This window comes from Glandiceps talaboti, chromosome 10 (genome assembly GCF_964340395.1).
Source record: "Glandiceps talaboti chromosome 10, keGlaTala1.1, whole genome shotgun sequence".
Lineage (NCBI taxonomy): Eukaryota > Metazoa > Hemichordata > Enteropneusta > Spengelidae > Glandiceps > Glandiceps talaboti.
This window is the reverse complement of record NC_135558.1, coordinates 2,097,342-2,148,610: the sequence shown is the minus strand read 5'-3', so window position 1 is coordinate 2,148,610 and position 51,269 is coordinate 2,097,342. Positions and strand designations below refer to the sequence as shown.

Below are 51,269 nucleotides of genomic sequence, written 5' to 3'. Positions count from 1 at the left end.
TGTGTTCGCCAGTTACCCCTGATTCTTCTAATTCTCGCACAGATGTAAAAGTTGGTGGTATTTCCATCTCACTGACTCCATGACCAACTTTGATATAGTCGTCTGCTGAGTCTGGGTCGCTGAAAAGTAGCATGATACATCCTCGTCCGCGAGACAGGTATCCAGTTCGAGCGATTTTAGAAAGTGATTGTTGGCAGTCATCGTTGTGTCGGCTATGATATATAATGTGTTTGCAAGTACTATTTACACGACTGAAAACACATTTCTTTTTATGTTTTTCCCAGTGTGCTTTTCGGCAGTCACGTGAGCAGTAGTAGGTATAACAGTTATGACAAGATTTGTAGGTTTTTCTAGCTTCTTTCAATGGCATCGTTTTCCCACATTTCTTGTTTCTACATTTCACCATGATCAACTCTTCGCCTAAAATGTCTTCCTTTTCACCACTCTCTTCTTCCTCCTCCCCTTTCTCTTCATCGTTTTCAAGTCTTCTGTTCGCAAATCTGTCTGTTGATGTTTCTATGACAACTGAATCCAATGTTGTCGTACTCACATCCGTAGAAGTGGGTTCGTCCTCGTTCGCATAAGGACCAGCAGGCAAGTCAAAGAAAGTCAACTCAGCGAACTCTTTTTCTCGGTCGATTTGTTTTTCTGAATGGTCCACATTTGGACTTGAAGGCAGATCAAAGAAAGTTAAGTCAGCAAATTCCTTTTCTTTGTCAACTTGTGTGTTCAACTCTTGCACACTCGTCGTTGGACTTGGCGATAACGCCAACAGACTATCAATTACCTCTTCCATTGAAGTACCAGGTGCTTGGATGCTGGTATTGCTAGACATAAAACTAGTATTACTCAGCCTTAGGAACGATTTCCTGTCTTCCCTCAATGACGTATCGGTGATGGTAATAGCTAAATCTGAATGACTGCCTGGTGAATACATATGGTGATATCGTTTGCTGGCTAAATCTTGACTTGAATATGAAATGATTGGAAATTGTCGGAGATAATCCTCCCTTGGGCTGCCGTCAGGATTAAAATGGGGATCTGGTCGAAGACGTGGGCGACCTGAAAGATCGCTGACGCTCAAAGAAGCTTTTCTAATACTATGAGGTACACTTAGTTCGTGTTTAACCTTTAAGTTTTCCATTGATTTGGATGACCGCCGTTCCTGTGGTGGGACTAATTCATCTGTAGGTTCAACTTCCTCTCCGAATGGTTTGTGTGTATCAAAATCGAACATCCCTTCTTCTCTCACTGTTGGTAGTGAATCCATCCTCTTTCCAATGAGCGAAGTGTCACTCCTCCTCAGTGGAATAGTACTGTCTTTCAATGGCCTGCTACTCGGAGGTGTTTCAGTAAAACTGAGAAGACTGAATGGTTTCTGGGGTCTCATCAGCGCTGAATCACTCTTCCTCCATGAATCCTCACTTGTCTCCAAATCATCGTCCATACCAAATGTACTGAACGATGTGGGATAGGCTAAGTTAGGCTGGGTTGGATATTTAGACAGCTTTCCGGGAATATTTTCCATGGACTCTACAATGACATCGTACTTCTCCATGTTGTCTAACGTTAGATCAGTTTGACTACTGGATGTAACAGTCTTCGGTTGGTAAGAGTCAACATCGTCTCCCAATGCTAAGGGTTTGATCTTAACGTAAAACTTTGGAGTCACCTGTGTTCGGTATTCCTCTCCCTCAGTTTTCATAATGTCTGAAGTTGCATCATCGAATGACTTACTTTTAGTTTTGAATGTATAGAACGACTGTGATTCTGAATTTTCTGAGGGTGACTTAACTTTCTGTCTTCGGGGAGAGTCTGATCTGGTAGATGACGTTACAGAATCTAAATCAGAAAGTTGTTCACTTTTCAGTGAGAGGGGTGAAGATTTAATGTAAAACGAGGAATGTGGCTCTTCTTTCAGTATCTTTCGTATGGGTGAACTTTGACCCGTTGATGGTAAAGATTTGAGTTTGAACAATTCGCGGCGCTTTGGTGATGTTGGTGTAATTTTTGTAGTTTCCTTTTCATCGCTAGGCAATTTCACTTTCCTTGGCTCTGTTTTGGATGGAGACGTAGGTGGAGTTTGTTGTGCAAAACGGGGAACAGAATGGGAATATTCCTCTGATTCGTTCTCCGAATATTGATCTTGTTTCTGCGAATATTTATCGTGTTTTGTATTGTCCTGGTCTTGAATATAAAATGGCTCACTTGTCTCACTCTCAGTTTTCTTTGGTGTGTGTCGATCAGCTGACATCACAGAAACTGATGACTCCATAGATTCTGAAGCAGATGCGTCATAATGTACTGGACTTTCACTTTTAGGAGTTGATGTGATAAGGTGATGTAAACTTTCATTATCAGAACTCTCAAGGATTGATTGATTGCTTTTAATTGAAGTTATTGGACTAACTTGGGTGTCTGTTTGGTACTGCAGTGGGATCCCTTGGTCAAAAGTATTAAATATTGATGGTGATTTTGGACTAGTTGAGGTTAGTGTACCAACTATGGGTTCTGCCAGATACTGCTGTGGAATTCCTGGGTCTGACATTTTGAATGTTGTTGGTGAAGTTATGGTATTAGGAGTTTCTCTTTCATACTTTTGTGGATTTTCTTGATTGGAAGTTTTGAACATTATTTGCGACTTTGTAGTCGTAGTCGACGTTACTGCACTGGTTTGGGTGCTTGCTACATGTTGCTGCAGACTTTCTCGAGCAGGAACTTTAGATGTTGTTGGGGAAGATGTTACTGTAGGTATATGAGTGTCTGTTAAATAATGTAGTGGACTTCCTTCATTAGAAGTGTTGAGCGTTGGTGATTTGCTAGTACTAGGTGAAGTGAAGGTATCAACTGAAGTTTTTCTCAGGTACTGCATCTGACTTTCTATGTCAGAGGTTTCAAATTGTGTTGGTGATTTAACACTTGCGTAAGTTACTGGACTCGTACGAGTTTGTGGTAGGTTTTGCCTCGGACTTCCTCTGACAGAGGTGTGCAATACTGTCTGTGATTTGGATGGAGTATTAGAAATTACGGGACTGCTCGAGGTTGATGTAGAGTGCTGCTGTGGACTTCCTCTGTCGGAAGAGTTGAACGTTGTCGGTAATTTCTCAGTAGGAGTAGGAACAATTTCCGGACTTGTTGGAGTTGATTTCAAGTACTGCCGAGGACTTCCTTCATCAGAAGTATTAAATACTGCTGATGTCTTAGTGCTCGTGGTGTCAGCAATATGATGAGGTGATCTCACTTCACTCACGTTTTGAGAGTGATACTTTGGGGTTGAGGAGGCTGTCGATGGAACCGATGAGTCAGCTTTAGGAGATGTTCTCAGTTGCCATGGTGACTCTTGGGGTTGAGGGATGTAATTCGTTTGCTTCATCGTTGGTGATGCCTTTGTACGTGTCCTAGTGCTGGCATCTTGCTTGCTTTGTTCTGACACCTCGGTTCTTGATATATCAGTTCTCAATTTCCAAGGGGACTCGGTCGGTATCAGTGTTGTCTTTTCTTGTACTGTTGATCTCAGTTCCCAAGGTGATTCAAATTGTCTTGGCGAGTGTTGTTGTCTGAACAACGAACTTCTTCCACATGTATGGGAAGAGAATGGTGAACTTGACGATGTTTGCCTCGGGTCATGTTGCCTTGGTAACGAGGAGTATCGAGATGAACGGACGTCATCGTGGGATGGTGGAATACGTGATTTTTGTTTTGAATCAGCCTGTCTGCTAACGGGTGGTGAAAATTGACGTTCTGCTGTCATGGCAACAGGTTTGTCTATAGGATGGGAAGTTGAAATCAGTTGCATTGGCGCTGGCTGAAACTGATAGCCATGGAATTCATCAACCAAATGTGAATATCTGGAAGCCGTGGTTGATGACGTAGCTGTGACATCATCATCTTTCGTGGTCATTTTCTGCATTTCCCTGGGAGGAAAACTGTATCTGTAATGAGGAGGTTGACCTTCATCACGTGACATTGAATGACATCTTTGTACACTTGTCCTGACTACGTCAGAATTTCTGAACCACTCGGGTAAATCCAATAATTTCAACGAGTTTTGTGCATATCTTTCTGCATGTGGCATACAATGTCCACTCTCATCCCTAGGAATCGTTCTGGTGTCACCGTAATTTCTCCCGCCGTCAAATTTAGAATTGGGAGGTTGATGCCATGAAACAGGACGTTGCTGTGTTTTAACGCTGTCAGTTCCCGGCCTCCTCGTTGGGGATTCTGTTTCAGTAAACTGTTGTCTGCCACTCGGTTTATTTATTTCAGATATGTCAAACATTCTATCTGGCATGTTTGGCCTTTCAGGCCTTGGAGAAATACTAGTGTGCATCAGCTGTGCTTTCCTGTAGTCCGGATAAGAATATCTATGAGTGTTTCCTCGTTTTTTTTTGTCGTGTTCTAGTCTCTTTCTGTCTGCTCTAGCTAAAGCACTTTCGATTGAGTTAACAACACTGCGATATGATGGTCTTTGTTGTGAATGAGGAATCTCAGAAACAGGAGTATTTTGCTGTTGGGGACTTTCATTGGTAGACCACGAATTATCATCCGACTTGTTCATAAATCGTTTGTTCGTATTAGTGTTGCATTGGTCGTATTGTTCCTGTTTCGTACGATGGTTATTTTCGGTACTTTGACCATCAGGTCTGACATTTTCTTGTGCACCGTCAGTATGTCTGTAAAGATTCTCGTATGCTGGCGGTTGTTTTGGTAGAGATACATTCATTCGAGTCCGTAGACATGCTTCGTAGTACTCAAGTTCTCTGCGAACGTCGTTGGGTACAAAATCTTCCTTTTCATCAACGAGTGGTTTTCGCTGTGTTTGCAATTTCTCGCCAACTACAGATTCTCTCGTTGCATCAGCTTGCTCTCCCGATGAATACGCACGAACAGTCCCGCCAATGTTTTGTTGATGTGGACGGACAGGACCAGCATATGAAAACAGCCCTATATATCTGCCTCTATCTGGCATCTTTCTAGGATCACGCGCAGATAGCACCATCCTTTCAAAGTGATCATCGTACCGATTTTCAATAGGAAATGTTGTATCGCTTTCAGTTGTTAGTATGCTACCATCATATGCATTAGACGGAGAAGCGTCTCTGTAGGTTACATTGCCTAGTTCATCCCGTTGTTCTGGCTCAATGCCAATAATCGGAGCTCGTCTCATCCTACTTCGTCGCCGATCCTCTGTCGCCGTCGTCGCTTCCAGTTGTCGGTTCTACAAAGAAAGTCGGAAGAATAGCTTAGAGTAGAAATTGAGTAGGAAACAGGCTATGAATAATTTACACAGAAAGTGATGACGCGAAGTTTATTTACTGAATTATTGCCAAAATGATAATGCACGTGTTTAGTCTGAATTCAAATAGTTTGACATGTAAACTGCATAGGCGCTCTTAATGAGACACTTTGTTGTCATGGGAACCCACTGACAGCACGTTTTACGATACAACTTTATCATACAGATGTATCGCATATTCAATTCAGTTTGATAGTGTCATTTCCGCCACCTGTTTGATTCCAATTTTCCACCGTGTACTACGACGACCTACAATTGTAATTTAATAAGCCGTAGTTTGTACTTTGTTCTTTTGCGTAGTAAAACAGAAAACGTTAACACAATACACTCATGTTAGACAGTTAAGATAAATTGTGCAGTATGAAGATGAATCAATAAATGGACATAAAATTATGTAGAATGCTGTATTTTTCTTCCTAATAAATCAAGCGCTCGAGATCTCCGTACAATGTCACATTTCCGTACCGCGAATCGTGAATTGCTCGATCAAGATATCTCGCAACGCGACACTAGTCTTGTGTACTTTTTCTTCAGCATACCCCAATACCAAAGTCTATAGTAGTTGGCCCCCTTTTGTTAAGTGTTTATGTCAAACTACGGCGTTTAAATGTAATTCTGTATTGCGTACAGGTTTCATTAAGTCTTTTAACAAGGCGAAGTCTTACAACCTACATTTTAATGATGTCAATAACTGCGTTCCTTTACTCTGTGCCACCCAAACCATATGTCACACATAGCAACTACCCCATTAGACTTGCCAACGACGTTTTGAATTCAAAAAATTTCCATATTAATGTATATTGCGTGTAATGTCTATACGTCACAAAATAAAGCTTACCTGCCCTTCATAGCTTCTGTGTATTCTATTATGTTCACCATTCATAGATCGACTTTTCTTCTCTTCTCTGGTTGAATGTCGTACCTTTATACGTAGTTGTTTATCATTGTGACGATCTATTTGTGTATCATTCGACGTGTCCTTGATATCTAGGGAATGGGTATTGTGCAATCCCTCGCGATTATAGTGCGTATCGTAACCATATTGAGTAGAGTTTTCAGAAGTATTAAATTTCGCCCTGTTGTAGTTTTGACCATTGTTGGAGTTACTACTACCCGGACTTGCTATGCCACTATCCATGTCTGTTATCAGCTCCCTCGTAAATTCCCCCTTATCATGTTGTTCATTCACGTTCAAAGTTCTCTCACCTGGACTCACCTGAGTTCGATGATCATTACTATAACGGTGATCCCGCCCTTCATAACGTAAACTCTTATAGTGGCTCCTTCCCCCTTCATTGTTGTGTTTGTTGTCCGTTGAAAAGCGAGTCATTTTTTCACTCTGACAAGGCACCACCACATGAAAGTCCTGCCGTTCCGCTTGGTGACCGTAAATCCCTGGATCACCGTAAGAAACCGAAGTTACTTGACTTGACGACGGTAATTTAGAAGTATTACAGTTCACATCGCGATCCATTTCTCTATGTCTAGCCGTATTACTTGGCCTTTCATCACTTCGACGATATCCGTCGCAATGTCCGTAATAGGTGTTATAAGGTATTTTTTCCATACAGTCCGAGTTCAAAGCGTCGCTGTACATGGAGTTATTCTCTGATTTCAGCGGTCTAACCATGCGTATCGACTGCGTGTTTGTCCCCCTAGCATATTTAGTATCACCTGTTTGTTGTAATGCTATGCTCTCCGTTGTGCTTTTCTCCGCTGTATTGATATCGTGTTCGCCTTCAGTACCCGCCCCACTCACCTTTACCTGTGCGACACTGTGGTCTGATTCTTGAAACTGTGAGTGGTTATTTTGCACGCCTCTGTCGTCGAGCACAATAGTTGGTTTACCACAATGCTGTAATTCTCCACTCGATTGTTTGTCATCGGATAACGTCGTCTCTAATATATTAACTAAACCTGTGCCTACTCTAGTCGTACTAATTGCTTCTAACAATTCATCATTATTGGTATCCCAAATCTCATGTTTGCCATCGTCCAGGTCAGGGACTCCCTCACGCGGTGAACTACACGTTTTTAAAGTCTCGGAATCAGTTATAGTTACCCCCTCGCCTTTGCCGTGAGCATCGTATTGTAACAGTAGCGCTAACCTCTCTAACAACGCTTGAGTGTCTACGTTCGTCCATGCTCTGTCATCATCATCACTCCATCGTTCGTCATCTTTCTCCTTCTCATCCCCATCTGTATCCTCGGCGGATTCAGACGCGCCTTCAGTTTCCTCCTCTATGACATCCAGTTCGGAAAAATATTGTGTTCGGAGTAGTTCTGATTTAATTCTGAGCCGCACATTGCCACGTTTTGTGAGTTTCATCTCATTATTGTTAACAGTGTCTACCTCCTCGTAGTCTTCGTCGTTTACGATCTCTCGATACTCTCTGTTACTGACAAGTGATTCGAGTCTCTGCTCCGTTGTCATTCCTGACGTTGACTTCCAACCACGGTCACAGTGACGACGCTGTTAGAGCCATGGTTCAGTTGTTCCGTTGACTCAGTTCCACCTGTCCTGATAAACACACGAGTACTGTATACAACGTTTATATAAATCCATACTAACTGTACACTTAAGCCGCGGAGAAAAATCCAGGTAAAATTCGAGATTCTAAAATGACTTAAGCTCACATGAGGTAGGAGAAACTCCCCCCGTCTTCCTGCATCGCGGTCACGTTCTGAAGAATGACTGATGATATAAGGTGCCCACTAGAATTTAAATTTCTCATCTCACGTCTCTAATAGCTTATTACAACGTCGGAGTGACCCCAACCCTACTACATAATACATGGCACACAATTACCTGTTTAAAACGCCCAATTTCAGTTCACCTACATCATAGTAGTATTAGTACTTCCATATGGCGTTCTGCCATGAGACTATCATAAATCGGTCATTGGCGAACTCTATTTACTAGGTACATAAACTTATTTAGTTATCATTTGTATGTTTAGGTGTTATCTTCACCGTTATTATGTAAACATTATCGTAGGTTATTTACACACACACGTTATTTAACACGTTAAATATACACAGATATAGACACGGTCTTTTCAACCATTCATAATTCCATAGAGAGTTATTTGAGATAGAGTTTCGTCCACATAGTATCGTGGAATTACATTTAAATCTCAGTCCAATTCTCCACGGCAATTATGCGGAAAATTACCGTGACAATACTAGTAATTAGAGCTGTACGGTTATACATTTGTTGGGAACCAATCAAAATTGATCACGTGATTACATATATGACGTGTAGGGGTCGTGGCGCCGAATATTTTCACTTTTATGAGTGAGCATAGTGCCATAACGAAATAACATATATACTTCAATTACCTTAGTAGGTACGAAGGAAAGGAGAAAAAACTATTACCTGAGTACGACTTCAAATAAACGTAGAAAGTGGAGTACTATGAAGTAACCCAAGACAAACACAATTAGCAAGAAAATCTAGAACATAAAATATAATGGTTGTCTAGGTCGATGACAAGAATCGATTTGACTTCATTTACTACCTACAAGACATTGTCTATTACATGATAGAAAGTGATCTATTTGATAATACATGCTGTTATTGCTATTTCAGGGTACAAGTCAAATCTACAATTGTAAGCACCCCGTAGTTCTTTCATTCGTCCTCGACATACATGTATTTACTTACCAAATGATAACATGGTATCATACATTTGGCTATTTACTACTTTATCCAGCCAGCCAGCCAGCCAGCCTTCCATCCATCCATCCATCCAGTCATCCCATCCATCCATCAAGCCAGCCAGCCAGCCAGCCACCCATCCATCCATCCGGTCAGTCGGTCGGTCATCCATCCATCCATCCATCCAGCCATCCAGTCAGTCAGTCAGTCGCCGTCAGTCGGCCAGCCAGCTAGCCATCCATCCATCCATCCATCCGTCCGTCCGTCCGTCCGTCCGTCCGTCCGTTCGTTCGTTCGTTCGTTCGTTCGTTCGTTCGTTCGTTCGTTCGTTCATTCATTCATTCATTCATTCATTCATTCATTCATTCATTCATTCATTCATTCATTCACTCATTCATTCGCTCGCTCGCTCGTTCGTTCGTTCATTCATTCATTCATTCATTCGTCAAGGTAGAGCTGTATAATCTAGAAAAAAGACGGAGGACAATAACAATATTAAAAAACCGATATCATGCTTAGAAGAACAGAATAGCTATTCAGTCAAAAGATTAAATGACGTTCATATCCTTTCTTTAAAGTTTATGTATCACATTAAAATATTCCCATCCCCACTACCACCCTGTGTTCACTTGTACTATGAAGAGGAGAGATTGGTAAACAGAATATGTAGTAGACCTATTGTACACACACACACACACACACACACACACACGCACATATACACACACACACACACACACACACACACACACACACACACACACGTATAGTATTACATCTACTAGATAACACTTTTATGTTACGTACTACTAAGGATCAGTATGATTGACTACCAGCGAGGTAGGGTTGCCAATATGAGAACTTCTGCAAACAAAGCTCAAAAACAAACAACTACATAAATAAATAACTTGTAACAGAATATTAAATACAAAATAAGCACTATCACAAAGGTTTAATTGTGATATCCATTGCAATACAAAGTCTAAATAGTGATCACGATGCATATCCGTAATATTGATGCAATTCTTAAAGTCAGAGTGATTAAGAAACAGTAAGTCATGGTCATGTGTGATGTCACTGTATTTGGACGATTCCAGATTTGAAAATGTTGTGAGGTCAAGTGGTCACAAATAATTGTCATTTGAAAGAATAGCGAACTTGATACGTATCTGAAATACAGATACTTATGAGATATGTCTGCCTAGCGACTTACTCTAGAGGTGTTGTCATAAGTTTGAATGACTGTATGTACCAGCAAAAATCAACGTCATCAAACATTGTATTTTGCCCAGCAACTCTCGTATGAGATGTAACCACTTAAGGTTGATCTAAATGGAACGATACATTATTAACTGAAATCAACATTTTCAGGGAGATGTGTTGTTCGTTTCTAACAGAATCAAATGAGAAAATTGAATTTCATATTATATTAGATAAAAGGATGACTACATACACCTCGCATATGTAAAGTTAATTAATTGTAGCATTGCTTATTTGCATACAGCAGCACCAACTTGATGTCGCTGAAAGTCAACTTTTGTAGGGGCAGTGGTGACCTCCACATAATAATAAAATCCCTCGAGTCTCATTATCCAAGATGTTTCAGATTTCAGCAAGTCAAAGAGCGTAAATTTCTTTTAGACGTTTGTCATTTCCTTACAGCATGAATAACATTGTGTCAATTTAGGTTAATTGAAAGCAAAAGAAAATTTGATGTTTTTCTTACTTTCTTTAATGATATTTAGTCTTAACTCGTTTTGTAATGTTTAATACAATATTTCATGTGGAGTCATCTTTAGAGCTATCGGCTCGGAATCTGCAGATTGAAGGTTCTAGTCTCACCGCTGCCGTTTGTTTCTGAATAGATAAAGTCCTTTTGCAGGATGTGTACCATGCCCCAATCAACCCAGCTGTATAATTGGGGACCTGGTAGGATAGAAGTTGCAATGTGAATGCATTATTCCTATTCGCTTATGAAGACTGCAATATGAGTGTATGCTTCCGGTTCCCGGGGAGTTGAGAATGTATAAAGGCCATTGTGCCGCTATAAGTCCATACCAAGGGTAATAATTGTATTAAAAGTGCACAGTGTGGGAAAGCGATATATAAAAACTAACATTATTAATGTACTTAAGGTACTATTTTACTTAATATACATTTTCATTCCTACTAATAGGATGAACCTTTCCGTTCCATTAGACATGCACAATATTGCCTTAATTAAGACAGCTTTTCACTAATGTCAACGTCATATGTATGTTATATTTTCTGCTTTCTCTGTACGTATTTTTACAATAATGTTTGATACAGTTAAAAGGACAGCATTGCTAGACTCTCATAAATGCATTAAGCGTAATTAATATCTTAAAACCTAGGAAAAAATACTGGTTGCATTTATACAATGTGCATCTTTTACACGAACAATAATCGCACGAGGCAGTATTTTTTTCACTTACCGCCTGATGGCGCTGTCCCCGTGTTCGTTCGTTGTCGTCGGGATGTCGTGAAACTAAAGCGATGATTTCTGTCACAAATTTGTTTGTCCAGGTGTTCTTCTAGTAATGTCATTGTACTCTTCAACATGACATGACCAAATATATATTGGTATTTTAATAGGCTTTAACTATATACAGTGGAGGGGAACATAGCCCCTCCCCCCTCCCCGTCTATGCTTTAACCAACTCTTGAATCCTACAGGTGGTTAAGTTGGAATTACCTCATACCACTATAATGCCACCACCACCACCACCACCACCACCACCACCACCACCACCACCATAGCGGTCTGAGGCATTACCTAGAAATGGCTGAGAAAACATTTTTTTGCGTCTAAAGTTTATTGATCATCGTGATAATACATATAAGTTAAATTTCATAAAAGGTATAAAATGAATGGTATAAACTTTACTTTTTAAAAAAAATGTTTGTTCGTCACCGAGGTTCGTCAGGGGTACGGGTACACTTTTTGAAATGTTGTCGTTCATATAGATAGTTGTTGACAATGACCATCAACAAATATACCGATGTAACATTCCAAGAGTTACAAGGCTATACACTACATGTTACCGTCTGGCTATGTCGCCCAATATTGATCTCAGTCGCCTCTATCTCAGTCGCCTCTATATCATTTTGCCTCGTTCTGGTTCTAGATCTGGGTTGTTCCTCCAATCATAAATCTCATCCTTGCTCCAATCGTCCGTCCGTTCGTTCTGATTATGCTATCAACAGTCACTAATTATATCAATGTTTGTACATGATCTTAGTAACTAAGACTTTAGGAATGCGACCGTGACAATTACGTCAAAATATGACACATATCCTTAAACTTTACAGATGATGTACTTGGTTGATGGATCTTGGTAAACTTGATATTAGTTTTACCATAAGCCGATATGTGTATCGCTCCACACATCCACGGTCGTTATAACCCGCGTACGCGTAGAGCGCCGCCAACGACGGTATTTTAGTGTTATTGTTAAAAAGTACTGTAAACCACAGGCGTTGGAGAGCCAACCAGCCAACCTCTACGAGTAGAAGTTTTTGAAATCGTTCGAACAGCACACATTATGGTATTTATAAGTTTTATCAATAATCATTTTTAAACCTAGAAGTCATTTATTTCTGTACCATTACAAAAAGGGATTATATGCTCCAATAAGGCAAACATAAAAAAAATGTTTGTTTCCAGTAACATGACTTCAGAAAATAGGGTAGGTAGGTCAGAATTTTATTTTATTTTACTTTTTATTTAAAAATGAATTTGACTCAAAGATAAGATACTCATTGGTCACAATAATTCTGTAAAAGTTGATGAGGTGTAAAAGAAGTAAATGAAGACAATTATGTGATTCAGAAGTAGACAAACACAATATGCAGCTGTTATAGGCTGAAATGACATCATTTCTCTCTGGAATGTGATTTTGAAAAAGTAACCAAAGATAGTTTGGCAAGAAAATCTACAGTGAAATAGAAGTAAATTGTCATAATTGTACCTTTTTGCATATATAAACATGTTTAGGGTCGGCTGCTTAAACTATGGTCGGTTGCGTTATCAGTAATACAATATTTTTTTTGATTGGCCTAACTTTTTGTTGTGGAGTAAAACCAGGTCTACTCTCAATTGGTGATGTAAATAGACAGAGACAGAGACAGAGACAGAGACAGAGACAGAGACACAGAGAAACACACTCAGCAGCAGTATTCTATATATATATATATATATATATATATATAAAAAAAAATATATATATATATATATATATATAATATATATATATATATATATATATATATATATATATATATATATATATATATATATATATATATATATATATATATATATATATATATATATATATATACGTTCCTTGTCAGCTTACAACTCACAGGAGGTAAAATCTATCTGACAGTTTATATACCTGTAGCTCCAGAAACTAACTACTCCAAAAACTAATTCATGATCTTGTGAATATTTTTTTATTCAAAAAAGCCCCCAAAATACAAAATACAAAATACAAAGATAGCATAATAAACAGTCATATCCCAAATATTTAGGATATAAAGTTGACATTGCACAAATTCTGCAGCATACTTCTTGAAAACAGCTTTCATTAAAAAGAAATTATTAACACATTTTATTCTTTAGGTCCAGCACTTTTGGTGTTCTTAAGCAATTTTTTTTCTGGAAACATCTTTATGGTGTTATATATTCCAAAAACATGCACAAATCAGGACTAGCTGTTGACATAGTCTAGAGTCGAGCCGAGTGGTGATTTTGGCACTCACAGTTTCCTCTACCATTTTTAGGGTTTTGTTAGATAATGTTTTACTTTAATTAAGTTTTGGTCAGAAATCAGGTGAAATTCATATTGTGTTTTTAATTTTTCCATCTGTGAGATGACACCAATAGCATCACCATGTAATTAGAACCAACTTGGAGAGTTGGGCTATATGATGTAATGTTTCCCAGGTGACATCAATAGCCTCACCATATGATTAGAACCAACTTGGAGGGTTGAGTTATATGATGTAAAATATAATTACCATATTCAATTGTTGCTGCAGGAAATCATAGTCTAATTTTAGGTATGAATAAACGGTCCCTAGTGAAATGTCAGGCTTGGTAGAGGAAAGGTGAGAACCAACAATTCCAACACAACTAGATTCTAGGCTACTGATGATATTGATTTGGGTTATTATTACAAATAATGAATAAATTATTCATCATAAAAATATAGAACTATGCAAAAAAGCAACAACTATAAAAACGATACTACCAAGGAAAGCAAGCTATATGTAAACTAAGATAGAAGATACAAACTAAAAATATGGGTTTTGTTTTTGGTAGATTACACAATTGGATGATATCAGTGTCTTGCGTATGTGGATATAATCACCTTGTAATAGTGTAAAAATGAGGTTGAATGAATGTGGGCAACATGAGGAAAACTTGCTATCACAGATGCCACCCTATTGTGAATACAATTACATCAATGTCCAAGGATTGCTTACAGTGGCTATCTTAGTTTACTATAGCTTGATTTACACATTTTTTTAAATACTTTTGACAAATCAACATCAAAATTTTGTGGAAAACATAGAAAAATCATCATATTTCAGGAACCTCATTTAATGAAACTCTTACACAAAAAATGACTCTGTCATGATCCTGCCATGTCTAGATATCTGTCAATTGATGATACTTGTCACAATAACTGTCAGAATCTCTAAACCTGTGTGGAAATCGTAACGAAGTCACTATGATTGTAATTGAAGACATTCAGGGTCAGAGGTCATGGTTTATGTAAATTGATGTGTTGAGGTCAGAGGTCATAGTGTACAAGGCAGATTGGTACAGCCAGTATTGACATTTCATAGCCTAAGAAGTTCTCTTTAACAAATCTATGACTTGTCTAGCTGATAAAATTCTATTTAAGGCAACGACAATTAAAGAGGAATGCCACTCCAAAAAATAACGATATTTTCATAAACTTTGGGTTCCGGAAAGTCCATTCACGATTTCACATAAATTCTGCATGATTGCCAAGAAACACCGAATTGAAACTCTATTTCATTGCTATTGTCGTGACACTACTCCACTGTTGCATCATGGGACTTAATGAACAGACATGCATACTTATTAGATGCACACTGAATATTCATGACTCCAAAACAGTTCTATGTATTAACCTTAGTTAAATAGTCAACAAGAGTTTCAATTTGGTGTTCTTGGTAATCGTGTGAAATTTATGTGATATGAAATCACAAAATGGCTCTCCAGAACCGAAAGTTTATGAAAATGTATCTATTTCCTGATTTCCTGGAGTGGTGTTCCCTTTAAGGCCTAATAAAAAAATTGTTTGGTTCCGGTTACCCGACCCCCACCAAGTTTTTCATGTATTTGAGAAAAAATAATAAAATCACGAAAATTGTGACGTCTTGCAAGAAGTAGTGGATGCGGAAACTGACTTTAAATTAAGAAGACAATATAAAACTGTTCTTTCAATTTGTAATGGCTGTACATGTACATCTGATGGGAAGAAATAAATAACACAGAGGCCATTTGGAATTCAATGGAAAACCTGAACTAGACACTCACATATGAAAAAAAAAATATCTAAAAAATAAAATAAAAAATCTACCTACCCCATCTGTTCTAAAATCGAGCGTAATCGGAACCACACAATATTTTTTGGGGGATTAGTATTTTTGTCATAAAATTTCCTACATTCAAAATTAAAGTCATGGGACGAGGAAAATGGATATGTTGATCTGTTCTGTGAGATTAGAATCAATTTAAAAAACATCAAAAATAAAGAAGACTGGACCCAGTATATATGTTGTGTATCCTAGTCTGTTTTGTAACCAATACAAAATGAAGGAGCCAAGTAACATTAGGTTTAGGGATGTTAGAGTACCCACCATGGCAATACTAAAGAATATTGCACCCAATGTATATGGTGTGTACCTCATCAATTTTGTAACCCAAACAAACTGGAGACAAGTAATATGCTAAGGGTTATGGATGTTAGAGTATCCACAATGGCAAAACTGAAGAAAACTTGGGCCAGCATACTTGTTGTGTACTGTAGCCTGTTTTGTAACCCAAACAAAATGAAAGAGATAGTAATATTAGGGAATGAGTACAAACTTAGTTTCAGATTCAGAATCAGATTCACATTGAAGGACAAGTCTCATGAGTCATATTGAGCCTAAGATTTGGCCTCATATACCGAACATCACAATGACACATAACGAATACCATCAAATAAAGAAATAATATTTAAGAGACTACAGGAAATGCCCCACCTCACCATAAAATAGTACTTCTACTGAATTTTACATAAGATTAAAATCTTTTTAAACATATACATCATTGGACTAGTCTACCAACATACATACATCAGCTGAACTTTGACCTACCACAAATGTCTTGGTGACAAGCTTTTATCTCTGAATTAGGTGATTTTTTCCATACATGATGATACAATTCTCCACCCCTGTCAAGTGAGTGTGAAGAGGGAACATTTCTTGGAGAGTCTGAGCCTCAACATTATTATTCCCTGCTTGATTGCTTTTTTTGAATATAAGACTATTTGAAGCTGAATCTGAGGCTGAAACTGAGACTGATTCTGATTCTGAGACCAACTTTATATACATGGTAGGGATGTAAGAGTATGGACTTAGACTACGCTGTTAAAAGGATTCCTAGATGTTCGAGCTCATTTATTCAAAATTGCTATCAACTGGGTCCAGTGTCCTTCAGGTTAGCTAAATAAAATACTACATCACAGACTAGGTTTGTTGCTTGGCAACTACTACTATGACAACACACTTGACTACAAAAGAAACATTCCATTAAATGGATGATAATAATTGAGATATTTTTATGAGCTTTCAAAGTACTCTCGTGGCTAAAGTATCAAAGTGTATATCTGGAAGATCTTCAATATTCTAAAAACATGAGACAGCACCATCCAAATCCTCCAAGTAGCAGCATAACAATGTGGATGCAGTAGATTATAATATCGTTCAATTTTTGGAAGTCAAAACGGTCCCTGTTCATCATTATCAGAAGGACTGTCAACTTATATTGGAATCGTAGGAAGCCGTGTATGCTAACATACATTATGCTAAAAAGAGATCCAAATATCAAGAATGCCAGGAATGTTGACTGACTTGCGCAAAAATAGAGTAAAAACCTGAGAAGGCCATAGAAAAGAGTGTTTCTTCTATAAAGGTCGAAAGAAGAATCCTCCTTCGTATGTTTTTTTAGTTTGGTCATGTGTGAATCACCACAGTCCATACAGGTGGCATGAGGACCGGAGAAAATTCTGCTCCGACGGGGGACTGGCATCACAGTCATGGTGTTTCTGAAGGAATCAACGTGTTCGCCTTGAAGTATTTTTCCTCCGAAATTGCTTGAATATCCCTGTAATATTGTGATCTACAACCCCCGGTTCAATATATTCAATCAACCTGTCCTGTTTGTAGTTGATTGACCTTTGGACCCGTTTCCGTTGAAATCACAGAAGGCACGAATATCGGAATATTATTTGTGATTTTGGTTTAAGTCACCCGGTTTCAACCAATAATTTTGTGACATTCAAACCGGGGTTTTCATCAGCTCTGCATGAAAAAATATTGCTTCATCACTTCCGGTATTTAGACCAAACTGTCCGAAGTGCAAAACTTATAGAGCTGGGCGTACTGTTACCGTTGGCGGTTATTGACCGCTTCTTCCAATAAAATATCTTGACAATGCATTCCATGCACACCGTCGAGTGTACTTGTAGTAACGTTTGGCTTGCCGATAGTTACAAACGAATTTCCTCAGTGCAGAACGATTCAAAAATATTTCAAACAGAAAGTGGAACGAACTTCAATTTCCATGCGCGCTGCCATCTTGATTTATTTTCCGGTGATGGTACCCTTTTACGGCACTCTGACATATCTTTATATTGTTTTTATACATTTACGTAAACGTACTCTTTCATTTGACAGGTTTTATATTATATATCAAGCTTTAGCAAAAAGAATGAAAAGAATTTGGTTCTGAGCTATGAATATTCATGTTTTCTCTCATCATTGCAAATACCGTTTTACGACAGTGTGACTTTTCAAAATGGACATGATGGACGGAGACGACGAACATGATGAGGGGCACGAGCTGGAAGATCGTTTCGAACACGCAGCAGCGCACGTCAGAAGTATCGTTGGTAAACTGAAGAACGACAAATTATTATATTTTTATGCAAGATTCAAGCAGGTAAACAATATTATACGATTCTTATACGAAACCATGAGTCGCTCACAAACAACAACAAAACAAACTGAATCAATGTTATTGTTATTGAATGAAGGTAAGAGGGGTGCAGTTTGGCTTGTTGAAGAGGGGGATTAAAATGTTATTCTTGTCAACCTGATCTGTGCCAAAGTTTATGCTAAATCACAGTCACTCTACCATATAGATGAGAGAGAGGGACTGTAGCTAAATTTTAGACAATATGTTATTTATAATATCCAGAATTTAATTTGAAGGCTAGTTTGGACAGGGTAATATTTTGCATAGTATTGTCATTGATTCGATATAGTTATTGTATTTATAAACTATGTTACTAATGTTATATCAAATTCGTTTGTTTACTATATTTCCAGGCTAAAACAGGTCCATGTAATACAAGCCGACCTGGATTCTTTGACTTTGAAGGAAAACAGAAGTGGTAAGTATAGTATACTGTAGTCCTGCTTGCAGACGGTGCACATGTTTCACTCAACACCAAAGGAGAAGGAAGGAACAACTTATTCCGTATGCAAGCAGGGCTGTAAGTATATTGTAGATGAAAAAATAAAGGGAAAGACAGTATTGTTTACATTGGCTGCCAATTAGCTCTTGTATTCAATACAAAATGTTGTCTGTTTGTTGTAACTCAATGGAGATGACCATGCAGTCCTCGGGATCTTTCTTGTCTTTCTGAGCTGTATGCTCCATGATACATGACTTTACTCCTCTTCAGATACTTGTAAGTTGTATACTGAAAGTACCATATATCACTAAGAAGTTTGGTGAGCTACATTGAGTTACAACAAACAGAAGACATGTGTGTATTGAATACAAGAGCTAATTGGCAGCCAATGTAAACAATACTGTCTTTCCCATTATTTTTTCATCTACAGTATACTTACAGCCCTGCTTGCAAACGGAATAAGTTGTCCCTTCCTTCTCCTCTTACAGTGCTCCTGCCAATCTGGAACAATCTCACCTCTGTCACTTACAGATTTTATTGTTCTTCACCTAGCAGTTTCTGTAATTGTTGTCATTATTTTTGCCCAGTTTACTGACAGTTTATAATTGTTCTTTGTTAGTGCTTAGAGATCTTGTGAGAAAAGGTACATTATAAATATGCTTTATTGATTTTATTATTATTATTGTTATTGTGGTCATTGTCAAAAACATGCTGTGATTGAATTGTAATGATAAAGAGCTGACATAAATGTCAAATTGTTACATGTTATTGAGTTTATTTATAAATGTTATCCAGGGATGCATGGAAGAATCTAGGTGATATGGACAAAGAGCAAGCAATGATGGAATATGTCAGTGAGTTGTTACGGGTTGATCCGTCATGGCAACCAGATTTCAGTGACGAGGGGAGACGGAAAATGAGAGAGGGTGGAATGAGGGGTATGGGTGTAGCTGTTAGTACTATGCACAGAGAAGAGGAAGAAGATATAAGGTAAAGGCTAAGTTAAGTTGTAATAATTGCCAGTATTTAAAGTGTTAAGATTTAGAACAATCTGATTGAAATCTGTGATGTAGCGAGTACAGTGTAATTTCTTTGCTAAAACAGATAGGAAAAATCTGAGATGCGGTTTTGTAGCCACTGACATGGTAATAAACACTGTGTGTCGTTTTCTATTGTTGGTCGAAATTTGAAGGAGCTAATTTTTGTTGAACCAAACATGCAAATTATCACGTATGTAGAGGTCACGTGACCTGAACTACATAAAACCAAATTTTACTAATTTCATTGTAAAGATTGGATCAAGAGCTTTCAGAAAATGTATAGTTATGGACGTGTATAATCATTACTTTCTTAACTGCAAACCAATATCAACAAGGGACATTGAACGTGGTCTATAACCTTAACACTATTTGTTCATTTAGTGTCAATCTTTCTGACATTGGACATCCTACCATAGGAGTACACGCTCAAATCACGCACACTGAGTAGATTTACTCAACCAATGAGAACATGTCTTACGCCAAAACGTATGGCTACAGTATCACAGAACGCTCTGTTCAAGAAGAGCTCAAGCACAGACAGACAGTGATGTTATTGTTACTGTTTGGGGTTCTCTTTGTTTCACTTTCAATCCTTGAGTGTTATATTGTAAGACTGATTCTGATTGGCTGTATGTAAGTACGGGATTTGAACATGAACTCCTATGGTATTGTGTTAGATGTAGGATTGGAACAAGGTACTTACTCATGGAATGAAAAAGGAAAAAAATGACAATAAAGATAGGAAGAAGAGGTAAATAAAGAAATTGCACTGCATTCAGATTTTAACCAGATTGGATTTTAGAATAACTTGTGTGGTAAATGAGGAATAAAATGACTTTAATATTTCAACTGGTTTGAAATCAGACTTTCCTTCGTCAACAACATAAAAACATCAAAACATCAAAACAGTGAAATATTACCCATAACTGGTATCATTATATTAGCATAATTTATACAAAATGTCACAATTATTCATCATACTACAACTTTTGGGACATTTCAAAGGAAAATTTATACCATGTGCAAACCAAGTTGTACATGTTCAAAGAGAAGATACAGAATTTATACATCACAACAAAACAATGTTAGTCTATGTTATTGGGTCTGTGGTGCTCAAATTATGAATGAAAATGTTCAGCATTACCATTATTTTCCCAGTCTTTGCTTGATTAAAAGTGTGCATTGGTATGATATCTTATTATTTGTCAATATTTGTCTTCATTCTACTAGAAAATACTTGTGACATAAGGGTTTTGTTACAACTCGTCCTTGATTCGTAGTGACAAGACCCCTTATGTCACTCATAATACTCCAAGCTGAATGAAGAAAACTGTTGGAGAACAATATCTGATTATTATTCATATATTACAGTACTGTACAGATGAAGGCAAAGCAGACGACATCCTCTAATAATCCTACAGTTTTGTGTGCTGTCAAATTTTGTCATAAATATATTTACCTTTTTAAATATGACTATTTGTTTTATCTGCAGTGATGATCAAAAAACAATCTTTGACTGGGTCAAAGAAGGTAATGTTTCCAGGGTGAAGTCTATCGTACGAAATGGTGATAATAACATCGCCACACAACGTGATGAAGAGGTGGGTTGTGAATTCTATTGTTTGAGTATAGCGCCTCCTATTGATTGAAATGTTTACATTTGGGTCCTGTAACATCTTCACTTATCTTGGAGCGAGGGCTCACTTTTAGAAAGAAAACATTTTAGGGTTAGTTGGGGTCAGGAAAATCAGGGAATAGTTGGAATGTGAGAAACAAAGACATTGAGACAATTGGTTTAATTGTAATTTTGAATTTATTTCCAACTACAGGGGTTATCTTTACTACACTGGGCCTGTGATAGGGGCCATGATGATGTGGTCAAGTTGTTATTGAGTTATAAAGTTGATATCAATGCAAAGGACAACGATGGACAAACACCTCTACATTATGGTAAGTAAGTGGTGCGTGTAGTCCTTGGCAGCAGGTAGTTTTGTAGTTTCATACACATTATCATGTATCGTAACTTTGATACGCAACTCAGTTCCAGGTAGTAAAGTGACTTTGAAAAATGAGGTTACATTTTCTACATTGTATGGATAATATATAATATCATAAATTTCATTTCCCATTATGGCTAATTTTTGTCAAGAATGGATTACATTTTTGTAGAATTTTGAAAGACTTTCTGTGAGTGTGAATGCTGAAAGATAATGATGTAATGGTTACTGTACATTCTATTTATTTCAGCCGTTACGTGTGAATTCCTGTCTATCATCAATGTGTTGTTGGATAATGGTGCTGATCCAAAACTTACTGATAACGATGGATGTCTTCCATCAGAGAATACCTATAAAAAAGACATTATCTCACTTCTGCAAAGATAACAACTGCTACATGTATGGGTTTTTGGAGAGTGCCTGCTGCCACAGTTTTAGCAATTGAATCATTGGCCTGTGGTGGCGCTGTTTAGGAGGATTTACAATTGGCCTGTGATGGCGCTGTTTAAGGGAGATTGGCATTTTTGTTAAAGAAGAGATGTGCTTTCAAGAGATAAAATGTCTACATTGTACAATGGTAGCTGAGAAACTGTGTAAATAGGTTTACGTTTTCTTCAAAGAACACCAGAATAATTTGAAATAAAATCAATAAATCCAGAGAATGTTAATCATAAGATGATTGACACAAACTATGTATGTAGTTATATAAACATTTTTTTATTTTCATGCTACTTACAGTAAAAAATGCACATTTTGACTTGACTCCCAAAGTTTTTGTGTCTGGCTATTCACATCAACACACTGCATTAGAAGTACTTATGCATGCCATATCAGTGTTACACACCATACTCTGTGTAAAGCACCCTAATTTATGTAAATTATGCTATTACAGGCATGAAAATTTACATATAATACACAGGTCAAAGTTCACTTACACCGTGTTAGTAGTGAATATTTTGCTAAGAAAACATCTAACAAGCATGCAAAGATATTTTGTTTTGCATGTGAATTTCTATACATCAACGCGCACTCAACACATTACATGGACAACAATGATCTGATTTTAGACACTGTTTAAGATAGCCTTGTGTCAGAATTTACCTATGTACCTATACAAGTCAACAAAGTTTCTGGTCCCTGCTAAATAGGTGTGATATTTATAGATGTATTGATATTAGCCTTAGATTAAGAGTCAGATTTATAACAAAATCTAAAACAAAAGGCATGCTAAGGAAAACACAAGAATTGGACAAAATATATGACACGGGATATGCAAATGAAGCACTTACTGACACAGGGCTGTACTGAATGTTGTCTGCCACATTCACTTCTTTTTTTTAGAAATTGATGTTGCACAAATGCAAAACAGATATATCTATATATATCTATATAGGGGTATAAACCATCCTTAATGCACATACAATAGTGTCAGGTATACTGTAATTCACCCATTCAGAAAAGCAAAAGTCCTGTCAGGCTTTAACTGCCTTCAGTACACATGAGCAATTGACTTGTATCGATTACTATTATCAGCTTAAATATTATGATTTTGAGTGATAAAATAGCACCTTGGTAACCTTGGTAACTTACTCAACTTTGACATCAGAAGATCCAATGTACTTAAAATGTGTTCAACCCATTTTAGGCATTTCTTGCAAGGGTTTGTGGGAAAGCCTCTGGTGATGACATCACATATAACACAATCTCTTTGTCTTATCACTTTGTACATCACACTAGTACAGCTAGCAATTCGAATTATAAAACATTCTTCAACATCATCTCAGGAAAAGATTGAAAACTTAACTCCTGGTAAATCTTAAACAAGATCTCCATCTATGTTGTAGTCATAAATGTTTGTGATTTATGAAATATGTCTTTCCATCATAGTCTGTAAGATATGATATGCCATGTTACTCCATCACTTCACACCTAGGACACCACACCATAGCATTTATTTTGGAAATGTCTTTCACTAGAGTACCATATTGGCTCTATCTTTCCAGAGAATTTACCTTCCCTTTGTCTATCATTGCATAAAGAAGTTTATGACTACATTTCTAATCATTGATTATGCATGATAATAATGTTTGTTGATACACAACTATTAAAGTTATCTTTGCAAGTCAATGTTTTGGCAATGTGATTGTTGCCTTCCTCAGAACAAATTGACAATGTTTACTGTTCACCACTAGATGGCAGTGTGGTGAACAAATTGTCTCAGACGTGACAGAGCTTAAACCCCATTGTTGTGTGGTCAGGGATAATTTGTTCACTACATCACCATCTAATGGTGAACAGTAATCATCATCACTTTGTCCTTAGGACAGTATGAGTCACTTTGCTGAAATGTAGATATAAAAAAAGTAACTTGGTTGTGTATCGACAAACAGTGTTTGGATTATTTAAACTTTGAACCTTATGAACCCGTTTATTGAGACTACATATTTATCAATCCACATTCTATCTAGGGAATGTCTGGTAATTAAATCAAACACACCAGTCTTGCAAGCCAGAGCACATAGTTCTGCTGGTGCTATGGAAACTACCTCTGGTGGGTACATTTTGGACGGTGTTATAAAGTGGCCTGTGATTCATGACGATGCTGTTTTATTGTGCAACTCATTTGTAATCCTATTTCAGATAAAGTCTGGAGATGAAAATTATTTGGAAGTACTTTGACAGAACCATGATGTATGAGTGCTAGTGTGATGCACTCTGGGTATTTGTATGAGTGCTTACAGTCTTCTCTGCGCTCGTACTTTCTTGAGCGTACCGAGTGAAAGTGGAGCAGAATTGTGAAATTTTGTTGTTAAAGCAACTCTCTGTCCCCAAACCTGGTATTTCCATTCTCTCCATTATACTTAAAATACTTTCTTTTAGCAAGTCTTTCCATTATCTCCAATGAGATTGTCTGTTCTTATTTTAAAGAGGTACAATTTTTTTGAAAAAAAAGTCAAATTTATTTTGAATATATCTGTATGAGTTGTTTGTGTATATAATAAAAAGTACTTGAGTTTTAACATTGTGTACGTATCCAATAGTTTGGTAGTTGAAATTTAAAATCTGGAAAATTGGAGAGACTGCGACAATGAGAAAGATAAATGTCTTTCAATCTATGCACCATGGCATCCTCTTGTGTCTTGTTAGGGTCTAGATCACAATAAAAAAATGATTATACCTTTTACCCTGAACTAACCCCCCCCCCCCCACACACACACACACACACAGTTCATCAGTTGTCTTGGACATTGGCACTACCCATCTTCCCCCAGATAAATATCTTTATATGAAAGCATACACATTTTCCTGGTGAAGATGGGTAGCGTTTGTTTCCATGGCAACTATATGAAAGCATACACATTTTGGTTATTTTTCTGGTATGAAATAACCTGTATATACAAAGGGGATGAAACTATTTATTCCATGAATTCTTACAAGTTTATGAAATACTTAATTGCCAAGCATTATATACATTACAGAGATAACATCTCATGACTTCTCAATTCCTTAAATGTCCAGATATATCATTTCTCTTCTGTTCCGTATATGCTCATTTATCCTTCTTCCAGTAATTTGCCAGATCAACACGCATCTCATTGTCTTTAGCTAACAATTCTTTTAAAATAGTTTTCATTTTTCCAAAGTACATTCTTCCCTCGTAGTCACATACAGATAAATATTGTGAATCACTGCAGCCTGCGCAACACAGCAGTTGTGCACCATGTGAGTCGTGTCTGAAGATGGCACCAAGGTCTTTTTCACACAGAAATTCCTTCCCAATGTCTACATTCCAAAACCTGTTGAGGTATAAAAATGTCAACAGTTTGAAATATTCATCAATATCAGGGAAAGGGTTTGCTGTATTGATATGTGTCTAATACATATGTTAATGGTTAGAATGACAGATGAAAACTTCAATCAGATGAAAACGATGTTTTGCAATCATGCGAGATTTTGCAGTCTCACGAGATTCCATTTGTTAATTAGCAATTAGAAAATATCACAAATAAATAAATACATCGGAATGACGACTGTGTCAGTTTAGTAAAAAATAATGGTATAGTAATGTGATTGTTTTAATGCAGAGAATGATTTGTGCAAAAAAAATCAAATTACGAATTTCCCTTTCAACCTCCACAGTTGAATCGTTTGGAAAATGTAGTGTATGATACCTGACTGTTCTGTCACTTGCACATGACACCAACACGTCATCTATATTGTTGATACTCATGAAAGTACAATCCCACACGATGCACGTATGTCCTTTCAAAATACGAAGTGTCTTCAATTGATGTATCTCCCACAACCGAACTGTTCCATCCATCGCTGTTGAGGCGAGACAGTTACCACTTTTAGAAAAGTTACACGACGTAACCCATTTTGAATGACCCCGCAAAACCTTCGGTTTCTGTTTCTGTTTTATGTCGTCTAGCCGCCATAGACGTATTGTCGTGTCCTTTGAAGCAGAGGCTAGAATGTTTCCATGGGGACAAAATGCTACATCTTCAACAAAATTCCTGTGCCCATGTAGGATTCGACATGTTTCTGTTGATAACGTCCAAAGTTTGACGGTTTTTTCCAAACCACCAGCTGCAAGGTAGTCACCGTCGGGTCCAAATTTACAGCAAAATAACACACCGTTGTGTCCAACGAATCTGTGTTTGACAGATTTCTTTTCCATATCCCAAACGAAGACACATCCATCGCTGCAGCATGTACAGAGCAGCTTACCATCCGGGCTGAAATCACAGCTCCAGACGGTCGATGGGTGAACTAAGGAGGTCGTTATTTTCAAAGTTTCGTCTTTCACGTCCCAACATCGAACAGACATATCCCCAGAGCATGTCACCAGTGATGATGAATCTGGTGAAAAACAACAATTTTCCACAAAAACTTCGTGCGCCTGGAAAGTTTGAAATCGAACACCTTTTCCATCTTCGCCGATCAAAAATGGTGTCCTCGATTCATCTTCTGTTTCAGCGTTCACTGCCACACTTTTCCCACTTGCAGATCCCATATCTGTATACATACTCCTTGTTATCTATCTGACTTGCTCATCTTTCCACCATTCTTCTTGTAAACATCAATAAGAACGCCACGACAATCGACAGTGCACCACTAAGCGTGGTCGCTGTCATGTCAACGCCTGCACGTGCTTTTGTTTACTTCCGGATTTTTTGTTTCCGGTGCTTTGCTTTATGGGTCCAGATCGCGGCGTCCTGACCTGGGTCATCGGTATTGCATGAAATGTGTTTGGTATTTTGCAATCACTGATTCTGATATTGAGCGAGTCAAATTTTAGATTATTGTTAGTGCAGTGATAGTCATGATAGCGTTCAGCCATCTGATAGTTTACATATGGTACTATTTAACTGGTAAATACGGTAAGTAGCATTGAAAGTCAAGACTTTTGGTTCCAAGTTATCACTGGACTTCAAGCTTTTAGTACTGGGTTAAAAGTATTCCTACATGTATTATCCCCAATAGTCCAGCTTGCACTGAGCATGGAGGTAAAAGGGGATTAAACCCCTTGCACTGACAGATCATGGAGCCAGTAACGTTCATTACAGCTCCTTGGACGGAGTAAACATGCTGGTTTGTTGTGTTATTTATTACGGCCTATCTATTATCTAGTATACTATGTTGACGCTTCTAGTATAGTGAGTGTATTTTTTAGTGTTTGTTTGTGCCCATGACAGGAATTACCAGAATTTAATGAAGCACTGACGTAATGTTTACATCTTACACACACAAAAGCCCACACGTTGTATTTCTAAAGATTCTTAAAATATCACACTAATCTTGCTGAGTACTGCACATGTGTCATACACACTCATATAAAGCTGGGGGGGGGGTGGTATTCAGGTCACAACATAATTTCTATTTAGAGCCTGTAGACAACAATCTAAGAAAATACAACATGTCCAAACTCCATGTACATTCTATGGGGTACTAGTTTGTTCAATTTCTTTGACCAATCCATGGATGTATTGATTGAATATATCCATGCAGACTAACATTTATTTTCTCCATCCCACACCACCCCCACCCCACCCCCGTCCCCCAATTGACGAATCAGGATTGTTTACAATTAATAATCTTGATGCATTTTTGTATTTGTTCATGCTCAGTTCATATTGGCTTGTATATTTCCAAAACACATTTAGAACAGTGTTTTCTTATTGCGAAAGATACAAATCAGAATTATGCTAGGGAGTCCAACCCTATTCCTATCCCTAACCCAACCCTAACTAAAACTCCCTAGCTTGAATACAAATGTGTATCTATTGACAGTCAGTCTCTTTCCAATGTCTATGGTTCTACACTCTTGCCATGTTTCTAGATGTTGCATCAGATATTTGGTTTTGTTGACACTACAGTTTTATGCACCAGAGATTTCGCAACAACTCCACCATCACACCATTATCTCAGAAAATACAATAGAAAACATATATAGTCAGCAGTGTACCCTCTATTTAAAGCCAATTTGATGTGCCAGTAACACACACAATTTCTTGTGACGCACCAAAATTTGGTGTTCCCCTATATCTTACTATGTGGTGACTCACAAGAAATCCCAGTTTTTCTCATTTTGACTCACAGCAACAAAATTTTGCTATCGTTAGAGGGCACACTGATAGTCAGTCTTAGAGCATTTTTATAAACAAAGCTGAAATTTTAAAATCAAATTATTTATAAGCTAATTTCTATATTTCAGATAAAGATAAGAAAATGAATAACTTAATCTTGAACTGTGAAGACATTGGGCAAAATGGAGAAGACTTTGGAGAAGATTCACTTGATTTGAATGAATGTGGTCCATCAGGCAGTACACAGACTCAAACCAACGTCTCACCAAAATTCCTAAAGCACCTTGAACATCATCGTGAACAAGGTCTTAAAAAGTCATCTGCGCAGAAGGATGGCAAATTTAAAGGAAAGAATATTGCACGAAAGTTTGACCTCAGTGATGATTTTATTGAGAATTTAGTCAAAGATGAGAAATTTTGTGAAGAATGCCTTGAAAAGGTACAGTCAGTTTGGGAGAAGGGAGAAAGGACAGAATCAGTGGATATACTGACTGAAAGTTTTCACAAAACTGAGGAGCCTTTGAGGTTTGTCCTGTATTTGATTTGTAATAGTGATGATGTACAAACCAATAAGAAGAAAGCAGACTCCCTAGCTCTGGTGATTTGCAAGGAATTCCTGACATGGCTGAAGAACCATGATGATGTAGCCAAGGTAATCACTTTAAAGTTTAACATAATGGTAAAAAAGATAAAATAACACATTTTATGAAGTCTTTTCTTGAAATATGTTCAATATGCTGCACAATGTTTCTGTTTGCAGTTCCGTCAACTTTTTGAAGTTGTAGTACAAATTAACTTTGATATACATCTAATTTCTCTGTACTGTAATCATAACAGTGTTTCATAAAATTGACAAGAATTTGCCTAAGTCATGTGGAATCAGTTCTGAAAATCATTTTGAACAATGTTTCCTAGATATCTCATAGATGTATTACTTATAAGAGATATGAAAACATCATTCAAAATTGATTTGAAAAATAAGATTTATGAGAATTTGCTAAAAATCATGGGTAAAAATTTCTGAAATTAATTTGAAAAGACATGTTTGTTTTATTTGTCGTAGAAGTATGCAGAGTCCCTGACACCAGATCTGAAGTTAGCAGCTTTAAAAATTGGAAACAGACTGCATACAAGTATATTTGATTGTATGGTCAAAATTTACCAGCTAAACAATGAAGATAGTAACTATTTTTTACCATTTGTGAATGAATTACTAAGAAAACACCAATACAAAGAGGTAAGTTATTTATTTATTTATCTATTTATTTATTTATCTATTGCACCCATTTTGTAGCAGGGGCTCACTAAGCATATTAGGAACAGCACCAGCAGTAAAATTAAATACATTACTAAAATTAAAAAGAGATTACAACTAGTATATCGGGTACAGAAACAAAACTGAAAAAGGCAAGGTATAAACTGGGGTACAGAACAAAATACAAACATTGAATACATCTGTTGATGATTGGTATGTATGGCATTGTTGGTTTATATCATTGGTTTAAAGGCTATAGTTTTTCACCTGAAATAAAATAGTCAGTGATTCCATATTCTGATTTGTATCTCACATATTTATTGTTTGTGTGTTAACTTTTTCATTGTTTTTAAGAAGGTAGATGTATTTCATGAAATAAAATGATGAATTATTTATTTATATATGTGTACTGAATACCCTGTAAATTTAATAATGTCTCTGAAGTAACTATGTCAGTTAGGTGTTTGGAAAAACTGCATTTTATTTTCTTTGGTTCCTTACAGGCCGCAAACTGCGTCTCAAAACTGCATTTGCAACAATGTTTCTCTCTCAAAGAGGTAAGTACGAACACACGCAAATAGATAAATACATGCATACATGCATACATACGTACATACACATACATACATACATACATACATACATACATACATACAATACATACATACGCACACACGCACGCACACACACACACTCACATACATACATACATACATACATACATACATTCATACTTACATACATACATACATACATACATACATACATACATACATACATACATACATACATACATACATACATACATACATACATAATTACATACATACATAATTACATACATACATACATACATACATACATACATAGACATACATACATACATACATACATACATACATACATACATACATACATACATACATACATACATACATACATACATACATACATACATACATACATACATACATACATACATACATACATACATACATACATACATACATACATACATACATACATACATACATACATATATACATACATACATACATACATACATACATACATACATACATACATACATTCATTCATTCATTCATTCCTACATTGAGTTAAGTTCCCTTCCATACATTTACATCCATATTTGTGTCAATCTGGTTGGCCACAAAAAGCCTTCACCCATGCCAGGTGATGGTTTACATTCAAACTTGGTACAAATGTGTGGGATTATATTATAAAAACACCTTCACTATAGACTTTGTGTATTACTATCTGTCTATTTCATTTGCATAGCTAATACTTTCAACTTTTATTTAGAACTGTACTGTACTTTGTCTTTAGCCTGATATTCTGAAAGACTTATATTTGTAGATACCTCTGGTTTGGGTCTTATAGTCAAGACAATCAATTGAATTATCTATATATTGTTTGTAGATAATGTATTACTTTGTAGATTTACCTAACTATATTGATATCATTTTATATTACAGATTGTGTTACCGTTAATTTACCAAGATAAGTCAAATTTAGTTGAACGTTATTTACATGGATGTAAAGATTTACAAGTTACCTTGGTTACGTTATTGGACAGCTACTGTGATAAAGGGTTTGACATGGAACCTATTTTAGAGTAAGTTGACCTCTCAACTTTGATTTCTTTCTTTCTCTCAATTTATGACATTGTCTGCAGTGTGTTGTATTTTTTTTAGTTCAAGAATTGTTCTGGACAAAAAAAACAGATTGACTTCTTAAACAGGTAACTTTTCGATCGCAATGATGTTGAAGACATGATATACCTTAGGTAGTTGTTTTAAAAACTGTACAAACTGTTGAGAAATGTGACTTGAAAGTTTGTATCAGTACATAGCAGTTTGTATTGCATCTTCTGGTGATTGTATGTCAAAGATATCATAATGTTATCAGAGAAAATATAATTTAGAAATACCCATTTCCAATTATTTTTCATCACAGAGAGTGTGGAGTGCCAGGAATAAGGAAAGAGAAATTAAAAGCTAGACATATGTCAAAGGTCGTTGGTAGACTGGTTAAATTGTTCAAAGTTGACCCAGCATTGTGTCCTAATATGACAAGAATGAAAAGTATGGCTGGTATTAGATTCCTGCTTTATAAGAAATACATTGAGGTGGGTCATTTATTTACTGTGAGTTGTGATTTTATAATATAAACTTTATTCATCCAAATCAAATTTGGAAATTCAAGAATGATTGCCATTTGTGCCGTGCCCTAGTTTTGAAGCAGGAGGTAACCAGGGTAACCAGGGTACATTTATATGGAAAACCTGTGTTGTTTTGGTAGGGTCAAACTGAGAATCACTCTTCTTACACACTTATCTGGGAAACCAAACCCAGTTGGTGTTGAGCATGTTCGAACACAGACTACAATGGTAAGAAGTATATGAGCTAAATGCTTGGCCAATGACTACCCCCATATTTCATGTAGTACAGTTTAGTATCAAATAATTACAATCTATCCTACTGGACTTGCTGTTGATTTGAGTGACAATAGTTTGACATCTTATCTCGGATGCTTCTACAGGAAAAATAATGATCTGCTGACAAGTGGTTAGTGACATGTGACAGAGTAGAATTGTCATGTGACCTAGCAACAGGTGGTCAGTGACATGTGATGAAGCTTATTTGTCATGTGACATGATACAATTTTATGAAATTTACCCTTAGTTTTCAGTCAGTTATGGGGAACAGTCCTCTACAATATGACCGCTTACTGGTTGAAAGTAGCTACAGAATTAGTGAGAAATTAGCAGTACTGTATGTTAACATCAGTGGTCTGAGATTCTAGTGAATTACTAAATATCCCCTACAGCATAATCCTGTATAGTTAATCAAAATTCCTTTAATTCATGAATATTTCATAGCATGGCAGTCCACTTTCAGTACAGCTATAAATAGGTTTAACTTTTTTGTTTGAAAATTTAGTAAATTTGTGAACAATTGGGTAATAGTGCTTGACTTCTTTAACTGTTGATAATATTATTGAATCTTAGAGTTTGTGAATATTTTAATTTTATGTCTTTTAATACAAAGAAGTATAGAAATCTGGATGAAAATTTTGCTGCATGGATGTGAAGATGTTATTTGTTTTTACTCTTCTTTCTTGATCAACTCTAGAAATCCATGGTATCTGAGAGTTGGAATGAGTTAATGGAGAATGCTGTCTCTGACAATGCCTGGCTGCAGGAACAGTTAATTAATGAATTAGTATCTTACAATGATATCGATGCAGCAGCATATTGGGCCAAGAAATACAATGTACCAACGGAACATATGCATTACACAGTTCTTGGAGCTATGGAGAACATAACAGAAGACAGGTATATAAACTAACTATATCATGTCACTAGATGGCGCTGTTTGCTATCCTATGTCTTTTTGGACAGATACATACAATACTGTACCACCAGGGGGCACCATTCCTCTGCTACATGTCTTGAAAGACATGACATACTAGTATTTTACAATACAGTATTTTTCAAAGGACATTATTTTCATTGGAAATTGGAAGTTTTGTGTGGATCTTATTTGGAAAGGTATGCATAGCAACTGTGAAAAAGTAAAAAGTGGTGTTTTATTTTAGCAGAAAAAAACAGTGAAAATAGCACAAAGAAATGTCATGTAAAAATTTCACAGTATAATATGACACCAGAGGGCGCACTTTGTTATTCCACATCTCAAGAAGGCATTAGTGGTTGTAGCATGTCCAAGAAGGCTATTTACTCTAGGAGCTTCAAAGTGTAGAATGTAGAACTTCATAATTTGAGTTTTACAAAATACATATTTATATCAGTATCAACATTTTACTTGACATTTCTTTCCTTAGTATGACGAGAGGTGATGAAGCAGACATCTGGAGTGATGAGATAGATAGCACAAAATACCATTGTCTGAATCTTCCAAAGGAAGATGTACATATAGTTGACAGTACAGAGAGTCTAGAAGACTGTGCCAAAACCCTGTTTGAAGTAAGTACACTGTTTTTACTAAGGTTGGGGAACCCTGGTAACAAAAACAGGAATCCCAGTAAAATGACAGGGGAACTCAGGTAGATTTTACCCGCTTACCAGCCTTAACAAAACAATGGTAGGGAACCCTGGTAAAATGACTGGGGAACTCAGGTAGATTTTACCCGCTTACCACCCTTAACAAAACACTGGTAGGGAACCCTGGTAAAATGACTGAGGAACTCACATAGATTTTACCCGCTTACCACCCTTAACAAAAACACTGGTAGGGAACCCTGGTAAAATGACTGGGGAACTCAGGTAGATTTTACCCCCTTACCACCCTTAACAAAACACTGGTAGGGAACCCTGGTAAAATGACTGAGGAACTCAGGTAGATTTTACCTACTTACCACCCTTAACAAAACACTGGTAGGGAGCCCTGGTAAAATGACCGGGGAACTCAGGTAGATTTTACCCGCTTACCACCCTTAACAAAACACTGGTAGGGAACCCTGGTAAAATGACTTGGGAACTCAGGTAGATTTTACCCGCTTACCACCTTAACAAAACACTGGTAGGGAACCCTGGTAAAATGACTGGGGAACTCAGGTAGATTTTACCCACTTACCACCTTAACAAAACACTGGTAGGGAACCCTGGTAAAATGACTGGGGAACTCAGGTAGATTTTACCCGCTTACCACCCTTAACAAAACACTGGTAGGGAACCCTGGTAAAATGACTGGGGAACTCAGGTAGATTTTACCCCCTTACTACCCTTAACAAAACACTGGTAGGGAACCCTGGTAAAATGACTTGGGAACTCAGGTAGATTTTACCCGCTTACCACCCTTAACAAAACACTGGTAGGGAACCCTGGTAAAATGACTTGGGAACTCAGGTAGATTTTACCTACTTACCACCCTTAACAAAACACTGGTAGGGAACCCTGGTAAAATGACTGGGGAACTCAGGTAGATTTTACCCGCTTACCGCCTTTAACAAAACACTGACGTAAAGAAAGTATGATGGTGTCCAAGGCGATAACAACTATCATATGGAGTGGCTACCTGTAAATAATAGCCACACTCAAACAGACCCAAGAAACATCACATCTAAAACTATAATAAAATAATAAGTTGATCTGTTTAGCACAACCTCATATACAGTACAAATTATAAAAGCTACACAGAGAATCTTGTTCAGGAATTGTTAAGTTTGAAATTATCAATATTCCCATATTTTGGATTTGTTTGTCCATAGATTTCCCCTGTATTGCATTGAAACTGTGGAAAGTTTGCAGACATGTCTAAAACCAAACAACTTTGGACCAGAACATCATTTTCCCTATAATTCCCCTGATAGTATTTCTGTTGTAATTTTTGTCCCAGATTCAAAGTTCATGAAAAAAATACCTAAACAAGATAAAATAAATGTGAGAGACAATATAATTGAAAGTGACAATTTGAATTACCGATAGGTGGAAATTATGATTATTTGTTGGTTTATGTTAAATCATTTCTTTTTATATCAGCCTGGAACCATTATTGGTATGGATTCAGAATGGAAACCAGCATTTGGTCCAGTTCATCAACCAACAAAGTAAGTTACTGATACATCTATATGTAATAGTATCTTCATTATGTAGTCCTTAGAGCACAGTTCTACAACTAGTGACAGACAAGCATTTACAAGTGGAACCTGTTACAAACAGGAAAACTAAGTAAATGAATTAGATTAATAACACTTGGCACAGCATTTTGGAAGTACAGAGACTTGTATTGCACACTATGGTGTGATAAGAACAGTTGTATGGCCTCAGTACAGTACATAATAGTTCATATTCATAAATGAATTTCAAGTTCCCCTTGCATTTCATGTACACATAAAGAAGCAATAAAACAGTTCTTATCAAAGTCTCTGTACTTCCAACATGCTGTGCTAAGTGTTATTAATCCAATTCATTTATTCACGTTTGTAACAAGTTCTATTTGTAAATGCTTTGCTGTCACTGGTTGTATCATAGTTTACTAACTACGGGACATAAAGTACAGTAAGGTCTTTTTTCTTCAAAAATTAGTTTTCGTTTTCTCTTCCATTTCAGAGTCAGTTTACTACAACTCGCTACAAGTAAGAAAGCCTATATCTTGGATATGATCTCGTTGTCACAAAATGTTGAAGAAACAGTTTTTAGAGATTTCATGATGAAACTCTTTACTACAACTAGTATATTGAAATTAGGTAAGTCAATCTGTTGTCGCTTCTTTTTTTTTTGGAAAAAATAATCAGCATGCAAAATATCTGCAAATAGAAAAATCACTTATTTTGACCATATTTTTGTTGAATGTACTGTTTATGTGTTTATATGTAAGGTGCTATCAATGTTTATGACTGTTTATATTGAAGGTGGGGTGAGTTTATGATCAGAACACTTGATGAGCATTTTATATACATGATATATATATTAGGACCAAGAAGAACATACTGACTACATGATGTCACTAGCCTCGTACACATCACAAGCATACATATCTAGATGGCTAATTTGAACTTGGCCTTATTTCTATTATTTCATTTTCTCACAGTTTTGTTCTCGTCTATATATCATGTATCACAACAACCAATAATAATTGTGACTGACTTTTACTTTGATTTGCATGTATATGTACAAGGTTACTGACGTCATATATTTGGTCAATGAGTCTTGCTCCTTATGCACATTGATATGTTTGTATGCAAAATGCCCGGCAATTGTCTACTCCAGAACTTACTCACATTGTTTATGTTCAAAGTGATTTTGATGTTGAGGGCGCTGTTACGCATTCAGAATGAGGTTCCTTTGCATATCTGTATAATAATGAACAGAAGCCGTACCTGTTGAGGATTTTTACAATAACATATTTCATTCTATTTGTTTGACTTTAGGGTATGGTTTTCATGCTGACATAAATATGTTATTCAAATCCTACTCAGCAATCAAAGATGCAGGAACAAATTTACAAAGACTAGTAGATGTAGCAACTCTGGTAGAAAAAGTAAGTATACTAGTACTATCAGTTTTAGTGGTATGCAAGTATTTCTTACTATTTTGAACCTATTTTACAACCATTTTATTAAATGAGTATAACATAAACTTGTCCCTTACATAGGGACAGTGAAGGGTAAAATTTGCCACATGGCTTTACTATTTAATTCACACGCACACACTTTGTTACTTAATGTATGTTTTGGTGATTGATTGTTTTTTGGACAATTTGACATTGATCAGCTCATAGGCTATGAGACTATTTTTAGCTGTAATTTGATATGATATGATACAGTGTTATGTGATGTTTTGCTATGTTATGTTATGTGTTGCGTGTTATGTATGGGCATGGTTATGTTGTATTAAGATATGATATGACATGTGTTGTGTTGTGCTGTGTTGTGTTGTGTTGTGTTGTGCTTTGCTGGGTTGTGTTGTGTTGTGTTGTGTTGTGTCATGTTGTGTTTTTATGTTGCATTATGTTGCTCTACATTATGTTACATTATGGTATGTTACTTTATGTTATGTTATGTTATTTTATGTTAAGTTATGTTATATTTTGTTTCAGATAAATGTAGAAGCTCCAAGTGTTATGCAAAGTGTCAAAGAAGATGCCAAAAGTCAAATAGTTGTGACAGAAGAAGGTAAAGCTGAGGTCAAAGTCAAGGTCAAAGAGAAAGGTTTGAGTGAATTAGTGAGACAGTGTTTGGGGAAACCACTAGATAAAACAGAAAGATTATCTGACTGGGAAAGAAGACCACTTAGACGATCACAACTCATCTATGCAGGTAACTAAAACTATCAAATAAAAATATTGAAATGTTGTCAGTCTTTATCCAAAGTGTTGGAGAGCCGTGTTAGATAGAGAGAGAGGGTGAAATGCAAGTATTCATAAAGATTTGTGTACATTTAAATAGAAATGTGACTTTTAGATGATTAGGCTGTAAGAGACATTGCCCACTTCAGTCTTCACTTTCACCAGAGAGGGGGTCAGTCAATGCATGAGCACACCCTGACACATTGTATCTTACAGACTATTGTATGGTAAAAGTTTGGTAGAAAACATACACACACTGTCGTGTCTTTCACTGGACCTCTCGAAACACTATTTCTACAACTATGATGAACACTATTTTGATTTGACGACCTCTGACCCCACATTACTTGATTTCCACAGCCTTAGATGCATATTGTCTTGTTGAAATCTATGACTTCTGACCTCACATTACTTTGATTTCCACAGCCTTAGATGCATATTGTCTTGTTGAAATCTATGACCTCTGACCTCACATTACTTTGATTTCCACAGCCTTAGATACATATTGTCTTGTTGAAATCTATGACCTCTGACCTTACATTACTTTGATTTCCACAGCCTTAGATGCATATTGTCTTGTTGAAATCTATGATATCTTGAAGACAAAAGTTAAAGCATTGGGAATACAAGTAGATATGGAACCACCTCTGCCAAAGAGAGAAAAGAAAGTTAAGAAGACTAAAGACGGGGACCAAGAAAATGATGGTACTGGAGAAGAGACAAAACAAACATCTAAACAACAGGTCTCTATTATTCTACAGCTTCCTGTGGTGTTATTCAATAGACTATTTTCTCTGTCCCTAAAAACCAACAACTTACCCTTCAAGAATTGTCGGTACTGAATTAGTGATGGATGTCTTTCTGGAGAAAGGCCGAGATGTCAAACAAAGAAAAATCTTTCATTATTATTTATTTATCATTAGTGAACAATTCTTAAAAATTTGTCATGTTTTGATTATTTTACACCAAGATTTGTACAACATTTCATAAATAAAATCTCATTTCAGTGATGCTAATGTAAAATAGAATTGACATAGACCAAAAAGTTACAGATTATATTTTGCAAGGGAAACTCAATAAATTGCAGAAGATTAATGAATGTGTAAAAATTTTGTCATTCTACATACAATAACAAATTTTTTACACCTTTTTTTTATAGCTTTTTGCAATGTAATGAGTTACAAACAAAGACTTAGTCTATGTGTTGTTTCATATTGATTTTTCAAGTAGGAAGCCATTATAGAATTGTTTCATGAATTAAAAATCCAAAAAAATACCCAATCCTCATCCATATGGTCACTTTAAAATGAAGATATAAACATTCAAACCATGTATATTTTGTTGCCAATTTGAGATACCCAAGAACTGTAGAATAGCCAAGAATTCATGGGTATCCCACATAAGGTAGAACTAAGGAATTTAATTCTGATTTTTACATTCTTTTGCTATTATTTCAGAGACCCATTTCACTGAGTGCAGAGTCACGTAGGCTAGAAATGTCACCAAGTGACTTGGCGGTAGTCTGTGATACTATGCTACAAGGCCTAGGTAAACAACTGAGATTATGTGGTGTTGATGTCAAAATACTGGACAACTCACAGGATCATGACAAAGCAGCTGAGGTAAATACGGACCATTTCTAACTGGTATATCTATAGGGGTGCAACTAATGACTAGAGTCTATAGGGGTGCAACTAATGACTAGAGTCTATAGGGGTGCAACTAGTGACTGTAGTCTATAAGGGTGCAACTAATGACTAGAGTCTATAGGGGTGCAACTAGTGACTGTAGTCTATAGGGTTGCAACTAATGACTAGAGTCTATAGGGTTGCAACTAATGACTAGAGTCTATAGGGGTGCAACTAATGACTAGAGTCTATAGGGGTGCAACTAGTGACTGTAGTCTATAGGGGTGCAACTAATGACTAGAGTCTATAGGGGTGCAACTAATGACTAGAGTCTATAGGGGTGCAACTAGTGACTAGTCTATAGGGGTGCAACTAGTGACTATAGTCTATAGGGGTGCAACTAGTGACTGTAGTCTATAGGGGTGCAACTAATGACTAGAGTCTATAGGGGTGCAACTAGTGACTAGTCTATAGGGGTGCAACTAATGACTGTAGTCTATAGGGGTGCAACTAATGACTATAGTCTATAGGGGTGCAACTAATGACTGTAGTCTATAGGGGTGCAACTAATGACTATAGTCTATAGGGGTGCAACTAATGACTGTAGTCTATAGGGGTGCAACTAATGACTAGAGTCTATAGGGGTGCAACTAATGACTAGAGTCTATAGGGGTGCAACTAATGACTAGTCTATAGGGGTACAACTAATGACTGTACTCTATAGGCGTGCAACTAATGACTAGAGTCTATAGGGGTGCAATTACAAAACAGTATCGTGGAAACCAAAATGGACATACTTTATTTTTTTCACTTCAGATTGCAAGAAGAGAGAGAAGAGTAATACTAACCTGTGGAATGCCATATCAATATGTAAGATTATTGTATAGTCTTTAGTGTTCAAATCAGAGTAGACATGATCAAAAATAGCAATTGAATTAAAATGTTCTAAACTGTAGATAAATAATGTTGTTGGCTTGTTTGTGAGGTGGGGATGGGTATGGTGTGTGTGTGTATGTGTGTACGTGTGTATGTGTGTGTACATGTGTGGGTGAATGTCTGTCTGCATGACTATCTTTCTGTCTATATGTATGTATGTCTGTCTGTCACTGATGCGTCTGCCTGTCTCATTGTGATGTATGTCAGTGTATAGGTGTATCTGTGTCTGTCTGTCTGTCTGTTTGTCTGACAATACCATAAATATCAGAGTAGTTTGCCAACTTTACATGTATGTTTGATTAGAATGAATTATGTCTACCAGCTATGTATCATAATGCATATTTTGACTTTGCCACTTCAACCATTACAATGTAGTTTGTTATCAACTTTTGTGTGTTTGTTTCTCATCACTTCACATTGTGGTAAAAGCTTATTTTTGTATGTCTGTTTAGTTACGGTCCCAGGTAGCTGAAGGTATGTGTTATGAAGTGAAAGGAAACAGGGCTAGAGACCAAGTAAAGGAAGTTTTGAAGAATTTCAATGTCAAGGTGACCCCTAGTGATATCTTCAGTAGATGTCAGGTATGGTCATACAATTTGGTTTCATTTTAATTAAACTCTATGAAAAATGTCAAAACTGGCAGTTTTTTAGACTGAAATATCTGTCGTTGAGGGCGCTCTTCTAATCTCTTTCCATATGATAAGGACGCTTCCGGCAACTTTTTTTTTTACAGTCTAGAAGTTTGCAAAATAAAGTTAAACCCCAAAAATTGAATCCCTTGGTTTTTGGTTAGCACTATCTAATCAGTGAAGCCATAAGGATTTAATAGAAGTACTCCTTTGTCCAAGACCAACGTTTCCTGTGACTGTGCCTTGTAACTATTTTTGAAACTGAAATTTTTATTCTAACCAGATAATGATTTTGTAAAATCAGCTAAAAAATAAAAGTTTTTATAAAGACCATTTGGCATTTTGATATAGAATTCAGAGGAAAAATCAAGAAAAGATAATTTGTTGTACAATCCAATGTTTCATAATAAGTTTATATGTCTGCAAATAAATGATAGTTCATCAAAAATGGGTTATTTCTTTATTTCTGACATCCTAGTTTTGATGTACTTTTTGAAAAATCTGAAAATTTACACAAATTATGGGCATTCATATTCTTACTTTTTGTCCCTGTGAGAGAGATATGGTTAATGCAAACAAAGCTTGCTCAGAAAAAAGACCTTGCAGTCTGTCATGTTCTATAACTAATGTTTCACTGCAGTGTGAACAACAAACTGTTTCAGACCATATTTCATGCCCCAACACACACATTTCAAGTTTGTTTGGGGCATGGGCAAAGCCAGATAGAAATTTGTGAGTGTGAACATAGCTATAGTGAAAATATATCATGAATGGATCTGAAAATATTGACATGATATGAAAGCAAACTAGCGTCAGCCATATTGGATATATTTATCCTGTCTATTCACAGAAAACTGTCTTTCAGAAGTATCGTAGATGGCAGGGACTTTGCTTGGGGGCACTTGTACTGTGGAATTTTTCAAAAGTAGCAGAGAAAAAATTCCACCTTGCTGAGAAAAATGGCCACAAGACATGATACATAGTATAGTATGTGTCACTTTCTTCCTCTGTCAATTTGGTTTATTTGTGGTGTTTTCGTACAAAAGACCAGTCAACTTGGCAGGGAATAGGGTTTGAGGGGTAAAGAGAATCATATTAAAGTTCTCACCATTCAACATAACACTGACACTGTCTTCTTTCAAACATCCTTTAATGACCTTGACATTTGACCTTCAAGGTCAAATTTACAATGAATTCGATGTATATCTGTTAAACCTAAGATGCTTTATTTGGGGCCGTGTCTTTAGATGTACAATGTCAGTCTGAGTGTGTAGAGTCCAAATCTAACTGTATTTTGTTGTTATTACTGTATACAGGTATGTAATGGCAATCAGTATATCGTCATACCAGCTGTTATAATGAAGCAAGCTGTGCACCACAAGAGGGCACTTGAACCTGAAATGTCGACACTTGACGACAAGGAGCTTAAAATGATAGATGGTACCAAAAAGGCATATACTACAGACTCTAGGCAGGTCAAAGGTGAAGAGGTCAGAGGTAAGACAGTCAAAGGTCAAGAGTTGCTTGTGGCTGGGGATAGAGATTCAGATAAGGTTACCATGGATATGGCTAATGTTACCATGGATACAGATACAAATAAGGGTACCATGGATGCACATGCTAATGTTAGTATGGATATGGGTACAGTTTCCATGGATACAGAGAATGAGACAAAATCTTTCTCAGACCAAGCTGCTGGACCACTTGAAGATGATGTGGTTACTAAGACAACAAACCAAGATGTAGAAGAAGTGTCAGTTATAATTCCAGTCAAGGTAAGATATGGAATCATCGGATCAATGTTGTCTAGCAACCAGGGTAATGATGATGAGCGGGAGGATGATGATGATGATGATGATGATGACGACGATGATGAGATTTCATTGGCTGACCAGCAAGCTAGACCACCACCATACAATCCATTGCAAAGTGTGACAGCAGGGACCACTCTGAACACGGAAAATTGGACTCTGGAAAACGGAGCTGAAATACAACTAGAGAATATTCCGGATGGAGTTCTGGATAGAATTGATACATTTTATTGTTGTGCTACTTGTGGCAAAGTATTCTGGGAAGGAAAACACTATTTTAGGGTTTTTGATAAATATCATCATGTCCTGAAATATGGTCATAATTCAGACTACAAGTAGAATTTGATAAGACTTGACAGTTGTTTACTTTAAAGTGGTACAGTCTGTAACTGAGGTCCAAATTTGGGCTAAAATCAGTCTACAAAATATACATACATGATAAAAACTAAAACAAACAGGCATTGACAGGAGATTCATTATGCAAAAACTGGTATAATTGTGGGCTGGTGTATTTAATTTTATTGGCACCCTAAAAATTATAGTAAAATATTATTTTTGTGTCATATGTGAAGATGTACCAGTTTATAATTCTGATTTTATTTAAAGTGACCATATGTGGATGAGGATTGGGTATTTACTTTTGATTTTTAATTTACAAACCATTTTTATCATGGCTTCCTACTTGTAAAATCAATATGAAACAACATATACCAAGACCGTGTTTGTAGAATTGCAAGGTAATAAAAAATTAGTAAGTAAAAAGTTTATTATTTTACGTACAATAACAAACATTTTACACATTTTATCAGTCTTTTGCAATGTATTCAGTTACAAACACAGAATTGGCATATGTTGTTTCACATTGATTTGTCAAGTAGGAAGCCATGATAAAATTGTTTTATAAATTAAAAATCCAAAATAAATATCCAATCCTCATCCATATGGCCTCTTTAATGTATTTCAGTAGTTATTATAATGCATTTCAATGTACATCAAAAGTAATCACCAAGATCCAAATAATTACAGACTGTGCCCCTTTAATATCGACTATAAATATATTGAAGCAACATCTAAAATAGTTACTTTTATGGCTTACAAAAGGGATACTATAATTAAGTCATACACCATGCTGCTCAGAACTGGAGCTGGGCCTTACTTTAGAAACTTTAATGTGACTTTTAAAAACAGTTTGGAAATTGCACCAAATTTTAAAATAAAAAGTGAATCGGTAACCAGTCCCAGATGTAGTATAGATATTTGAAGCTTTGTAACAATAAACTAATAAAAGAAATATTTGTTGTCTTAGTTGTAAAATGTATCACGTGTCATTACTTGAAATATATCCATTACATGGTGACTTTCCAAATTTAAATTTACATATGATATTATTCGTGGCAGCTGTTTGTTTGTTTGTTTGTAATTATATTTAGTTAATTTATGCACAAAATCAGCTTGTGCTCCTTATTTTGGCGTTCTTTGGCAAATGATAGAACCAGAGAATGTGACTTTGTTTAATGCTCAGAACAGATATTCAGTGTTTGAAATAATTCCAGTGGGCAGTGGTATCTGTATGTCTGGCAAAAATCGCCTGACCTGTGGGGCAGTATTACATTGCAGGTAATAGTCTATTTAGGGAACATGTAATTCAAATGTAACCAATGTCAGCTTTTGTAAGAACATTTAGGTGAATTGGTCATGTGGTTCAAATCTAACCAATGTCAGCTTTTGTAAGAACATTGAGGTGAATTGGTCATGTGGTTCAAATCTAACCAATGTCAGCTTTTGTAAGAACATTGAGGTGAATTGGTCATGTGATTCAAATCTAACCAATGTCAGCTTTTGTAAGAACATTGAGGTGAATTGGTCATGTGGTTCAAATCTAACCAATGTCAGCTTTTGTAAGAACATTGAGGTGAATTGGTCATGTGATTCAAATCTGACCAATGTCAGCTTTTGTAAGAACATTGAGGTGAATTGGTCATGTGGTTCAAATCTAACCAATGTCAGCTTTTGTAAGAACATTGAGGTGAATTGGTCATGTGATTCAAATCTAACCAATGTCTGCTTCTGTAAGAACATTGAGGTGAATTGGTCCTGTGATTCAAATCTAACCAATGTCAGCTTTTGTAAGAACATTGAGGTGAATTGGTCATGTGATTCAAATCTGGCCAATGAAACTAAGAGATAACTCAGAAACCATGAGATCAGTTGACTTTAGGGAGATATGGGATTATTAAGAATTACTAAAGCATTCTATTATTTCAGGCTTGTTATTTGAAACTTTCTACTTTCCAAATATTTTTCACAACTCAAAAGACTCTTGTCTGTATGAGTTTATTTCCCTATTTTCTGGATCAACAGAAGAACTTGACTGCATCTGATGTAGCTGTTTTCATACAAGTAATTCTACAAAGAAACCTTGATACCTTTTAAAAAAAGAAAAAAAGAATTTGGTAGTTGTATTGATATAGTATGGTATACATTTATAGAATTTCTAATCAAAACTCACATTTTTATTTTTTTTATTTAATCAACATTTTAAGTATGGGCATTGTAAGGACTTATTATGAGAATAAGACCTATGAGATTGAAATAAAAAAAATTTATGTTTTGTTTTCTTTCCAACTACCAGTACTGTCAAAGGATTTAATCTTGACAAATCTACTGAAATTCTTCCATTGTATTTTTAGCATAATTTCCAAAACTGTCTCCTTGTATTTAATATTTTCTAAAAAATAACGAATAAAGTGTTCTATTTTTAGCTAATGGCAGTGTTTGTTCATTAATGTGGTGCACACTGGAAAACTGACAACTTTGTAAGACTGCCCTCTTGAGGAGTAAGTGTGGAATACTTTCTTTTTTATTGATCCAACGGAAGCACAAAAAATGGAATTAGTTGATGAATGTTGAACAAATACTTGAAAGCAATTGACAAGTTTTAAAGTTATAGCGCCATCTTAAGGTGAAATAATAGGGAGGTTGAATATAGAATTTGTGTTTTGGCAATATTTGCACATAAAACTTGAGAAAGAAACTTTTACATAGAACTTTTATGTGTGTGCACAATCTTCAATATATTTCTTTTGGGCAGTGATCAGCTAAAATCTACAAAAATTTCACACACTTCACACAAATTTTTGTAACAAGATTTCAGAACCCAGTCAAAACAATTAGTATATGTGGTAATATTTTGTTAATTTCATATAATTTTCATGTACCTATATATGATTTTGATGAAAAATTACCTAGGAATGTGGCTAGATTTCAACAACATACCACTTGCTAGTTTGCGTATACAGTAAACTTACTAGAATTAATAACCACCATTGTTAGCTTGTATATGAAATCAAATCATCACCAACAGGGGAATCTGCTAAAAATGAGTTTTCCTTGGAATGTAAAATAAGTGACAGGGAGGCAGGGTAAGATAACTTTGGTAGCTCAAGTATTAATATGAATAGTTACTAAGTACTAAATAGTAAAAGATACAGACATATCATACCCTGGCCTAACACCAACCACAAACTGTCAGTTTTCCATACATGGTACAATAAAAATAACTTTGTGACCTCAAATAAATATTGCCTACTTAGTTATTACGGTAAGACAGTTATATGATGCCTTGGTATTTTAGCAGACTAGAAAAGTCCGCCATAAATCAGTTGGCCTAGAATTACATCAGACCAAGAACAAGGTATTATTGATGTACAGTATAATTTTATATCTATTGCCAGTCAGTTGGAATGTACTCTGTTCTTGAAATGTTTTAAATCAACCTTTATTGTGACAGACAGTATATCATTCTGACAAATGAGTATCTAGAATTGGTCAGTTTTATTTTATTTGAAATACCAAGCCAGTAATGAGATTTTGATATCGTAATAAATTGATTATTCTAGTTTTATCGTATGGTTAACAAGGCCACATATTGGAAAGTGGTGACAGAACTAGAATTTGATACCCTCTTTCATTTTTAATCACCACTTTCCATTGTGAAGATATGTGATAAAATTTGCTCCACTTCTCATTTTTAGCGGCAAAACGTTTAACTATATATTGACTTGCATAATAATCTAAGTTTAAGTATTCCAAATTTACCCAATATTTAGTTGAAAATTTAGAAACTATGAATTTTTTCTCGTCATAGAGTTTGATGGGAAAATATTTGCAATGTCAAGCAAAGGCCATCTGGTAAAATGATGCACATAGTAGACAGTTGCAAAAGAAATGTTAAAGTATGACAGATCTATTAAGGGAAATATTTGTAGTCTGTCTATTTCAATATTTGCCTAAAATTATCAAAATAGACAAATATTACTCCTTTCATATCCATAATTTTGGTTTGAAAATATTTGAAATTTCAAGTATAATCCATTTTTTATTGCAGTTTCCTAAAATTTAATTCAAAGTGTAGAAAATTATGAAAACTATATTTTGGGCGGGAAAATATAATCCATGCGATGGTTTGTGATGAGTAAGGAATACTATTTGCATACAGTTTGTGGAATGTTAATGTGACAAGATAATGTGTGGGAAATCAAACAAGTCTCCTTAAATCCTTGGTAGCCTTGAAGAAAGTAAAATGATTGCTGTATTTTATTCCCATTTATTTGATGAGAATAGCAGGTAACAATGTACACACTAGGACTGTCTCAACTTACATCATCAGTGTAGTATTTCCTAATATTTAATTCTGTTGGCATAACGAAGCCATGGAAAATTTTGATGCTGATCAGATAAATCATTATACTTTCATATAAAGATATATTTTTAGAAGTTGATCACATATACAAGGAGATTGGTTTGATTGCAACTTAATTTGTCTGTTTGGTTCTCTCTCTCTGTCTAATTACGGCCTGTTTTGTGCACTTGTGTGTTTGTGTGTGTGTGTGACTGTATCGGTATGTATACATGCATGTCTATTTCTGTATGTGATGAGTTGACAGACAGACTTGGCTATCTGACTTGACATACTGGCTTGACAGTATAGCCCAGAGACTTGGCTATCTGACTTGACATACTGGCTTGACAGTATAGCCCAGAGACTTGGCTATCTGACTTGACATACTGGCTTCACAGTATAGGCTAGAGACTTGGCTATCTGACTTGACACACTAGCTTGACAGTATAGCCCAGAGACTTGGCTATCTGACTTGACATACTGGTTTGACAGTATAGCCCAGAGACTTGGCTATCTGACTTGACATACTGGCTTGACAGTATAGCCCACAGACTTGGCTATCTGACTTGACATACTGGCTTCACAGTATAGCCTAGAGACTTGCCTATCTGACTTGACATACTGACTTGACAGTATAGCCTAGAGACTTGCCTATCTGACTTGACATACTGGCTTGACAGTATAGCCCAGAGACTTGGCTATCTGACTTTACATACTGGCTTGACAGTATAGCCCAGAGACTTGGTTATCTGACTGACATACTGGCTTGACAGTATAGCCCAGAGACTTGGTTATCTGACTTGACATACTGGCTTGACAGTATAGCCCAGAGACTTGGCTATCTGACTTTACATACTGGCTTGACAGTATAGCCCAGAGACTTGGTTATCTGACTGACATACTGGCTTGACAGTATAGCCCAGAGACTTGGTTATCTGACTTGACATACTGGCTTGACAGTATAGCCCAGAGACTTGGCTATCTGACTTGACAGTATAGCCTAGAGACTTAGCTATCTACCTTGACATACTGGCTTGACAATATAGCCCAGAGATTTGACTATCTGACTTGACAGTATAGCCTAGAGACTTGGCTATCTGACTTGATATACTGGCTTGACAGTATAGCCCAGAGACTTGACTATCTGACTTGACATACTGGCTTGACAGTATAGCCCAGAGACTTGACTATCTGACTTGACATACTGGCTTGACAGTAGAGCCTTGGCTATCTGACTTGACACACTAGCTTGACAGTATAGCCCAGAGACTTGGCTATCTGACTTGACATACTGGCTTGACAGTATAGCCCAGAGACTTGGTTATCTGACTTGACATACTGGCTTGACAGTATAGCCCAGAGATTTGACTATCTGACTTGACAGTATAGCCTAGAGACTTGGCTATCTGACTTGATATACTGGCTTGACAGTATAGCCCAGAGACTTGACTATCTGACTTGACATACTGGCTTGACAGTATAGCCCAGAGACTTGACTATCTGACTTGACATACTGGCTTGACAGTAGAGCCTTGGCTATCTGACTTGACACACTAGCTTGACAGTATAGCCCAGAGACTTGGCTATCTGACTTGACATACTGGCTTGACAGTATAGCCCACAGACTTGGCTATCTGACTTGACATACTGGCTTCACAGTATAGCCTAGAGACTTGCCTATCTGACTTGACATACTGGCTTGACAGTATAGCCCAGAGACTTGGCTATCTGACTTGACATACTGGCTTCACAGTATAGCCTAGAGACTTGCCTATCTGACTTTACATACTGACTTGACAGTATAGCCTAGAGACTTGGCTATCTGACTTGACATACTGGCTTGACAGTATATCCCAGAGACTTGGTTATCTGACTGACATACTGGCTTGACAGTATAGCCCAGAGAGTTGGCTATCTGACTTGACATACTGGCTTGACAGTATAGCCTAGAGACTTGGCTATCTGACTTGACATACTGGCTTGACAGTATATCCCAGAGACTTGGTTATCTGACTTGACGTACTGGCTTAACAGTATAGCCCAGAGAGTTGGCTATCTGACTTGACATACTGGCTTGACAGTATATCCCAGAGACTTGGTTATCTGACTGACATACTGGCTTGACAGTATAGCCTAGAGACTTAGCTATCTACCTTGACATACAGGCTTGACAATATAGCCCAGAGACTTAGCTATCTGACTTGACATACTGGCTTCACAGTATAGCCTAGAGACTTGGCTATCTGACTTGACATACTGGCTTGACAGTATAGCCCAGAGACTTGGCTATCTGACTTGACATACTGGCTTCACAGTATAGGCTAGAGACTTGGCTATCTGACTTGACATACTGGCTTGACAGTATAGCCCAGAGACTTGGCTATCTGACTTTACATACTGGCTTGACAGTATAGCCCAGAGACTTGGCTATCTGACTTGACATACTGGCTTGACAGTATAGCCTAGAGACTTGGCTATCTGACTTGACAGTATAGCCTAGAGACTTAGCTATCTACCTTGACATACTGGCTTGACAATATAGCCCAGAGATTTGACTATCTGACTTGACAGTATAGCCTAGAGACTTGGCTATCTGACTTGACACACTAGCTTGACAGTATAGCCCAGAGACTTGGCTATCTGACTTGACATACTGGCTTGACAGTATAGCCCACAGACTTGGCTATCTGACTTGACATACTGGCTTGACAGTATAGCCTAGAGACTTGCCTATCTGACTTGACATACTGGCTTGACAGTATAGCCCAGAGACTTGGCTATCTGACTTGACATACTGGCTTCACAGTATAGCCTAGAGACTTGCCTATCTGACTTTACATACTGACTTGACAGTATAGCCTAGAGACTTGGCTATCTGACTTGACATACTGGCTTGACAGTATAGCCCAGAGACTTGGTTATCTGACTGACATACTGGCTTGACAGTATAGCCCAGAGACTTGGTTATCTGACTTGACATACTGGCTTGACAGTATAGCCCAGAGACTTGGCTATCTGACTTGACAGTATAGCCTAGAGACTTAGCTATCTACCTTGACATACTGGCTTGACAATATAGCCCAGAGACTTAGCTATCTGACTTGACATACTGGCTTCACAGTATAGCCTAGAGACTTGGCTATCTGACTTGACATACTGGCTTGACAGTATAGCCCAGAGACTTGGCTATCTGACTTGACATACTGGCTTCACAGTATAGGCTAGAGACTTGGCTATCTGACTTGACATACTGGCTTGACAGTATAGCCCAGAGACTTGGCTATCTGACTTTACATACTGGCTTGACAGTATAGCCCAGAGACTTGGCTATCTGACTTGACATACTGGCTTGACAGTATAGCCCAGAGACTTGGCTATCTGACTTTACATACTGGCTTCACAGTATAGCCTAGAGACTTGGCTATCTGACTTGACATACTGGCTTGACAGTATAGCCCAGAGACTTGGCTATCTGACTTTACATACTGGCTTCACAGTATAGCCTAGAGACTTGGCTATCTGACTTGACATACTGGCTTGACAGTATAGCCCAGAGACTTGGCTATCTGACTTGACATACTGGCTTCACAGTATAGCCCAGAGACTTGGCTATCTGACTTGACATACTGGCTTGACAGTATAGCCCAGAGACTTGGCTATCTGACTTGACATACTGACTTGACAGTGTAGCCCAGAGACTTGGCTATCTGACTTTACATACTGGCTTCACAGTATAGCCTAGAGACTTGGCTATCTGACTTGACATACTGGCTTGACAGTATAGCCCAGAGACTTGGCTATCTGACTTTACATACTGGCTTCACAGTATAGCCTAGAGACTTGGCTATCTGACTTGACATACTGGCTTGACAGTATATCCCAGAGACTTGGCTATCTGACTTGACATACTGGCTTGACAGTATAGCCCAGAGACTTGGCTATCTGACTTGACAGTATAGCCTAGAGACTTGGCTATCTGACTTTACATACTGGCTTCACAGTATAGCCTAGAGACTTGGCTATCTGACTTGACATACTGGCTTGACAGTATAGCCCAGAGACTTGGCTATCTGACTTTACATACTGGCTTCACAGTATAGCCTAGAGACTTGGCTATCTGACTTGACATACTGGCTTGACAGTATAGCCCAGAGACTTGGCTATCTG

General features: G+C 36.9%; 3 protein-coding genes across 3 annotated transcripts; 2 read left to right on the top strand and 1 right to left on the bottom strand.

Moving 5' to 3' along the window:
• The first annotated feature begins 18,089 nt into the window (after positions 1–18,089).
• LOC144441445 (acyl-CoA-binding domain-containing protein 6-like) lies at positions 18,090–22,358 on the top strand. The gene is made up of 6 exons (XM_078131020.1): positions 18,090–18,228; positions 18,618–18,682; positions 19,502–19,696; positions 21,239–21,347; positions 21,576–21,696; positions 21,994–22,358. The coding sequence occupies exons 1-6, from the start codon at positions 18,091–18,093 to the stop codon at positions 22,128–22,130; spliced, it is 765 nt and encodes a 254-aa protein (XP_077987146.1). The 5' UTR covers position 18,090; the 3' UTR covers positions 22,131–22,358.
• Positions 22,359–25,293: 2,935 nt separating this feature from the next.
• On the bottom strand, positions 25,294–26,760 carry LOC144441255 (uncharacterized). The gene is made up of 2 exons (XM_078130814.1): positions 25,916–26,760; positions 25,294–25,540 (listed from the first exon to the last, which is right to left on the bottom strand). Exons 1-2 carry the CDS (start codon positions 26,758–26,760, stop codon positions 25,294–25,296), a joined length of 1,092 nt encoding a protein of 363 aa, XP_077986940.1.
• Positions 26,761–27,007: 247 nt separating this feature from the next.
• Positions 27,008–43,047, top strand: LOC144441196 (exonuclease mut-7 homolog). The gene is made up of 17 exons (XM_078130747.1): positions 27,008–27,127; positions 28,462–28,985; positions 29,397–29,570; positions 30,092–30,145; positions 31,085–31,224; positions 31,566–31,737; positions 32,744–32,946; positions 33,453–33,594; positions 35,110–35,177; positions 35,680–35,816; positions 36,501–36,610; positions 37,169–37,388; positions 37,976–38,184; positions 38,875–39,039; positions 39,862–39,915; positions 40,434–40,562; positions 41,927–43,047. Exons 1-17 carry the CDS (start codon positions 27,070–27,072, stop codon positions 42,758–42,760), a joined length of 3,393 nt encoding a protein of 1,130 aa, XP_077986873.1. The 5' UTR covers positions 27,008–27,069; the 3' UTR covers positions 42,761–43,047.
• The last annotated feature ends 8,222 nt before the right edge of the window (positions 43,048–51,269 follow it).

Excerpts from the sequence above, each read along its gene's own strand:
- LOC144441445 (XM_078131020.1), top strand. The coding sequence starts at position 18,091 with ATGATGGACGGAGACGACGAACATGATGAGGGGCACGAGCTGGAAGAT. Across the intron at positions 18,683-19,501 it reads TTTGAAGGAAAACAGAAGTG|GGATGCATGGAAGAATCTAG; the intron begins GTAAGTATAGTA and ends AATGTTATCCAG. Across the intron at positions 21,697-21,993 it reads ACAAACACCTCTACATTATG|CCGTTACGTGTGAATTCCTG; the intron begins GTAAGTAAGTGG and ends TATTTATTTCAG.
- LOC144441255 (XM_078130814.1), bottom strand. The coding sequence starts at position 26,760 with ATGGGATCTGCAAGTGGGAAAAGTGTGGCAGTGAACGCTGAAACAGAA. Across the intron at positions 25,541-25,915 it reads GCAAGTGACAGAACAGTCAG|GTTTTGGAATGTAGACATTG; the intron begins GTATCATACACT and ends ATACCTCAACAG.
- LOC144441196 (XM_078130747.1), top strand. The coding sequence starts at position 27,070 with ATGATAGCGTTCAGCCATCTGATAGTTTACATATGGTACTATTTAACT. Across the intron at positions 32,947-33,452 it reads GAGAACATAACAGAAGACAG|TATGACGAGAGGTGATGAAG; the intron begins GTATATAAACTA and ends TTCTTTCCTTAG. Across the intron at positions 38,185-38,874 it reads CTATTATTCTACAGCTTCCT|AGACCCATTTCACTGAGTGC; the intron begins GTGGTGTTATTC and ends CTATTATTTCAG.